Source organism: Tiliqua scincoides, chromosome 4 (assembly GCF_035046505.1).
Source record: "Tiliqua scincoides isolate rTilSci1 chromosome 4, rTilSci1.hap2, whole genome shotgun sequence".
Lineage (NCBI taxonomy): Eukaryota > Metazoa > Chordata > Lepidosauria > Squamata > Scincidae > Tiliqua > Tiliqua scincoides.
This window is the reverse complement of record NC_089824.1, coordinates 167,694,983-167,753,510: the sequence shown is the minus strand read 5'-3', so window position 1 is coordinate 167,753,510 and position 58,528 is coordinate 167,694,983. Positions and strand designations below refer to the sequence as shown.

Sequence of the window (58,528 nt, the reverse complement as noted above, 5' to 3'; positions counted from 1 at the left end):
CCACGGACTGTCACTGGTTCCCCAGCTCCTTGCAGTCACAGGGTGGCCAGATGTCTCGACCACCAAAGAGGACCAGGCACCCCAAAATATATGAAAATATAGGATATGACAACCACCTTAGGGCACCAGGGTCTTCCTTTGATCCCCATCTCCAGGAGCAGCACTGTCATCTTTGGGATTCTGAGAAATATCTTGTTCACCCCATCCTGCGTGCTCGTGCTCGTGCTCTCGCTCGCTCGCTCTCTCTCTCTCTCTCTCTCTCTCCAGGAGCGATGCATTCATTCATTTTAAGAACTGAATCTATCTTTTTTTTTTTTAAGTAAAAGATTAACAGGAATGGTTAGGAGGCGGTTGCGTCCATGATATGATTGGCTATGATATGTTATGCTTTCTTTTCCCTTGAACAGATGTTAACAGATTTTTTATTTGGCTCCGGATACACCCAAAGAAGTTTTATAGCACATCGTTATGCTAATTGTGTTCTTATGCATTCAGTTAATATATGTCTTTTTATATATTTAGTGTATTAATATTATGAATATGCACCTTGTATTTTGTTTTTGTATGAGCTATATGTCTCAATAGTGTTGAATGCCTTTTTGTTATCCTCTCTGTACTTCTGAGTAGACATGCCTAGGATTGGGCTCTCAGTCCTCCATTTCCCTATTGTCTCCTAAGAGCAGCTACCACTTTTAGAGCCAAATCCTAGGCATGTCTACTCATAAGTAAGTTCCATTATAGTCAATGGAGCTTACTCCCAGGAAAGTGTGGATAGGATTGCAGCCTGACTCCTGTAATGAGAAAAGAATGTCGTCCAAAACGCAGCAGGAAGGAAGTCCAATCTTCAGACAAAGGGATTGTCTGTTCTATAGTACTTTTTCTTTTCTTTTTTGTAGACAGTGCTTTGGAGAGACTACAGCTCCCAGCACACAAAGCACCCATTGACTCCTACAATCAAGGAGATGGGAGAGGAGGTCAAGGAGAGACCTTCATTTCAACGTTTCCCAGGGTGTTTTTGGACTCTTGGTTGGTAGATAAGGCAACGGAGTGGCAATCCTATGCATGTCTACTCAGGAGGCAACGAAATGGCAAGCCTAGGCACGTCCACTCAGAAGTCAGCCGCACTGTTTTAAGTTGGGCTTACTCCCAGGAACGTGTACACAGGATTTCAGCCTGACTCTCAGTAGTTGGATGGAGAGTATCCAGTGTGACATCTGAGGGCCTAATCCTATCCAACTTTCCAGCACCAATGCAGCCCCAAAGTAAGGCAACAAATGTTCCCATACCTTGAGGAGTCCTCTGTGACTGTCTCTCCCCAACACAAGATGCAGTGCACAAGGCACTGAAAATTGGATAAGAGAAGGCATTTTTAGGTCTTCCCTAGGTCGAAAATGAGAGTGCCCATAACTATAAATGACAAAATCTAGCTGTGATTGGACACCCAGAAACAAAAGAAGCAGCACAGACAGACAGGAGTTCATGTTCTTTCTAACTCAGGAGCTGTGATTATTTTTTTTCAGGCAGGAGGAAGGGGAGGTTAAGCATTTACCAAAATTTCCCTGCCAGTGCCAGAGCTGTCCATTAGCCCCTGCAAGTTGAGGAAAATACGGTGGGAAAGAGAAAGAAAGATTTTTATTTTTACTTACTTAATTAGGGCCCAATCCTATCCAGTTTTTCAGTGCTGGTGCAGTTGTGCCAGTGGGGTATGCTCTGCATCCTGGAGAGGGGTAGTCTCAAGGGATGGGAACATGTGTTCCCTTACCAAGGGGCTGCATTGTGGTTACACCCAAGCTGGAAAGTTGGATAGGATTGGGCCCTTACTTACTAAATTTCTGCCTCACTCTATCTCCCCAAAGGCACTCAAAGCAGCTAACAACATAAAATCAAAATAAAAACCATAAGCATTAAGAATTGACTTAAAAACAAGGCAGGATTAAAACACCACATGGAAAGACAAAGAGAAAACTCATAAAACTAGGAGCAATCACAAAAAGGGGTCAGACCCATACAAAAACTGAACCTTCATAAAAACCCACAATATTGAATATTAAAAGACCTGGATTCAGAAAGCTGATCTAAATAACCGTGTCTTTAAGCCTGGCTGGAAAGCCCTAAGGAGGGAGCAGTCCCTAAGCTAAAACAGAGGGAGTTCCATAAAAGCTGGTGCCACTACTGAGAAGGCCCTATTCCTTCCTGCCACCGCCCCTCCCACCTCCATAGGTGACACACACCGTATATACTCACCTATAGGTCAAAAAAATTATGCCTAAAAATAGAGCCTGACATCCTGGGTCGACATACCTGGGTCAATGCGGTGGATGAAGCTGGATCCTCTGGGAGCTTCTGGGAAGCTTATGGAGGCTCAGCAGCTGTCTGGTGAAGGGGGGGCATGGAAATGGGCTGAGAAGCAGGCAGCAGGTGGAGAAAAAGCAGAATTTTTATCACTAATTACGGTATTTTAGCCTCTTCTCCAGACAGGAAGGCGCTTCTGGGAATTGTCATCTCTATGGGATGCTGCTATGGAAGTTCAGCACAGACTCCCACAAAGCCTCCCCACAATTCCCAGAAGCCCCTTTGTCTCCCTTCCAGTTTGGAGAAGGGAAATGCCTCCTTTTCTTCTTTTGCTGCTGCTGCTCAGAACATTCCTGGCAAGTCAATTGCAAATTTCACCCCCAAGTTTAGGGGTCTGGTTTTTAAGATCCCAGGATGTGATCCTCATTTCCATCTGAAACAAGGTCCCAGGCTGCAATGCAGGATTACTTAAGAACAACACCCATGGAAAGCAGTGGCTCTGCTTCTGAATAAAGAGGGTTGCAACTTTGTGCAGCTGTGCTTGCTCATGCTCAGTCCTTGTTGCATGTCTACCTGCTGTGAACTGAACTGCACACTCCCAATTACATGTTTTATGTTGCATGTTATATGCATATATATATACACGTATGTTTACAGGCACTTACTCTGACGGTGTTTACACAAATGTTGTGAAGACCAGAATTTTAAAAGTTAATGTCAAAAATGCGTTTTATGATCTTTTATTGTATTTTTAATAAATTAGAAACTGTACAGTTTTTAGGTAACAATTATTGGAAGGTTATTTTTCAGGATCTGGCTTCAGGTAAAATCAAACAAATCAAACAAAATTATAATCGATGGTAAGGCCACACCTGGAGTATTGTGTCCAGTTCTGGTCGCCGCATCTCAAAAAAGACATAGTGGAAATGGAAAAGGTGCAAAAGAGAGCGACTAAGATGATTACGGGGCTGGGGCACCTTCCTTATGAGGAAAGGCTACAGCGTTTGGGCCTCTTCAGCCTAGAAAAGAGACGCTTGAGGGGGGACATGATTGAGACATACAAAATTATGCAGGGGATGGACAGAGTGGATAGGGAGATGCTCTTTACACTCTCACATAATACCAGAACCAGGGGACATCCACTAAAATTGAGTGTTGGGCGGGTTAGGACAGACAAAAGAAAATATTTCTTTACTCAGCGCGTGGTCGGTCTGTGGAACTCCTTGCCACAGGATGTGGTGCTGGCGTCTAGCCTAGACGCCTTTAAAAGGGGATTGGACGAGTTTCTGGAGGAAAAATCCATTATGGGGTACAAGCCATGATGTGTATGCGCAACCTCCTGATTTTAGGAATGGGTTAAGTCAGAATGCCAGATGTAGGGGAGAGCACCAGGATGAGGTCTCTTGTTATCTGGTGTGCTCCCTGGGGCATTTGGTGGGCCGCTGTGAGATACAGGAAGCTGGACTAGATGGGCCTATGGCCTGATCCAGTGGGGCTGTTCTTATGTTCTTATGTTCTTATAGTCAGACCCCCTAAATTTAACCCCTGACTTATCCGAGGGTCATAGAAAATTCCATGATTTGGGGTTCAAAATCTGCCCTCGACTTATCTGTCAGATTGACTTGTAGGCGAGTTTCTGTGGTAGGTTCACAACAGCCCTGCAATGTGGTTCATGGTGACTTTCGCAAGTTGCATATGATGGAACTGAGACTGGGCTTGCTTTGCAGTGAAAATCTGCTTCTCCCCCTATGAAAACACCTCTGGAGTTGTAGAAAAAGACAACCTACTTAAATTGCCCTCTTCAGAAAATGAATGTCTGTGCTGCCATTTTTGTGTGTCAAGGTGGACAGTCAGGGCCCAATGCTATCCAATTTTGCAGTGCCAGTGCATCCATGTCAATGGGGCATACACTGCAGCCTGAGGTGGAGGGACAGTCACAGAGCCCTCCTTAAGGTAAGGAAACATTTGTTCCCTTACCTTGGGGCTGCATTACAGCAGCACCAGTGCAGAAAAGTTGGATAGGATTGGACCCTCAGCATCCTATCACTGATATGTCGGGGTTTTGTTTGTTATGTTAAAAACTCATACAAACACAAAACACCACCTTTTTGGGTGTTAAAATACCCAAATAAAAACATTAAGCTCCACATTTTAACGTTCCAGAAATTAAGAGATTGCTTTTCCAGTTGGAAATAATACTGTGGCTGCATCTGCTGACACTACACCGCCTTTGTCACTGACCTAGTACAGTGTTTCTCAACATATGTCCTCCACTGTAGCACTCCACCTTTTGGAAGTACCACTGGAGGTCACTGGTGATGGCATCAGTCACTTCCAGGTTGGGAGGCCAGATGTGATGTGACAAACACTAGTAGGAGGCTCAGGGTGGACTGGAGGGCCTTTTTTGCGCGTGGAAAAGCATCCTTTGGAACACTGAGCCAAGTCTCTGGCAGCTGTTTGCTGTGTGGCGCTCCTGGTCTCGTTGCTGAGTGGCAGGACCCTGTGAGCACCCCCAGGCACCACCTCAAGTACCACTGGTGGTACACATACCACTGGTTGAGAAACACTGACAGCCCAATCCTATCCACACTTTCCTGGGAGTAAGGCCCGTTGACTATAATGGGACTTACTTCTCAGTAGACAAGCATAGGATTGGGCAGTTAGAATATTTTTTAAGGGTTTATAATCATATTAAAATGTGTCCTTGGAGGGGGGGAAACATATAACACCACAATTTGCTATTTTAATCAGGAAATTTTTTTGGCGGGGGGAAGTACCGAAAAAACACACCCCCTCCTGATAGGCGAAAATCCAAACTTTGTTCACTGAAGTTTGCAGGAAGAGTTGAAAAAAAAGTCTACCGATGAACTCGGAAGTGCGCTCCTTGTGTCAGTCTACCCTCTTTCCAGCTCTGTGTCGGCGAAGCGTTCGGAGGCGGAAGTAGGCCGGTTTCCGGCGCCTCCCCCCGCCCCGCCCGTCCTCTCGACTCCTCTCTAGCAGCTGAGGAGAGCGCGCGGTGCTGCGCCGCCTCCTCTCGTCGCCATGGGCTGCACGCTGAGCGCCGAGGACAAGGCGGCCGCCGAGCGGAGCCGCATGATCGACCGCAACCTACGCGAGGACGGCGAGAAGGCGGCCAAGGAGGTGAAGCTGCTGCTGCTCGGTAAGCGGAGGGCGCGGCCGGGCCGGGCCGGGCCTGCTCCCCTCCCCTTCCCTCCGCCGGGCTGCAGCCAGCCGGGCACCGGCAGGAGCGCTGTGGCTCTGCGCCTCGCCCAGCCCGCTCCTGTCAGCCGGGGCGCTCCGCGGCCCCCGCAGCATCCCGTGCCTGCCACCGCCTTGCCCGCTCCCTACCCGGCGGGCTCGGCTGAGCTGAGGCGACTCTGCGGACCGGCCCTGGAGGCTTCAGGCAGGAGGGGGAACGCCCAAGCCTCTCCCAGAGGGCGCCAAGGAGGTCGGGTCTCCATCACCCACAGCCCAAGTCTGTGCGTGTCTACTCAGAAGTAAGTCCCATTATGGGCAATGGCACTTACTCCCGTGTAAGTGTGGCTAGGATTGCAGCTTGTGCCAGGCACACCTTCCCCTTTTTGAAGGGACAGAGGCTGCAGTCCTGCCACACTTACCTGGGAGTAAGCCCTGTTGACTGCAGTGGGACTGCAGGAGTAAGCCCTATAGGCGTAAGCCTTATTAACTACTATAGGATTTACTTCTGAGTAGATATGCTTGGATTGGGTTTGGGAATACGTCCCTCCCACTCCCAAGGAGACTACAAGTACAGTACCAGACTTGCAAAAAGTTGCTCTCCTACAGTGAAGGTCTTACAAAGAGGCGCTTCTACATGCCTGTAGGTTTGTAGGTAGGAGCTTGTAGGGAAAAATAACAAGCCTCAGCATTTAAACCTGAAACTCTCTACTCGGTTGGACTTCAGTGATTTTTTAATGTACTTTTTTTTTAGCCAAAAGGTTTTCAACTTGCAGTAGTATGTCGTCTCGTATGAATTTTTGTGTGCGTAGGTGTGAGACTCTGGTGAGCGGTTTTTGATGCCTGTGCCTGCTCTTGCAGTTGTGTATAAGCTGAAAAGGAATATAGTGAAAGTGGAGAGTCCTCTTTTTTCCACACTTTACCACACCCCTCTCACAGAACCCCTATAAGCTTGGACAGCAAAGGGAAAGGTGCCCATCCGTCCCCACACAGAACAAGCACGCTAAAAAACTGCATAGTTAACTTTCGTCCTGGAATATGTGTGTTGTACAGCTGATGACTAGAGAGAAGGGAGGGATGGCAGGTGAGTGGAAGAGCCTCTGCCTAGCCTGCAGAATGTCTCAGGTTCATCTGAGATCTGGAAGGGAAAAATTTGTATCTGAATTTTTTTGAAGAGCCATTACTAGGCAGGATTGAACTTTGGTGGGTTAATAGTCTGATTCAGTATGATAGTTTTCTATGTTCCAGCATGCAAATAAAGTAAGAAAATAGTTATTTGCCATTCATGTGTCGGAGTGGGGGTGAGAGTTTTTCACTGGCAAGGGGACATTTGGCATTGTACCTGGTTTTTCCAGGTACAGTAGATAGTGTTATGGGAGTTGAGGGAAAAGCAAAAGGTCACCAACAGAATGTGAAGTCAAGGACAAATTCCAACAGCAAATTGTTGAACACTAATAATTGAAAGTCCAAGGAAGAGAGGCTGTTTGGATAGGTGATTTCTTCCTCCCTCCCCCCCCCCTTGGTGTTAGTCCTGACTGCAAAAGTTTTTAGAGGAATCCCTACAGCTAATGGCAGATGCGCTTCAATGTCAGTAAGTGTAAAGTCATGCACATTGGGGCAAAAAATCAAAACTTTAGATATAGGCTGATGGGTTCTGAGCTGTCTGTGACAGATCAGGAGAGAGATCTTGGGGTGGTGGTGGACAGGTCGATGAAAGTGTCGACCCAATGTGCGGCGGCAGTAAAGAAGGCCAATTCTATGCTTGGGATCATTAGGAAGGGTATTGAGAACAAAACGGCTAGTATTATAATGCCGTTGTACAAATCGATGGTAAGGCCACACCTGGAGTATTGTGTCCAGTTCTGGTCGCCGCATCTCAAAAAAGACATAGTGGAAATGGAAAAGGTGCAAAAGAGAGCGACAAAGATGATTACGGGGCTGGGGCACCTTCCTTATGAGGAAAGGCTACAGCGTTTGGGCCTCTTCAGCCTAGAAAAGAGACGCTTGAGGGGGGACATGATTGAGACATACAAAATTATGCAGGGAATGGACAGAGTGGATAGAAAGATGCTCTTTACACTCTCACATAATACCAGAACCAGGGGACATCCACTAAAATTGAGTGTTGGGCGGGTTAGGACAGACAAAAGAAAATATTTCTTTATTCAGCGTGTGGTCGTTCTGTGGAACTCCTTGCCACAGGATGTGGTGCTGGCGTCTAGCGTAGACGCCTTTAAAAGGGGATTGGACGAGTTTCTGGAGGAAAAATCCATTATGGGGTACAAGCCATGATGTGTATGCGCAACCTCCTGATTTTAGAAATGGGTTAAGTCAGAATGCCAGATGTAGGGGAGGGCACCAGGATGAGGTCTCTTGTTATCTGGTGTGCTCCCTGGGGCATTTGGTGGGCCGCTGTGAGATACAGGAAGCTGGACTAGATGGGCCTATGGCCTGATCCAGTGGGGCTGTTCTTATGTTCTAAATTTTTCTTGCAGTGTTCATCTTAAATAAAGATGAAGTTTTAGAATGAATTAACTTAAATAACTCAAATGAGAAATTGTTGACTTTTTAGAACTAAAATATAAATCATAAGACTTTATATCAATGAATAAAAAATCAATGAATTGTTGCTAGAATCAGTTTGTTGATCCCCTTTTTCAAAAGGTTTTGGCAAAGCCCCAAATTATGGCAAGTGATCCAATTCGGCATGGCCTGAGTTGCCCATGGAAACAGTTGTACATCCAAGAACTCCAAAATACTGTAATCTTTGAAAACTGTGATTGAGTGTTTTACGTGTTATAGCATTCTGTTCAGTTTCATGTTCCTTTTTTGTATTATACTGCTGTTTTAATGAGTATTTGTATGCTTGTGGTTCAGTTTTGTAATTGATGCTACAAGTTGTTTGCTTCAATGATAAATCATTCAGTGGTAAAGATCACACAGTGGGGGCAAAGAATCCTAGATTAGACGTGGCTAGAAAGTCCTTGTGGTCATGGCCCACTAAAAAAGTCAGCAGTGTGCTGTAGAAGAGAATATTTTTGGAATTTAGGAAAAAATATTTTATGACCTGCATCTACAGAATACAGTGTACTGTGTTTATCACATCAACCTCCCCAGAGCTGGAAACATACAGAAAATGCAACAAAAGTGATTACAGATAAAAGAATGCTTTTATTTTGGAAGAAGGCTTAGTGGATGTGTTGAAACTATGCTAATATTACTAAAATTTGAACTTAGTGAAATTCATTGTCAGTAGGTTCAGGATGACAGAAGGAAGCACTCTTTCACACACCATAAAATCAACATGTTGAACTTATTGCACAAGATGACATTACTTAGATGATTGACACGAATTAGACACATCCATGCAGATTAACTCTGTGGTGCTAAACAATGGAACTTCCTTTTTCAAAGACAGTAAAAATTGTGATGAACAAACAGGGATGCCCTTACCAGTATGTGCGTAGTTGCAAATTTTTGGAACATTTGCCTGGCCATGGTTGGGAGTTAGACTCCTGGACTAGATGGACCCATTGTCTGATCCTGGGAAAGATTTCTTACAGATTCCTATGCAGGGAAAGTAGATGTATTTTTTGGTAATAATGAAGTAAAAACGCATAATGCTGCTTTCTGCCCTACTCATTTTTGTATTTAAAAAAAACTCAAAATCTGCACCAAAAATAGCAATTCTCTAGTACCTCAGCATATTCTGTAACTCCTCTATATGCATGTTGCTGCATCTGCTGACACTGTACCACCTATATCACCTACCTAGTACACTTTTTATGCAATTATAATTATAATTTATAAAAATGCATCCTTGGAATAAAAACACTGCTTTCTCCACTTCTAACTTTAAAAAACACTGAAATCCATGAAAAAAATAAAACTGTTGCCCCTTTCTCTAACTACATGTGATGGAAAAGTATTGAATTCACTAATAATGTGAACTTGTACTCTGCATCAGAAAAATTGTGTTTTTGTAGCCATTTCTTTTTTAAGTAAACTCTAAAACATTTAATATTGAACTTTGGAATGTTCATTTTGATACCTCAGTGTCTGAAGAAGCAATTTTGTCCTTTTAATCTCCTTTTTCCTCTTTCCACATCCCATGTTTTTTCTTTCTTTTGGAAGTGTGGCATTGAGCCTGACATCTTCACAAAGTCTAGTGATACCAATATTTGTATCATGTTTGCTTTTTAGGCTGTTTGGTCTTATTCAAGAATATTCAGCCGTACCCCAGTATCCGTGGGGGGTTCCATTCTGGAGCTCCTCCCCATGTTTAGCTGAAACCAGGGATACTGAGGATGCTCCTTGCCCTCTGGAGATGAGGGAGCTGTACTGCCTTTGCCTCTGTAGGGTCTTCTGAACCCTGCTGAGTTTACGTGCATCTGCCCATTGCCTCTTTGGGCCTAAGAATGGCTGTTTAGGCAGAAAAAGTCACTTCTTTTTTTGTAAAACCAAAAGTGTTGTCTTTATGCCCTTAAAAGGCATTGGGAGGGTAGAGGAAGCCCACCAAGGATGCGTTCCAGAGCATAGTTCCCCTTGCCTCCAGATGGTACGGGGTCCTCCTTCATCTGCGGATATGGGGTCCCCCCTGTTCAGAGTTCACAAGCTTGTACATAGAACCTAAAATGCTTTCTATCCTGGAGATGTTGTACATAACTTCATTAGGTGTTTTAATGTGCACATAAACAGTATTTTAAAAACTGCTGAAGGGCAAGGTGTGACCATTTCAGTGCACTCAGCTGAAAGTAGAGAATTACTAGTATCTGTAATAAATGACTTCAAACATTTCCTTTAAGAAACAATCTTATGTGGCTAGTGTGAATAATTTGATAGGAAACTCTTATTTAGTATTTTAAAAGCATGATTTCATTTTAGTCAAGGGTGTACAGTCTTTAGGTTTAGGGCATTTGTTTTTATTAACCTACTTAATATATGTTGATCTTGTAATGGGGGAGCCTTATTTGTATGTCAGCATCAATGAAATCCATGGAACTTCACTCCCAAGTAAATGGATGTTCTGGGAGAAAGACTGAGCTAAGAAACCACTGCATTAAGTGGAATTTGACTGACTTTAAGCAAAATATGAGTCGGGTGACAGCATTGGATGTGTGATATCAGCATTCATAATCTTAGACATGTTACATGTTGCTTTGGGGGAAAAAATCACGTAGGACAACCTGATAGCATTTTGTACTTCTTGCAGTTTTCAACTACTCTTTAAGGGCAGCCCCACCTCAAGAGCGTTGGAATCTAATTAATAGTGTAGTTACTAGTACTGCTTGTAGTGGAAGAAGGGTGGGGCAGATGATTCATGTTACTTGGTTGCACATGGCTGGTGAAAAATTAGCTTGCTATTAGGTAGCAGATATAGGCCTGTTACAGTCGTTAGTTCATAACTACACTTAACTGCATCCTTAGCAAGCTCAAGCATAAGCAACAGATGATGGAGAAATGGCACTGGCAAACAGAAATAGTGGCTGCATGAGTTTGGTGCCAAAAATTGACCTATTTTTGAAAGCACTATCTCCTAATACTACAGCTCATTATGTACTTTGTTTCAGGGTTCATTGTCACTCAATTTTTGTCCATTCTATTTAAGTTTAGGGCAAGAGGTATGGCTACCACCACATGAAGTACAAATATTCATTCATATCTGGTAGTCCAGTCCTGAGCTGCCTGGCCTGTGGGGTTGCAGTGGAGCCAAAAATAGCTGCCGCTGCATCCTGCATGCTCAGCAGGCAGCGCTGGAGGCTCCTTGGGAGAAGGGGACTTTCATCCCATTCCCCCAAGTAAGGCGAGTAGCCCCACAATGGGGCTACTCGATTCTACAGCAACTCAAGAGTCCACATAGAATTAAGTGTCTCTGTGTAGGGCCGGCAGACTGACATGGAGGTTCAGGATCCAGTGGAGGAAAGCTAAATGTTGTTGCATCCAGACTCTGGAGCTTCCTTCTCTGAGAATTTTGTGCTGTTTCATGCCGGTATGTATGTCTCTTGTCCTGTAAAAATGCATCTGTTGTGCCCTGGGCTACATTTAGGGTAGTCTCTGGCTTTGACTGTTTTTAGATGCTTTAAAATTTTTTTCCCTGTCAGGGTAGTATCTCATCTAGCACTTTCACCGTTGGGAACTTTTTCTACAGATGGAGCAGAACATCCACTGCTTACAAGCCATGATCACTATATGCAACCTCTGGGTTTCTGAGGTATCCTGTCTCTGAATGCCAGTTGCAAGAGAAGCAGCAAGATACAGTTGTTGTCCCTGTGCACCCTAAGGCATTTGGTGACCACTGTGAGATACAGGAAGCTGGACTAGATGGACCTTTGGCCTGATCTAGCAGGGCTCTTTTTATCATCTTATGAATATTCCTTCTGTTCATGAAGGGAGCTCCTGTGAGCGGAAGCACTAGTAGGACACTGCTTTTTTTTGGGGGGGGGGGGGGTATTTTTATCAAGTTTTAAATGTTTGTTTCCTTGAGACAATTATAATGGAAGGGGGTATACAAATTTGAAGATTTAGAAATAAAATCAAATGCTTTCTGGCCTAAAAGAAGGAAACAGTCAACTTTTGCAAAGGTTTCTGCTTAATTGTCTGAAGAAGATCATTTCTTGTTACAGGCAACCAGAGTATTTTTGTGCAGGAATATTTAATCAATCAGTTTACCAGGTTTTTTGTTTAGTTCAGATACCAAAACTGAGTGGTTCTATGTATTTTTTCCACAAGACATCACCAGAGGAGTCTTCAGTCTCTGAACTACACAGTAAAGGTTACCAATGGAATGTTTATCCAGATACTAAACAAGATAGAGCATTAAGAATTTTTAAAAAAATCCATACTGCATACTTACATTTGCTGTTGTTTGGGAAAATGGTCTTTTAGGGTAGTAAATGGAATAGTAATATGCAGTAAAAGTATTATAATTTTAGTCACTATTTTTAAGAACTCGGTGAACATAAAGCTGCTTTTGTTGACATAATTTATTAAGAAATAGAACGATAGCAAAGTTGGTGACTTCATGCATTTCTTATGCTGGTAACAATAAAGGAATTGTTTTTCCTCCGTCATTAAAATGGTGTGACCAGGTACACACTGTCAAGTAGGTTTTTTTGCAAGTCTCCTTTGCAAAAGATTTATTAGCCATTGTGTCTGTCTCAAGAAAGAATGTTTATTAGACTGCTGTTGGCAGTGGTTGCTGCTTCATACCTTCTGTATTGTGGGGTGGTGGTCTTCAAGCAGGGCTCCTAAACTTGTGGAAAAATACAGTAAATTCTTCTGATGTTGCTTAGGGAGACTAGCTTTGTCTGTAATGGAGGTGGTTCTGGAAGCAGTTATGTAAAGCTGTTGAATGTATGATCATCATTTCCCTTTCACTCTGTTCACACAAAGGTCATTGATTTTTCCACAAACAGTACATTAGTATGTCTCTCAAAAGCTGTTATGCAAGTACAGGATTTGTGTTAAGCCTAACAAGTGTGAAGAAGTGGGGCAGTTTGCATTACCCTTGGTAACTGTTGTGGTATAGACACATTTCAGCCCCTGTTGATTTCTGCCCCAAGCAACATTTCAGACTGTGAGGAGAGAGAATCTATAAGACTGGAGGAGCATGGACATCTCCTTCCCTTCCTTCCTCCAGAACCACCACCACCCCACTTTGCACATTGCCCCAAACAGCACTTCTGTTTCGTTATTGCAGTGCCTTCAGGAAAAACATTTTTGTGAATGGCCACTCGGTGTAGCTGACACATAGTTAGAATGATTATAATCTTATTACAGCAAGTAATGCAGCTATTGCATTAATTTACCTGCTTAGTTTAACTTCCGATCTGCATTACTTGCCTGGGTCGGTATAACTTGGAAAGAGCCAGTGGTCTGCAAACCAGTTAAGCTGCCATACCAAGTGTATTTAGTCCCAGCTTGGACTAACTTTAATGGGACTAACTTTAATGGGAGAAACAATGTAGTCTTAGGCTGATCTATTCAAAAGTCGCACTGTGTTTAATAGAGCTTACTCAGGTGTAAGTGTATTTAAAATTACAGTCTGAGTGGGCTTAAACCTAAGAATTCTGTTTGTAAATCTAAAGAAAACATTGTAGATTATATGGGCTAACTTTATTCAGTATTTGCCCTGTGAATGTGCTGGGAACACATGCCATTTTTTAGCTTCCTGAGGGTCATTTGCATTTTCTTCCAGGCCTAGTGAAATCATGACTGACTGTAGGATATAGGTATATTATGCCTGTTTCAAGATGTATGTTTCAGTATGCTCCTATTAGCATTGCGTGCTACTCTATCTCTGCTGTATTGCATGGTATTGTGGTCTTCAAGCAGGTCTTGGAATAGTTGCTTTGGAAGTAGACAAAATTAGGGTGCTCAAGGTAGTTTACAACATTAAAAAATATGATTAAAAACAATAATAAAAAGTATTTAAAAACATGAGACAACAAAACAAGAACTGGCAGCATAAATAATACTAACCAGAAACTCAAGGGCTAAAGCGACCATAAAAAGACTACCAAAGCAACTAAGGAGGGAAAGCCAAACAAAAAAGGAAAGTTTTCAACACCCACTGGAAAGCTAATAGGGAGGGCATGGATCTTAGTTAATATGTGAGGAAATTCCATTGTTGTGGTAGCATCACAGAGTAGGCCCTATTCCTTGTTTATTGTTAGATAGAATTTTTATCCCACGAAGTGCACTCAAGGCAGCTCACAAGACCATCCTAAAAACACTGATATATATAATAAGATGTTTAAAAACAATAAAATTAGGATCCCGATTAAAATACGTTCATAAAAACGTATTGCCACCAATCTGTCCTCAGCCAGAGATGACAACTGCAGCAGGGTCCCTTCGGACATTAAGCTGGTTCATGTGGAAGAAGGTGGTTCCACAAATTCACAAATCCACATTCCCAAGCTGTAACGGGCTTTAAGGGTCAAATCAAGCACCTTGAATTGTGTTCAGAAATGAACTAGCAACCAGTAAAACTGCAGGAGATGTAGCTGAATGAAGCAGCTGCAACTCACCCAGCCCTTGCAATTTCTCTGGCTGCTGCCTCTGCTTTAATTGCAGTTTTCAGGCAATCTTCAAGGGTAGACCATCTTTAAGATTAACGTAGTTTTTTTTAAAGAATAGAGAGCTAGTGAAGTCAGCATACCCTCAGCGTAAAGTGGCAACATGAACCTGATGCAATTACTCTTTTCTATTTGTTAAAGCTTCTTCCTGCTTAGAGCGGATTGACTTAGTAATTTTATTCCTCCTGTTTTTGAGGTGGAACTTAAGGAACAATGCCAGAGCTACACCATATGGGGTCACCTTGTGTAACAAAATTCCCAAGTGCTGCTGCTTCTCTCCAAAGTGGCAGCTGCTGTGGGAGAAGCTGTTTAATCATTTCCCTGCAACAGAGCCTGTTTCTCCCCCCCCCCCCAATTCTGCTTCTGGCAGGGAGGGGGGTGGGAGAGAGAAGCATTAGGTGGTGCTTCTTCTCTTGCTGCTGCTTGCTACATTTTCTACCACCACCCTTTGGGGTCTTCCATGTGGTGAGTGAGCAATGTATATTTTCCACTTTAAGAACAAAGAATAGAGTTAGGAAAAGTTCCAGGCTCCAGGAAATTTGAAAACTATGTGGTTCTGTGCAGGAATACACTTAAACATGTGATACTTGCTTATCAGTGCCCTGAAGTTTTTTCCTTTACAGTTTGGAATGAGTTTGCAGCCCAGTATTAGCGCAGTTTTTACGACAGGGATAATCCATCGCACAGCATGCTGTTGTGTCTAAGCAGTGTTAAAAATTCAGCTGTGACAAATGCCTTGTTCAGCTCCTCTTGAGATAAAGTGAAGAACCTCAAGTATTTTTTTTAGAAGTGAGTTTCCATGTAACTTGAGGACCCTAGACAACCTAGTAGAATAACTTGGGTTTGCTTGCTTTGACAACAAAAGGCTGCCTTTTGTAAGGCAGGGAACTTACTGTAGGGGATGCCACAGAAGCTATCACAGTTGTGGTCTTTTTATTTGCTTCATGCTGTCCAGTGCTGCTGTATTTAATTGTGATATTGATGGCCTGGGTTTTCAAAACTTTGAGACATTGTGCATAGTATCATTCCTTACTATCCCCTTCTGCCAACACAATTCCTGTGTAAATAAAATCCTGTTCAACTGAACTTGAAGCAGCTCAGTATCTGATCTGCCACATGAAAGCCAGTTAATATTTTAAACCGTATAGTGTTTCCATATGCATAGGAGTGGCTCAGTAGCGGTTGAGAACTGGTTCTTGGCTCTTGGACACAAAAGCTGCTGCTGATGAAATACTTGTAAACTCTTCTTTCCTGTCCCAGTACGTGACTTGAGTGTGGTTTGCGCAACACACTTTAGAGGCAACCTTCTTGTACCATGGGAAAAGTAATTGCTAGAGTGGTTATTTCCAAGGGATTCTCAAGTAGGTAAACAAGTAGTAACATTTAAATTCTAGAATGTAAACTCTGTGCATTTGAGAATATAAGCTCCTTAAACAAAACCAGAATCATCAGTGTCTGTAGTTTTATTCCAAAATAGATATGCAGCCGTTGGCAACTAATTCACCCCCCCATCCCTTAGGTAGATCAGAATTGGCAGTGGAAGGGTGTTACAGGGCGACAATGAGGGAGCAAGTATGTTGAAGCTACCAGGATGCTCTCTGGTGTAAAGTTATTAAAGGAAAGATAACCACACCCTCCCTTCATTCTGCTGACAACTTAGAAATATATTCCTGTAAGGCTGGAAGCTCTGACTGGAGGCAAGTTGCCTTGCTTGAATCCCAAAGACACAACTATAAGTTGGTAATAAGCAGTATTCTGAAATATTGTACATGTACATATAATTGGTTCCCTTGTGAAACTTGCTTTTGTTGGAGTGGTGTTTGAATCAAAGGCTGTGCTGTGCTACTTAGTTTAAAAAAATAAACCAAGAACTTATTTACAAGAACCACCTCCTTCCACCTGTGCCTTCCTGTATGCTCTGGTCATCGCCTCAGACTTTGCTGTAGGTGTCCTTGCTTTCAGAGGTATGGCAGGCATCTGTTAGAAGCAGGGTCTTCTTGGAGTGATGCCAACCTTGGAAAACCCAGTTGGCCCCTGTCCCGGTTTTTCCATTCACCTTTGTGTGGGGGGGGGGGGATGACATTCAGCAGTGAATGCATCATTGTTTAGCTGTGCCTTTTCAGCTGCAGTAATTTTTTTTGTTTATATTGCCTCTTAATTAGTTGCTGCTTTTGTTTGTATTTTGATTTGTCTTAACATGAACTGCCTTGAGTTGCCTTGATAGGCAAAAAGCATGGGATAGAAATGTTTTTAAATAATGAAATAAAAGATTTCATGATATTGTATTCTGTTCTGAGCAGAAGTCACCCAGGAAGTCTGTATTACCGAGTACTTTAACTACCAGATGATTTGTATAAATGCAAAGGCTCTGCTTACGTATCATCAATAAGGAGGGGTAGTGCAATCCTGAGCACAGTCCCACACTGATGCTGCCATACACAGAAAAGCATGGCAGCTCCTTACTGTGTTTTGTGAACAGTAAAAACTCCTTACTGTGTTTCATCAGTTTCAGCAAACCCAAAGTATGAGACTTCTGATTTTATTTAAAGGTATGTCGCATATTGTAAATAAAACTGAAGTCCTGCACTTCTGACTTTTAAAGAAATTGCACAGAGAGCAAGGTGAGGGGGTAAATGATTTGCTTTTTGCTTGGGCAGGTCATTGCGGCTTTCACTGGTGACAGACTGGAGGGATGTGGCAGACTTGGGGTGAAGTGCACCCCAAATCCACTGTCCCCTTGGTCCCCTCACATTCCACTTTACCATGCCTCATGGTTGAATCAGCAGCGGTCATAAGCACAGAGCCTAAGAATTCTCATTTCATGCCTAATTATAGTAATTTTTATAGGGATTTTTGCTCCTCAGAATCTGGAGAATTCTGGTTTCATAGCAAGAATAGAATAGAAACCATAAAATCCTGGTTTCATAACTTTCATAGCAAGCCTCTAAATGCGAAATCACCAATGCACAGGATATGTGCAGTGTTTTCTATACATAAATCATTTCCCTGTAGTTCATAGGTTCTAATCCCCACCCCTACAAGTCTTGAATGGGAAAGAACTGAAAAAAAACTTTTTCAAGTAAAACCAAGCATACAAGTTGAGTAATGTGTTCACGCTGTATAATTTTGCTTTGCTGCTGGTAGATTTGGGGTGTGTGTTTTTCTCCCTAGTATTCTGTGTACAGTAGATCTGAATTTGTGCCAGAATAAAAACTGATATCCAATCAAGTGGACTCTTATTGGTTTTCTAAATAAAATGGACAGGTTTTTTATTTTAATTCTGTAACGGAAAGCTTGAAATATCGGACAGTAATCATAATACATGAGACAGAGCTGTATGCAATCTTTTTAGCTGTCCAGTTGAGCAATATTGTTACTTGCATTTTAGGCTGATGTTCCTGTTTCATTGAATGATAGAGGAGCATCATCCAGTCAGGTGTCTATGACCGCACTCCTGTAGGAACTTATATTGCAGTCACAGTTTGAGGGATGGGTGTGGGAAGTTGAATTAATGTCTTGCTTCTTTTAACTTTGTGCATACTACATAGGACTCAGTCATGTACGTTAATATCTTTCTAGTTTTGCTTTATGCAATGTAAACTACTTATATGTATATCCCTTTCGCGCCAGAAATTCCATGTACCCCAAGTATGCACTGTTGTGCACTACCTTACCTTGGGAAAAATATGGTTCTCAAGTGTGTTATATGGTGGTATTCATGTTAATATTTTTGTATCAATTGCTTAATGATATTCTTTGGAACAGTAATGCTCTGCCACAGGAAATATGAAAAAAGATCAAATCCTATCCAACTTTTCAGCAGAGATGCATCTGTTCAGCACAGAATGTGTGCTGAAGTGGGGATTAGTCCCAAAGACCTCCCTTACCTTGGTGCTGCATTGAAGCTGCATTGGTGTTGGAACATTGAATATGATTGGGCCCAAAATCTAATAAGTGGATGCCAGGTAGTCCAGTCACTGTATATACATGTATCCCAGCTGCATATGAAAAGCATGCAAATGAGTAGTAGGTTTATAATCAGGCTTAAACTGTCAACAGATCACTTGCAGTCCTAATAAGAAATGCAGGAGTTTAAAATTGTGTATGGTGTACTGGTGCTTCTGGAACAGTTGGTTGATATAGAAAAATCTTCACTTTTGAGTTTAATAATTGAAATTCAGCTCTCTTAACTTCATGTAGTAATTGGTAACTAATTACTAATTATTAGTAACTAGTAAACTAATTTGCTTATGTGTTTTAGGTGCTGGAGAATCTGGTAAAAGTACCATAGTGAAACAGATGAAGTAAGTAAAATAGCACATATTTTTGGCTGATGTACAAAACAGGCACATTTGTTTGCACCATGGACAGAGCGCCTATGGAGAATCCCTGAAGGGCCCAATAGAGTCTTATTGAGTCCTTACAACCCTACATCAGCAAGGAAGCATGTTTGGAAATCAGGGGAGTATAAAATAGCATTCTTTTATTCTGGTTCTGCATAAGCTCCTGTGGCAGGGAAGGAAGGAGGGAAACTTCTTTTGAACTCTGTCAGGATCTTTTGTGACATTGTACCCACACTGCAAGTCGACTGTACCCATTGGCTTGAGTCCAAAGAAGTTCTTGTCCAAGCAGACAAGGGAGGGATCCTCCATTGTAAAGGACAGAACATTTTATTACCTTTATATCCTGTTTTTCCTCGAAAGAGCTTGGGTAGCATATAAAGTTCCCTCCCGCACATTATTCTCACAGCAAGTTTGTGAAGTAGGTTAGGCTGAGAGGTAATCAGTGAGCTTCATGGCTGATTGGGAGTTTGATCCTGGATCTCTCCATTCCAGTGCTTTACTCTAACAGGCTTCAATTTGTTTCTTTTTCCAGAATCATTCATGAGGATGGCTATTCAGAGGAAGAATGCAAGCAGTATAAAGTGGTTGTCTACAGCAATACTATTCAATCTATCATTGCAATAATAAGAGCAATGGGAAGACTAAAGATAGACTTTGGGGAAGTTGCCCGAGCAGTAAGTGTATGGTGTTGATTTGATAGTGTGGCAGATCATGATAATGTCACTTTGTAGTATTTGTCCATGAAACTGGTGGTGGATATACACAAAAAATGCAAGATGCTGATAGTGGTATGCATCTAATCATATGAGGAATGAATAACATTCCATTCCAAATGTTTTGTTGCCATGACTGTAATGTTGCCAGTATTATGAGCTATATTGGAACATGTTTTTGTGAAATCTTGTATTGCTTAAGCAGCAGTTCCGTATATTTGTAGATTATGTTGCCTCTACCACTGTGCTTCCTCAGTTAAGTTCTGATGCCATTTTGTATAATGGTTGGGAGAATACCCTGCTGGATTCTTGGTAATCCTTTCGATATAGCAAGTCATCTTTTGCTTTTGTGAGGACAGTAGATTGTGACAGTTTTTCAGAACCTTAAAATTTTAATCATCCATGACTTTTAAACTTCCCAGTGCCATTTCCTTAATCTGGACCATAACTGTCTTTTAAATATCTGATTTCCCAAAAGTCTTTTGCTTCATGCTGTTGACACTACTAATCTTGCAGCCTTTGTCGTTTGTTTTAATTAAAGTTTTAATTGTTTTTTTAAAGCATCCATTTTATTTCTCTAGCATTAGCAATTCTGATTCCAGCAAGTGTCACAGTTCAGTTGTAACTTGAGAGAATTCTGTTTCCCAGTACTGTGTCACTGTGACCGCCCTAGGGAAATAGCTGTCATATGAGAGCTTATACACCAGGGCATACCTTCTTTGTTGATGGTTCTGCTAAGTGTATGTAACAGGCTAAACACTGATTGAGCTGTACATCAAAGAATTGCTTCTGCAATTAACCCACAGCTGTTTAGTTGGAGACTCTTTTGGGGTAGAAAAACGTTCACTGGTAGGTGGTGGGTAATCAGCCATACAATTGTAAAACTGCTGCTGACAAACACTGCCTCTGATGCTGGTAGTTAAGCAGCATAATACAATGCACAGCAACATAATAGCCATATTTAACTTATCCTTTTCTGCAGGATGATGCCCGTCAATTGTTTGTACTGGCTGGAAGTGCAGAGGAGGGAGTCATGACGCCTGAGCTATCAGGAGTGATTAAGCGTTTATGGAGAGATCCTGGAGTTCAAGCTTGCTTCAGCAGATCAAGAGAATATCAGCTTAATGATTCTGCATCATAGTAAGAAGCCTTTTTGCAGATTTCCAGCACACTCAGATGAGCTCATGTTATTAACCTCATCCATAAGCATTACGTCTTACTTTACAGAACTGTTATTTACTTTGCAGAGCTGTGGCAGGAACGTTGGGTACTTCTAAGGAATTGCTATGACAGTATGTTTCTCAAAAGGCTGTGGGGAGCTCTTGATGTGATAATTTAAAAAATGCAATTCAGGAAAATGCCTTAAGCTTGGGAAACTGGACAGTGAGCTGTTAAAGGAGGAGACTTGGCTTTGAAGATGCCATGGATCATTCTTTAGTTGATCAAAGCAAGCTCTGTGGGTCAAAGGAGAGGGCTGAGCTGTCATTCTCCACAACACTTGCCTCTGTCTACTATAAGGGCTACTGGGCAACCTGTTTCTAATGGCATTTTTGTTTCCTTGATATCTCCTTCCTGGAACTTAAAATGTACTGCAAAACAAAATGGTATGTATCCTCTTTGTTTTCTTTTGCAAAAGTTCTGTCTTCCAAATTGTCCATCTTTGCTTTGACCAGCTTACTTAGCTTTGTTCTCAACTTAGGGACACTCATTGGAGAGCAGTTTTTAACCTTAGTGTCGGAAGCGTAAAACTAAACTTGTTGATAAAAGAAAAGGCCAATTGCTGACTTTTTCTGGTCTTTGTTAAAGCACAGTGTGGTGAAAATCCCCAATTTCCATATATTTGGCTTTTCCTGTCACTTCTGAGGCTCCTGTGATAGATCTTTATGCTGAAGAACCTGAGTCATGTGGATGCAGTAGTCCTGTTGTAGGCCCTTCTACTCCAACTGACTGGTGAAACAAAACTTGACTTTCTGCTCTTGGGATTCAGGTTGGCTTCACAGTCCTACAAGCTGGCTCAAAGTCAAGAGCTTAGGTGACCCACCCATTCCCAGTATTGAATCCCACAAGTAAAAGCCTGTTATAACCCCACAAGTTATAAAAAGTGGGGTGACACACTTCTTTGTGCACCATAACTCTGCTCTGTCATCAGGAGAATCTGATGGGGTCGGGGGTCAGCAGACAATGTGTGGAAATAAGGACCAAAATCCTGGACTAGTGTGTACTTAGGGTAGGAAAAGTACCCAGTAGGCTGCAATAATGTTTTGTCTAATTTTTAGCTTGCTTTTTAACCTCCATGCCAACCATTGCCCTCGCCCATCCATCAGACCCCTCCTTTGTAGTTTCTTGCTTTAAGTATATTGTTTTTGCATTCCACCCCCCCTCCCCATTTAGGTGGTCTTCCTCTTAAATCTCCATTTACTGTTACACCAAGACCAGGCAGGGTAAAATGGTGTTTTGGGGGGAGTTGGTTTCCCCACTGTCCCATACTGCCAGCCTCCTTTAGTGTCTAAGCTTTCAGGAAACACCAGGAATTTTTGGGCTCTTCATCATACTGGAAGAGAGGTTTTCCCAAGAGAGTCTTCTCTTGTCCTAGCTGGGAGGGGGTAGACATTGTTTGGCACTGTTTCTGTCCATCGAACTACCATATGCTGCCATCATCCTGTTTGCAGGGAGTAGCATTAGTTAATAAATTTTATCCCAAATTTTAACCTTTTTAGGAGCATTTGACAGTAGTTATGATCTTTGCAGCATTTTTGTGCTCTCTCCTCAAGATCTTTCATTGTGTTTTCATATTAAATAAAGAAGCTAGCTTCAGCTATAACAGCAGTATGAAACTAGCTAGGACCATGGAAAAAGTCTTTCTGGAATGCCTTTTCTTGGGCATTATTGTATGAGTGCCTTCCACAGAGCAACCACTTTGGTGTAATCTGTTGCAGGGAGTATAATAGATCAAATACACATTTTTTTTTTTTTTTTTTGGAGAAAAACAGTCATTTAGCCTTTCATGTTCTGTTTTGGATTTTTGTTTAAATGGTTGCCACAGAGGAAATCTGTATTTTGTACTTAAGCATGGTGAGGTTAACCCTTTCTCCCTGCCTTAGTATTGATCTGCTGTTCGCCCAAGGATGGAAGCTGCCACTTGTTAACGCTGCCAGCATAGTTCTGGTTTTGGTGCCCCCCCATGGTTGCTATGTACAATATAAAACAAAATACAGAAGGCCAAAGAATGTGTTCAAGTTGCATCTAGTTTGGTTCTGAAGTCCTATTTTTCTTCCCTTCGAGCACCACTTTTTTCCCCTAATGCTTTAATCAAGATTTACTTTGTGATCTTCAGGTTCATACTGGACCTATAGATCTTTAGCATGAATTAGATAAAGCTTCCTATTGCCATTGGAGTGTGTCAATGCATATATTATAGCATCGGGGCAAAGAAATGTATTTGTCTTGATAGTGGATTCTTGTGGAATCAGCTTTTTGCATATCTAAATAAGAAAACTAAACTACTTTTATGCCTTCAAAGCTTGGTGCTGAAACCCAACAGTGTTGCATGCAAGCTAGTCACCTACACACAGGGGAAGTATAGAATCTGTTTAAATAGCTCCCTGATTCTTGTTATCAAAACTAAGCATCTACCTGTGCTCAGAACTTGAAGTCGCTCCTGCCTTTGTCTGCCAGCATTTGACTTCAGAATGAGTTGCTGGAGTTGTCATTTAATTGAATTGCATCTTGGCTTTTAGTTTCAGCTTGCTTTTCCATTGATTAATCTCAATGCAGGACAGCATGCTCTACCTTCTAAAGTCAATTTGGGCACAAGGGCAAGATATAATTAAATAGAATAATAATAAGTGTGAGCAACACTAAAATTCTTAACTTTTTCAAATGGCGATTTTTTTTTTTGGCAGGAAGGTTGACTATCTTTATTTCGCAACACAAGTATTTTTATTATGAGGAGCTGGTATGGTAAACTGTCTCCCCAAACAGAACATCAAAGCCCTAATCAAGATTATGCCTTATCCAAGAGACAACATTGGAGACAGCAATTATATTCTTAGTTTAAAGTTGGTTTTTTTTTATTTTACAGACTTTCTAGGTTAAGTTTCAATTTGGTTTTTAAAATTAGGTCTTATCTGTAATTGCAGAAGTAGGCTGGAATTCCTTCTACTTTAAGATCAAGAAGGAAAAAAGACAAGTTAGGGTGCTTTTTAGAGCTGTATAGTAACTATCCTTGGGCAAGCCAGTGTTTCCCGTTCGAACCTGCTTACCTATTGTAAAGCGAAATGCTGTTCTTTTTGGAGACAGTATGGGGTACAGATTGAACTATCATACTGTACAGAGACTGTGGAGGCCAAGGAATATACAGAAGGTTAGTCCACCATTATGAACTGTGCTGCTATCTTTTTCTTAGTGGTGTATCCTGAGCTGCTTATTATAGCATGAGAGAAGAGATTCTTTCTTCTAGAGGGCAAAGGAATCCTGAAGTTGAAATGTTCAGGTGTTTGGACTACACTTTAGATCACTCTGCTTTTCACCACTGTGGTTGGAAGTCTGGTGGGTTTTTGTGGGTTACCAATATCTTGTGTTGCTTTTGGTGTGTGTTTAAAATTATTAAGACACTTAGAACTTTCTTTACCCAGTGATGAATAGGAATTCTTTCTATTTATACAGTATTTCTCCTGTTCAGGGTGCTTCCCATGTACACATTATTCATTAAAACAGTCCTGAATGGTAGGCTGGTATTATCCACATTATTGGGTAGGATATGTCTAAAGCTTAGGGACAGTTTGCTGAAGGCTGCCCAGTGAGTATGTTGCTCAGATGAAATTTTAACGAAGGATTTTGATTCACTGCTCATATTTTTAACCACTACACTACCCCAGTTCCTTCCCAGTGGTCTCTAGGAAAATCTTTCAACTTATCAGTGGCTTGGGCAATAGTACATACCTCAGGCTCTATAATTTGTTCATCAATATAATGCAGTCCACTCTTTCTGCATTGCAGCTTTTATACCTATATCTTATAATTTGTTTTATTTATATCACTACATTGACAAACATAGGGCTCAATCCAAAGTGCGCCTTATGCCAGCCCAAGTCTCTTGGGCCGGCATAAGAGGGTCGCAAATGTGCCATAAAGCACATTAGTACCTCCTTGCAGGGAAGCCAGGTCGGTGCTCCGAGAAGCACCGGCCTGCAGAGGCTGGGTCAAGCCTCTGCCGCAGCTTCCCCACAGCTGCTTGTGTCGGCACGCTCGCACTGGCACAAGCAGAAAAAGTTGCCATGGGGGAGCGGGAAGGAGGAGGGAAGGGGGCGTTCCTGGGTGGGGGGAGGGCGGGCGATGGGCGGTCCTGGGGCAGGCACGCAGTGAGCTGGAGGAAGGCCTGGGACCCATCAGTTATGGCAGATCCCATCCTCAGTGCCCGCGGAGAATAGAGCGACTTCAAGCCGCTCGGCTCTCCTCGGACTTGCGCTACCTCCAGAGGTGGCGCAGGTCTGAGGAGACCCATTGGGGCCAGCAGCCCTTACCCAGGGGTAAGGGGAAGAGTTTCCTCTTGCCTCTGGCTGAGCTGCTGCTGCCCACAAACCTGCCTTGGATGCAGCACAAGCCTCCTGGCTTGCCTGCTCCAGCGCAGGTTTGGATTGCTCCCTTAGTGATTTACAGAGCAACTTAAGCAAAAAGGCAGGTCTCTGCCCTGAGGAGTTTACAATCTATAATATAGGCACTTTTGTAGCTGTATGTATTGGCTGCTGTAAAACTACTGGATTATAACGTATATGTTAATTGTTATAGAAAACGTTGAACCCCTTCATCTTACAAGTTATGTTTTCAAGGTAGCTCTCAGTGTAGTCTTCCTTATAAAGAATTTCACATATGTTCATTGGCTCCAGTTTACACTGAGGCTGCAAAGTAAGTAACGTTGATATGAAACCCATGTAACTGAAAGCATCCCAAAACTATTACATTAGGCAACATTCTATATTAGACATAGCAGAAGAGGGTTTTTTGTCTAGCTGAAAATAGGCCAGTCTGGCAATCGGGCCTGGAGACATACTGGGTTGTATCTTTACATCTGTGCTTTCTGAATTGGAAGTGTTTTCACTCATGGAAGTTGACTAGAAGGGGACTTTTCATGAGTGCAGTTCTTTCCATGAATGGAAGTTCTTCCTGTTCATGGAGCAAAAAGACATGGAATGAAAGCCATGGATGAGGCTAGTAGTAGTTCACTACTGTGGTCATAAGAATGGTGTATCTTTTGGGCTTTCTTGGGCTACAAATGCATTCATTTTCCTTCTCTTCCCTTTAGCTATCTTAATGACTTGGACAGAATATCCCAACAGAGCTATATTCCAACTCAGCAAGATGTTTTACGGACCAGAGTAAAAACAACAGGCATTGTAGAAACTCATTTCACCTTTAAGGACTTGTACTTCAAGTGAGTATGTTGTGGACCACAGGCATATGTTACATTTTTCTTCAGTTTCTTTTGGAGTATAGTGTTAAAGTTACTATTTCTACTTCTACAAATGTGTAGGTTTAGCTTTTCCCTGGCTTCATGTAATGCAATATCTGTCAGCTAAATTCTGTTCTTGCTGGAGTTGCCCTGTATCAGCTCACTTTTTTATTTTCATTGTTTTGTTCTTTTCAGCTGCTTTTAAATTGGGATCGCAACACAGGTACTGAACCCTTGCTTTACAGAAGCATATATGCTAAAAGGATACTGGCTACTGTTTTATTTATTGGAAACTTGACACAATGGACCTACCGTTAAGTCCATTTGCCGTGCATTTGTTTTCCAGTGTTGCAGTTGGAGCTGAAATTAACATGGCTCTTTGAACTGTGCATGGCTTTCTCAGCAGAACTGTAGAGATAATACTAACCAGTTAGTGGTATAAAAGATTGACAGGCAGCATGCAAAGGTGTTAAAATGCTTGCCATGAACAGTGCTGAATGTAGAACAAAAGCTGTGCTTTTCCCAATGGAATACACAGATTTAAGTGGGCAATCCTGCCATTTCTTCTCTTGATGATCCCAACAAGGTTGCCATGTTCTTATTGTGCAGCCTTTGAAACCTGTTGGCTCTACACAGTTTCTGGCAAGTCCCACATCTTTTTAGAAAAAGATGCCATGAGAATGAGCGGGATGGGCAAGAGCTCACATCCTTCTGGTACAAGATGCCATTCTTCATGGGGGTAGAAACCTTGCCTCAAAGCTTGAAGATATTTGTATTCAGTTCTGAGGTATGAACGAGCACTATACGGAGCCCTTCTCAGTGAGCATGTGTTTATCTCAAAGTAACTGGCGTGACCTCTACAGTATCCCTTTAAGGTCAAAGTCTTTTCTGTAACCCCTTATCCTTATGCTAGCCATAAGGATGCAGTTAAGTGCAGTAGTTCCCCATCTGCCTCCATCCTATTAGACAGATTCTTGTATCAGATCAAGTGCTTCACTGTAGATTACTTATAGCGCCTTACCTAAATTTCAGCTGGATTTAAAGTAATTACCTTTTTGTTGTGTTGTAATAAAGAATTTTATATATGGTAAAATGAGTTATTTTTTTTGCTTAGGTTTTCTGTTGCCAAAGTTGATGGTCTTTTAATTGAACATGTTTTTCAGTTGACTGAGTTGACTTTTCAAAAATACTTCTAAAGTACAGGTGCCACCCCCAGTATCAACTGAAACTGTGGATACTGAATCCGTAATCTGTGGTTCAAAAGCCCTTCCCATCGCGCCCATTACTTATCTGCTTGTGTTTGCAGCCTTTCTGCTACTGTTCCTGGGTCTCTCTGGCTCTTTGCTGACTGAAAAATGAAAGCGGAAAGCACTCACAGGAAGCAAGGCAGAAGGCTGAAAAGAACGCAACGCTTATCATAGATTTCAAAGAGCTTAGTGTAACATTCTTTTCAGTCTTCTGCCTTGCTTCCTGTGAGTGCTTCCTGCTTTCATTTTCAGTTAGCAATGAACCAACCAGACCCAGGAACAGCAACAGGAAGCCTGCAAACACAAGCAGATAAGTAATGGGCGTGATGGGGAAATTTTTGAACCTTTTTGTAGGGTTCCCTTTTATCCTTGGTTACATCTGCCGGGGGAGGGCTGGAAACGTATTCCCTATGGATATGGGGGGATGCCTGTATAGTAAAGTCTAGAAATAAAACAAAGAAGATGGGAGTAGGTGGATGTAGTAGGTGGATGTAGGTTGGTTGTAGCTTCAAATCCCAGTCACATCAGTCACTGCATTGACTTGACCATGAAGAAATTACCATGGGCAACCCTCCCAATCTCAGATGGGAACAAGTACCCTCTCACGCTTGAAGGATGACTAAGGCAAGGTGTGTATATGCTAAAAGTACTATAAGAATTCAGAATAATCAATGTACCAAATCCAACTCTATTTTGCAGTCTGGACCATTGAATTGACCCCTGGACTTGGGCAGCCTAGATGTAGGTTTTCCAAGTTCTGTGAATTCATTAGGTGAGCTACCTATCTTGCTAGCTTCCAGTTTTGCTAGCCTACTCAGCTATAAAAATGAAATATGCCTAGTATTTGCTACTATAGGGTTCTTATGGGAGCAAATAAGCTAAGGCTTGCCAATTACTTTTCCTTCTTTAAAAGTGCTACTTAAATGACTAATTTAAGTGAATAATACATTATTTTGGAGCTGCTTGACTTCTTACACTTCCAACATACCAATTATTTGCTACAAATTTCCTTAGTGTGCGGTACCCAAGATCTGATGCAATGATTATTAACTAGTCTTGAAGAAAGTTGTAAATTGCTGTGTAGCTTGATAGCCTGTTCTGATTGTTAGAGGGGAAAGGCACCCACACACCTTATAATCCTTTAAAAAAGCACTATAGTTACTCTTTCCCCTCCCACCCTGAGTCAGAGGGCCTAAGCAAGTTGTGAAGTGGTGCTTTTTGTTCTGTGAGCTCAGGCAGCATACACACCTGGTCCAGGGTTAAGGGCATATCCAAAAGGTGGTTGTCAGTTTAAGATCAAATAAGGTCAGTTTAGACTCCCTTATTCATTGCTGCAAAGGGCCTGTTGTGTGTTCCAAATAGCTCATTCACAAATGGATACGAGCAGGACAGGAGGCAGATTCACATTTCTACTCTTCTCTGCATGTAACCCACTTCTCTTCCACCAAATATACAAATTGGTAGATTCATTTCCAAAAGTCACTTCCAAAAGTATGTGTAGTTGCAGCATCCTTGGAACTTCTCAACAGACCAATAAACTCAGGAATATAAGAACTGCTTCTGAACACAGAGTGGCTGTCTGTCTGTGTTCTGTGTGCCTCTGTTCCCAGCAGCTTCCGTACATACAACTGCTTCATTACAACATGTTTAGGTGTGTAAGGAGTTCTGGATCAGGGCCAAAGCACATTTTGTGGTTTGTGTTAGCTTAAAATAGGAAGTCAGATCATCTTAGACCAGTAATGGCTTGTCTGCATGAGAGATTTCTGCCAGTTTTGAAAAAGAATCTTGAAGGTTACATGGGCAGTTTAGCATGTCCTGCTGCTGTTTAAGGAAGTTCTTGATGTTAGGTAGCCCAATGTTTGGATTTTCCTTGATCTTTGGAGAGGTACTGTACTTGAATTACCATAGTTTTTCTGTAAGAACAGTTTGACAAATGTTCTTGAACCAGCAGTTAGTAGCAAATAAGAGGTGGTTGTTCCAGTGTAAAGCCAGTTCTAATCTGACCACTGTTAGCAGAAACCTAACCAGACCTTTATGTAAAACATTTTCTGAGCATCCCCAGACAAAAATAAAAAGGCATTAGCTCACAGACAATTGCCGAAATAATTGTAGAAACGTTCATCCAAAGCAGAAGACTTTTACTGTACACATAGAAATAAGAGCTCTGAGCAAGACATCCCCTCCAACATTAATTAAAATTGTCTTCACATATTTTGCTCAATTTAAGGGAACTCTCTACATAACAGCTTTATAGAGTGCTCTCTAATTTGAACAGAGATGGAATGAAATGGTTTCTTGTTCCAGATGTTTCTCCAGCCCTGAGTAGAGATTTCCCTGCCAGGATCCTTTTCCCAAGCTTGTTTAACCCATTTTTGCCCAACCCACAGGTGTACACATTTGGTCCCTATTGCATTTATTATTATTAACAGTATTTATGTACTCCAGTACTAACTGGAGGATGAAGATCGTTGTGTATCATAAGAGCTCTGCATTCATGCAGACTGTTACTGCTAAGGAAACATGCTCACTAGTTTCAGAGTGAGGCATTGGCTCTTAGTTTTCGTTTATTAGAAGCCACCTTGTAGAGATTATTTGTGGTTGCAAAGAGTCGCATGTTATAGTTTTGTAATAAAATTTAACTTCTGGAAGTATCCTTTGTAACTTGAGCTATGCAGATTCTACTGATGGCAAGACACACAGCTTATTGATTTTTGACCACAGTGGGCAGGCACTCTTCACCTTTGTTTTGGTATAGCATAACTTTTCAAGTCTCTCTTTCTGCCAGGATGTTTGATGTTGGTGGTCAGCGTTCTGAACGTAAGAAATGGATCCACTGCTTTGAAGGGGTGACAGCAATTATATTCTGTGTAGCTCTCAGTGATTATGATCTCGTGCTTGCTGAGGATGAAGAAATGGTATGTTACCATAGAGTCAGATGTTACTTGTGTTCTGCATAATAGAAAGTTGAAAGTAGAAAAGCTTTGTATAGCTTATTTAAGAGCAGTTGATCAAAATGACTTATATTTTGCTGTCTGGCTGCCTTAAATTGCTAGCGGTTACGAAGTTATAAAGCTACACAGGTACAGGGTTTTGTAAGATGCTTTCTAAGATGCCTGCAGCGAGGGAAAGCAATGGTACTTCTGAAATTGGCAAGGTAAGGGGAATAAAATCTCCACCCCACAATGAACCTGCAGTTGAAGGCAGTAGGTAATCTACTGAAGAAAAGAACGCACCTGGATGAAATGGTATGGGAAAACTACATAGCTGGGGGGGAATAGAGGGGGGAAATGTGATTTTTTTTATTTTGCAGAAGTATAGCTTTCTTCTGATTTTTGTCCAAAAGATTAATATGTTCCTATGAGCATTGACTTGAGCAAGCTATATTCTTTGTGGTAGAAGCTTTGTCCAGTTGTATGAAGCTGAGGTATTTTTCTTCCTCCCCAGAATCGTATGCATGAGAGCATGAAACTCTTTGACAGCATTTGTAACAACAAATGGTTCACAGATACGTCAATCATTCTTTTCCTGAACAAGAAAGATCTGTTTGAGGAAAAGATAAGGAGGAGCTCGCTAACAATTTGCTACCCAGAATACGCAGGTAAGATAAAAACAGTGGGAACAATAGGATGAAAACACAGCATATGAAAACATGTGCAATCTAAGCAAGTGAAATATCGGGATCAGGGCTGACCCAAAACTCTCATAGGCAATTCACCAAATATTACCGCTCTCTGTACAGTGCCTTGCTATGTCAAATGCCGTCTCTTTATCCAGAGGTGTGTCTTCTATGTACCTTCGTCCCTCCTCTTCCTTGAACTTTAAAAGGAAAAGCAGAATGGCACTGAAGGAGAAAGGTAGTGGGCTAAAGCGTTGTAGATACTCTTAACATGCCACTCTTCTCTCCTCCATGCTTCAACTTTAGTTCCATTCCTCTCTTCCTCATAAAATCCAAGGAGTGGGAGAAGGAAGAATGGTATTAACAGACATTATAGCCTGAGGCAGCCATCTCAGTCAGCCTCATGAATGGGCCCTCGCCTTGGATACTTTCTAGAATTGTCTGAGTGGTGGTGACAGTGAATCATCATCTATGCCTTCTGGGTATGGATTTAGCCCTCACCCTTGGCCCCATCTGTCTGGTCTTTTAAATGTATATGTGTTTGCTGCTAGTGCTCTGAAAATGAGTGATATTGGCTTAGCTCAGTGGGTCTCAAACTACGGTGTCCCGATGCCCCAGCCCTGGATTCTGCCTCCTTAAGGGGCTGGGAGAATGCAGTGATGCAGTCCCCAGGATCACACTGTTGTGGGCGCAGAGGGAGCTTTCCCAAGCAAGCCTTACCTGCTGCCAGGGTCCGCGGAGCCACGCAGGGGTTCTGCAAAGCTCCCTGTAGTGTGGAAACATTGAAAAACACGATCGTGACCCACTTCTGGTTTCACGTTTGCGACCGAGAAGTGGATCGTGATCACGTTTTTCATTCATTCCACACTGTAGGGAGCCCTGCAGAGCCCCCTGTGGGGTTCCCCAGACCCTGACAGCAGGTAAGGCTTACTAGGTAAAGCCCCTCTTTGCCCGCAGTGGCTCGATCCTGGGGTCACATTGCTGCCTTCCCCCGCTCCTGCAAGCACTTAGAATGGCTCAATTTCTCCCTGAGAGTTTGAGAACCACTAGCTTAACCTAACATTGGCTCTTTTACCTACAAATCCTACTGAGTTTTTGAGTGCTCTCATATGCTTTTATGGTCCTTGGCCATACATTTGAATGAACGCAAATGTCTAACATTTCTACACTTCTGTGAATGGAGCTCTTTTACATATTGTGTGTGATCTGAAATTCAATTTGCAGATATTCTAATGTAGATCTGAATACCACTCTCTCAGCAGTAAAATAAACTCTTTATGGCCTCTGTTCTGAAACTAGTGGAGAGTGTGCTCTTACACAATCCTCCAACTGTCCAACATATTATGGGCTTCATTGTGAGCTGCAATTGCCTCAAACTCAGAAGTTGGATATATACTGTATATTCTTCCCCACTGCCCCATTTGCTTGCATTCATTCAAGTTACAACAGAACTCCTTCCTGAAAATGCTGTTCATGATAGCCTTATGGCTGCTATCTACTAATACTATGTTGAGTTATCCCCCAAACAGAGGTCTACAAATCATGACTTGGCTTTCCAGATGTAAGCTAGCTAGATGTAACCCCTCCATGTCCAGCCCCTCCATGGTTTTGCCTGCAGCAGGAAAATAATTTCTGAATAGAATCTTTATAATCAGAACTCTCCACAAAGCATGATTATGTGGACAGCTGTTTTCACTGAATACCACTGAAAGTATCAGTACTGATAGTTCACATTAATTTAGAAGAACTTGCTGAGCAGTCAAAATTTGAGAGCCACAACTTAGTTGCAAAGTGGTGTCATTTTGACAGTCTATTTGTTTGATATTTTCTTAAAATAAGTATATCCCATCTTATCTCTAATGATTCAAGGTGGGCCCTCAACAAAGTTTAAAAATGGAATAAAAATATAACACAAAACAATAAATGGCAAAAAAGTTTTTACAAAAAACAAAGTCATTTTAAAAAGTGAAAGCAAAATAATTACAAAGCGTGATCAGGGAAGGACTGACAAAATAAATATGTCTGCCCTCTTCCTATAACTGCAGCAAGTGAGGGAGCTTGATAGACCTTCCATTGCAGGGAATTTGGCAGGGAGAGAGCTACCACTAAGAAGGCCCTTCTGACTTCCTGATAGATGAACTACAGATAAACTGATGTGTGTTCCTGATAGCTGAATAGGACTCTGTAAGGGACTTTCAGCAGCAAATACATTCAGTGCCATCTCTGCCAGCTTGACAGTATACAAGACTTGCCATAATGAGGTGTTGATGCTGCTACTCTGCACTCCAGAGAAACAGGGTGGCTCTCTAGATGAACGTGGATGTGTCTGATACTTGATTAAGGACACCTGCACTAAAGAAAGAAGCCAATTCTGTTCATATCTTGCAGATCATTTGCTGCTGATAAACATTCTTGCTCACGGATTTTAATCCTGCTTCTGAGCAAACATACATAGGATTGTGCTATTAGCTTTCCTCCAACACCTCTCTAACAAAAACATTTTGACTAGACAGCCTGACCTTATTACATCATTCAGTCACATGCAGGATTTGACAAACTATTAAAGACACAGCTGCACAGAGACCCTGCAGATTCCTCTCTCCCTACAGCAACTTTTCTGTTCGGTTACACAGCCATTACCCACATGTGAAATACATGTGTTCAGTGGTGCTGGCACATGGCTCCATGCTGTCGGATTGACTTGTGAAGCAGTGATAAGTGGGCAAACACATTTTCAGATCTGCTGCTTGCTTGTTCTGCATTCAGTCCTATGCAGAATTTGGTGTGCCCAAGTCCATTAAATAAAGGGATTTAGACATACATAATGCTGCCTAGGAATTGAACTAGAAACCTCATAAGCTGTGGTCATAAGAGCTTAGATTTGTACATACCCATCAGGATGTATTCTTGGAAGAGCAGTGCCCTTCTCATGGCATAATGCGAATGCCTTCTGAAATGTTGAGTATCCAAAACGGCTTGCCAAATTCCCTGTTAGCACCATGGAATCTCATGGGCTTTGTATAACAGTTCTTGATTTTGACACTATTTTAAAGATCCCTTTTCTTTCACTCTCCCTTTACTTGGCTTATGATTATGGTCTTCCCATATCATTTCCTGTTTCTATCATATGATCACTTGTTTGTGGTGATTCTATCCCCATTCTTATTCCACAGTGTTCAGAACCAACATGAGCTTCTCAAGTGACAGCCCTCCCAAGTGCAGGCTATACACACTATACAGGCTCAAATTAGCTTAGCTTCAGATAATGGAAAAGTCAGGTTTCTTGCCTTCTGTGTGTGTGTGTGTGTGTGTGTGTGTGTGTGTGTGTGTGTTTCAATTACAGCAAAAATACAATTAATTATAAAACATCTTGTTTTTTAAATCTAAAAAGTATGATATAAAGTCAGCCTTAAATAGCCTGTTCCAAAGGCCAAGGTGCATTTCTTTAGCCTACAATGTATCTAATCATTGATATGAAATACTGCTTTTTGTAATTTGGTGAAGTATGATTGTTTGAAATAGGTATTTTCCTTTCAAGAAAATGTGTCAGGCATAAGAACATAAGAACATAAGAACAGCCCCACTGGATCAGGCCATAGGCCCATCTAGTCCAGCTTCCCGTATCTCACAGCGGCCCACCAAATGCCCCAGGGAGCACACCAGATAAGGGAGCATCTTTGGGGGGGGGGGGATGTATTTGGGCAACTGAAAGATTAATGTTTGTAACTCTGTGTGTGTTGGTTCCTAGGTTCTAACACGTATGAGGAGGCAGCAGCTTACATTCAATGCCAGTTTGAAGATCTGAACCGAAGAAAAGACACCAAGGAAATTTACACCCATTTTACCTGTGCCACTGACACCAAGAATGTGCAGTTTGTTTTTGATGCTGTTACAGATGTTATAATTAAAAACAACCTGAAGGAGTGTGGACTCTACTAAAAGGAGTGGGAGACAAGCAAAGGTAAAACAGTGAATTTAGCCTCCTCTGAGTTACAGCACTGCATAAACATTTGTCTGACTATAGAGTAAATTTCAGTTACTGAAACTGTTTTCTTCCAGATTTCAAGATGTGGCATTTTAAGAGCTGGACTGTTTATTTGCTGCCTCGCGGGACAGTTGCAAGCATGAACAGGACCAGGGAATGAAAACAGCATGCAAAATCCTTGCATTCTTTAGCACAATCTTCTGTACTAGGGACCTTTTTATTGATAATGGGATGCTGAAGTTAGACTCCAAAAATGGAACTACTCTTAAGTGTGATTTTTTTATCATCCAGGCATCACTTGGATTGCATAGTCTCACATGTGTACAGCTATTGTGAAGTTGAGATCCCAGAACTTCAATATGTAGCTTTTTCTTTCATAAGCCACCACTATTCTGTTTTTTAAAAGCCTATATCTTGAATAATTTTGTTTCCTTATTTGCAAACAAAATCTTGTTTTAAAAAGAAACAAAAAAAAATCACTTAACTATGCACATAATGATGTGACCAGATCACGCAGAAAGTATTCCTCTTAGCAGGAACCTTTTGTTTTTAACACTTGGTATAGTCAGAACTTGTTGTTACTGCAACTATTTAAAAGAGCCTTAGAATTCGTATGGCTAAAGAAAGCTATGGCTTCTTCTGATGTATAATTGTTACTGTTCTGCTACATACATTGTAAGGCTTCTTCCCATTCTCCCCCCCCCCCCCAAATTTCCTGCAGCAGGGTAATAGGTTTTGTCTGGTTTATGGGTTGAAGAGGGTTCATCTGATTTATGCTGATTACCAAAACACTGAGAGTGCTACTGATGTAGCTGGTGGAAGTCTCCCTCTTATATGAAATGCCTGAGGTGATTTCCAGTTAGAAAGATGAGCTGTAAAATTCCAAACTGGAGAGGAAGAGAGTACATGCTGCTACAGAGCTACTTAATCAACCACTTAATTGTTTGTGCGTATGTTTGGTCTTAACCCAGTGAGGAGTTTTTGTCAGCGGTGCAATTTGTTCTGTATTTACCAGGGCCTTTTATCTTCAGAGTTTTCTAAAATGTATCAGCAGCATGCCTTTTCTTTGTAAATGTGGTGCCAAGTTCCTGTTTGCCATTGTTTTTACTGTAGTGATGTTATTAACCAGTCAGTACATTTCTTTGCTGAAACCATTGAGACTCTTCCCAATTCATTATGTACAGTTTCAACCTGATGTAGTGATTGGAAATATTAAAATGGTGAGTTGAAAATCTCAAATGTTCCTAACTTTATTGGAGCCATTTCTAGAACTGTTCCCCACAATCTGTGTCGGTCTGTCTTAACTGCATTTTCAATTTCTGCAAATAAAGATTTTAGTTAGATGGATTAGCTATTTAGTATTGTTAAACCTTTATGTAAATAAATGTAGAGCCTTTGTCTTGGTTTCTGAAGAATTCTGCTTCCTGGTTTCCATTATATTGGCACAGATAGCTTATGCAAATATAAGTCAAGAACAGTGACAAGGTTTTTGTCCATTCATTCTATATGTCACATCAGCAAGGTATTGTAATGGCTATAAAATCCTGCTTGGAGACTTCAAATTATTATTACTGTATGATAAAATTCTCCTTGTCACATGGTTGTGATGACTTATAAGGTCTCTCTCTGTACACCACAAGACACTCCTTGGTTGAATGAATGTTTATCATACATCAGCCCTGTGAGATACAAAATGCAGTTTACACAAATGGACTTTCCCAAGTTCAGTTTACACAAATGGACTTTCGGCAAGGACTTGACTCTCATCCCCATCTAACATTCAGTTTTTCATCACTGCAAACTTCAATGTGTAAATAATTCCAATTGAAAAACATTGCTTGAGGTGATGGTGTGGATGCTGTCAGAAGCTTGCTCTATTTCATACAAGCAATCCATCTCTTGGTATTGCAGACCCTGAGTACAGTGTATGTGTGATCTGTTACTGATCTGAAATTTGAATTTGGTTTCCCAAATATAAGATTTACTGAACCATCTTGGTGGTCATAATGTTGGGGTTGTGTAGCATAAGTGTTTATCAGAAGATTTTTGAACATAAAACCCAATACTTGTGAAAAGGAATTTCTTTTGAAAATTGTTTTGCACATTTCTTTATTTTTGGATTTTCTACAGTTAGTGAAGCTGCATAAGCGAATCTCTGCAGTAAATATTGGTACAAAGATAATCTTGTCTACAGTAACAGACATATTTACAAATGGTCAAGGACAAATACAGCTCTAATTAGCAGAGTGAGAAATCTGACAACCATTTCACTATATCTTTTCTATTTTCTACATGTATGTAGGTTTCTAACCCTATGATGTCCAAGGTTTTCCTTTTCACATTGCCATGACCTCTTTACATCAGGGGACCAATGAGGCAGTCTCCACAGCAACTGGTAAAGCATTTAGCTGAGTTCAGTACTGCTGGGCTCTGTGGGATGAGTTGGTATGGAGTGGACAGTCAGCCTGGGTTCACCAGGCCCTCCAATATGACGGGGGAAGGACAGTTTGACACAAGAAAGGTAGTGAAATTGTCTACTTAAGGCTGTGGAGACAAATTGCACCAGTTTCCAAGAACTACAAATTGATGATTGTGTTTAGTGGAAAGTTTGAAAAACATCTAATTTTCCAGGCTTGTTTACAAACTAAGGTGATCAAATGGAAATGTTAGACAGTCAACCATTATGCTTTTTCACATTCAGGAGAATATCAGTTCAGACCATTTATAAATAAGGAAGTGATCAGTAATATTAAAGAATCCACAAAAACACAGATCTTGTTTCCCACATTGTGTGGCTTTTTTAAGATCTCTTGTTTAAACAACATGAAGATCCAACATGAAAGTTCAGCGTCACTCATTGTTTGCAGACAAGATTGTATCGGCGCTTGTAAGTAGTAGTTTTGGAGCATATGAACTGCAGAGTATTTCAAAAAAGGAAGAAACCTATCAAAAACAATGGTTGGGAGATGAGAGGTATTTTATTTTTGTTTCTTCATGCCTTTCTGGGGGGCATGCAGCTTGTGTCATAGGGGGGTTGTAGAAAAGTGTGGACTCTTCAGTAACTTTTGTTTAGTCCATTGGCTCTGCTCAGCAGAACAGTGAAGCTAACTCCTTTCTCCTAATTTGATAAAGAGAAAATTAGAAATGAAATCAAATTACATCATAATGTGCCATTTTGATTATAAAACAAAGCACAAGGAAAATGTGTAAGCTAACTTAATTTAATGAAAGCTCTGATAAAAGAACTACATTAATGTCTGCAAATTCTACTTCTTTGTGAACCTCCCAAGCCTTGAGTCCTAGACTTGAGACAGACTCCTGATCACTACTACAGTTTTGAACCAGCCAGGAAGGGGCAGATTATATTTCTTAGTGGTTTTCCCCATTCTCTGTGTCTAAAGAGGAGCTGCTCCCCTTCCTGAATTTTGCATTGCCTTTTGATAATCACTTTTTACACCTGCCTGGAAGTAAATTATTAGAATCTAGGTCTGATGCTAATTGTGTTGATATGAAGCAAAACACATTTTGAAACAAATTGGTATGCAAACCCATGAGACAAACTATAATGTTGGGTAGTTTCAAGGTCTTAAAGCTGGAACACATTCTGTACACTTTATTCATATTAGACTTTATTCATATTAGATATTAGTCCAGATTAAGACTACCATTAGCTATTGAAAGTGTTGTTGCATTCCCCTAGCCAGTACCTTTATTTTTTATATAGTAGACATCCAGCTGTTTCTGCACTATGCATTGTTATCTGGTGCATAGATCAGGTGCAATTTTCATGAGATCTTGCACAATTCAAGATTGTGAACCCTAAGTGAACCAGGAAGGCCACTGCGAAAGAAGAGTGCCATAACCACAGTACATTTGGGAACTGCTGGTGAAGTTCGTAGAACAATAGAGTATATAACAAGCTTACGAGCCTTAGAATGGGAATTACCTGCTTTAAAAAGCTGAAGTCTTAGAAGAGACCACAGTCCTTGAGGTTCTCTTTGATGATGACATCTGTGACTGCATCAAATACAAATTTGACGTTCTGTGTGTCTGTGGCACAAGTCATATGACTGTAGATTTCTTTTACATCTTTTCTCATGTTCAGGTCAAGGAACTGAAGTTTGATGTAGTTGCCTGCATCTTCAAATGTATTGGGCCCTTTTGCAAAAGAGAAACCAGTGAAGAGGAAGGATGAAAATGTCACTAGACAAGACAACTTTATTTGAAGACTTAGAAGTTTCAGTCCATATATTGGGGAATAGAAATTTAAGAAAACTTGATCCTTTTGCCTTACAAAACATTTATATAAATTTAGTGTGACAACCCCAAATATCACAGGACACTTTCTATCAACACTTCTGCAAGTCGGTCTTCCAGGGACATTAGGCAAACTAACAGAAAACCATGTTTTAGTTTATCCTAATTAGCTATCTTGAGTCCCTCCATTTAGGAGGGTAGACCATAGGGGCAGTGGTTCTCAAACTTTTAGCACTGGGACCCACTTTTTAGTATGAGAATCTGTTAGGATCCACTGGAAGTGATGTCATGATTGGAAGTGGCATCATCATCAAGCAGGAAAATTTTTAACAATCCTAGGCTGCAATCCTACCCACATTTACCCAGGAATAAATCCCATTTACTATCATTGTTAAAAGCATATACGTAGTAGTCTGTTCAAAGTACAGATCTGTAACTTTTCCCCAATATAGTCACAGACCATAGTAGCCTCAAGTACATTAAAAATAAAATGTTGAAATGAATGGGGACTCACCTGAAATGGGTTCACAATCCCCAGTTTATGAAACACTAGAATAAGGCTTAATTTTTTTAATTGTCCCCTTCATGTAATTGGTGGACTGCAGGGAAGTAGCATTCAGAAGCAATGTTGGAAACAAGTGGCTGTTTCGTAAACTAGTTACCTTGAAGAGTTTGTGTGCTACTTGGGTGTGGTGATCTGGACCCAACAAAAGGTTTTGTGATCAAAAGACTGTTTCTCCTAAATGAAGCGTTCTTGAACATCAAGTTTTGTTTCAAATTATTGAATGTATAGCTCATTTTGAGAGAAAATGGAAGCTGCTTGATGTATATCCACAGCAGATTAAGCAGGGAGGTTGCAGAAGTAGGTGCTATAAAATTGATCCTTCTCATGCATGATAGCAGTCACCCATGTAGCGTGTTTCTACACCATGATCCATACATAAAGGAATGTATGTAACACAGCTCTTGACCCTACTTAGCCCTTCTCAGTGTTTCTCAATGTTTGTCCTCCACCATACCACTTCACATGGTCTGCCTATTTGAAGTACCACTTGAAGGAACTGACGATGACATCATCGCCACTTCTGGTTTGAGAGGCCCAATGTGATGCAATAAACACCAGAAAGAGGCTCAGGGTGGACAGGAAGACTTTCTCAAGTGCAGAAAAGCATGCTTTGGAACCTCTTATCACTGTTTGTCCTGTCATGTTGCTGGTTTTGCTGCCGGGCAGCAGGTGACCAGGAGTCCCGCGAGTACCACCAGACACCACCTCAAGTACCACTGGTGATGCACCTACCACTGGTTGAGAAACACTGTTCTATATGAAGGAAGAGAGTCTTTGAGAAACTCACCATCATAATCTGGGAAACAAATGCTGAGGTGTACTTTCTTGATCTTTTCCTCAAAGAGGTCCTTCTTGTTCAAGAATAGAATGATGGAGGTGGCAGCAAAGAACTTGTGGTTGCATATACTGTTGAACAGATGCAAAGATTCGTGCATGCGGTTCTGGGGAGAGGAAACAACAAGCTTGGAATAAAATCTTGATCTTAATTTTTAAAACTGTCTGACCTGTTTTTAGACCATGCTGCTAAACACCTTTAACAAAAGATTTGATCATTACCCCAAATATTCTTTCATTATTTCTACAGCAGGCTTTCTCCACCTAATATTCAAAGTACAGAAAAGGCAGAGTTGTCATGGTGACTTTTGCACATGTACAAGTGCCAAGGTCAAATGCAAAACTTCCAAGTTCACCTAAACTTAATAATAAATAATAATAATAAAACTTTATTTTTATCCCGCTCTTCTCCCAAAAAGGGACCCAGGGCGGCTAACAACATATAAAACAGATTAAAACATAATTTCACAAACAGATAAAAACATATTAAAAAACACATTAAACATTAAACTTAGTTAGCATTCCAGCTGTGGAGCAAAATCACTCTAACTTGGCTGTAACCTTATGCCCACTTCCCTGGGAGTCAGCCTCCTTGAAATCAGTGGTACTAAATTCTAAGTAAGCACACATAGGATTGTGCTGTAAAATTGATATCTTGCATGTAGGTATGCTGAAGGCACCAACAGATTGTAGGGAAAGGGCTGGACCCCTATTTATTGTGTTTCTATCCCAACTTTCTCTTAATACAAAAAGCAATCTAAGTGTGTGTGTTAGTTATGCATTTAAGACAATCCTGTATGTAGCTTGACCCTCGGCTGCCAGATTTTCAGTCCACAATCATCCCATACCATCAACCTACTACTTCTGCTGGTATTTTACAGAGAATGTGAATAGACCTTAGAAAGTGGTGCTTCTAAGTGTTTTGTTTCTTATTAGTGTCAAAGTGTGGAAGCTGTTTGCAAAAGCACCTTGCCACTTCCAGGAATCATCTCCTAAACTGCAACAAAAATCTCCAAGCTGCATTAGAATGGAAGCTCTCAAAAACTTTCCTTATTGCAAATGAGAGTTGTAGTTGGCATGTTAGTTTCTACATGCAGAGAGGCTAGATTTTGCTTGCTTTGGGCTGTTTAAAAAAGCAGCAGATGTGCCAGAAAACCATCTTCAGCTTCCATCTCTCGTGTTATTAAACTTAAGAGAGGCTGCAGTCGACTGTAGGGTCAAAATGGCTTAAACATGCAGATTTTGAAGTATTTGGCAGCACTAACTGCTGCTGTGATATTTTTCTTCTCTGATAATATTTCCAAGAGCTCAATCCTTTGCACAGTTACTCAGAAGAAAGTGGGATTTTCTCCTATGTAATTATCTTTATCACGTTGCATCTTGAAGGGTGGTTGTAGAAGGTAGAATTTAAAAATGCTCCAGAGAACCTGCATACTTTCTCCTACAACCAGGTCTTCTGTAGCTATTTCCTTTCAAAATGAATAACAATCTTTTGGACAGCAGGTCATCAGACAAGCATTGCTCTACTCTTGGAACAAGTGAGCTCATCAAAACGTTATGCCATATAGCAACACCCTTGGTTTCTGTTTCCATTTGCCAGCTATTGGCGGAAGATAACATTTTCCTTTGTTTTAGGGAGGTTCAGAGGAACAACATGTGAGGCGCCCAGATCTCACAATAATGAGGAGGTATGGACTACCCACACTTCCTCTTTTGGAATCAGGATAATGTTTCTAGTTCCACTGTGCTAAGGCAACTGGACAGATGCACCTCCTACCCAGAGCTGCAGGCAGCATTTATAGCAGGGCTAGAATTCTGCTTGACTAATGTCATCTCTGACACAGGCTGATGAAATTCTCCCTGATCCTTCAATGCATACAGAGCACTAGTTCAAAGATTACTAGTTTAAAGATGTTGCTATGCTTTGCAAATTAATCCTTGCTCCCAACTCTACCTGTTTACACAGACTTTTATTCTCAGGCAGATCTTAAGCCCATGCCAGGCAAATGTTGTTTCACTTCCTGAATTTGTATCAGAGCTGCATAATATGGCAAGTAAACCATCTTCAAGACGCTTTACTTTCCTCTGTTCTGCTGCCTTGAAGCACAGAGCTTTCAGTAGACTGTTTTGGTCACTGAGAAACTACTGAGCAGTTCGTTTATTCATTTTGTGGGGCAGGGGTTAGATTCAGCAGACTGGGTACTGGATGCTAAGAGTGGAGGCAAACACAGTTGGCAGTGGAGCAGTCACTGATCCTAAAGGGTTTGAGCTAGAAAACGTACCACTTCATCATCTTCTACTAACACCATGTCATAAGCGCTGAGAGCTCCACAGAAGATGATGCAGGTCACTCCTTCAAAGCAGTGGATCCACTTTTTGCGCTCTGACCTCTGTCCACCTACATCAAACATCCTGCAAAAGGAAAAAGCAGATCTGTGTCTCTTGCATAACACCATTCAATCTGATGCACTTACCAGGGTGCAATCCTCCTGCCTGTTTTTGAAACAAACAATCCTGTTTTTGAAATGAATGAAAATTTGGAGCTTAAAACAGGCACTGTATGTATTTTGCAGTCCATCAGGCTGGTTAAAGATGCATTGTGTGACAGTCCCCTGCTAATTGGGTAAGAGGCACTTTTTCAAGTGGGTGCTCCTTTTTTTAGCAGGGGGAGAGTAACTGGCCCACCTCACCCCAGCACTGTCTGTTCTAGTGGCTGTCTGCTGGTATTCACTTTGCATCTTTTTAGATTGCGAGCCCTTTTGGGACAGGGAGCCATTTAGTTATTTGATTTTTCTCTGTAAACCGCTTTGTGAACTTTTAGTTGAAAAGCGGTATATAAATACTGTTAATAATAATAATTAATAATTTAGACAAAGACATGAAGATTGTACTAGGAAATGTGAAACAGACACAGATTGGCATAATATTTATTTTAAAAAATTATCTCTCCAACTTAAAGCAGCTTACAACAAATCAGTAAGCCACAAACCAAATGACAAACAGAAAAACTGAATAAATAAATGGACTATATCCACCAGTATGATCAAGAAAAAGGTAAATAATTCCTATTGCAGCAACTGAAACGAACTGAAATGAATTTTTTCTGAAATGAAACTAGGTTTTTCCCTGATACTGTGCATGAAGGCACTTGGTGTTGGGGCCAGGAAAATCTCCCCAGAAGAGCATTCTATAAATCAGGAGCTGCTACGGAGAAGGCTCTGTTCCTAGTAAACACTCTTTTATCAGTAGAAATATATGTAGCAGGTACTCAAAAACTGGGTGTAGAGGGAGTTTCATATGAGGAGAGATTGTTCTTATGGTACAACAGGAGATAGAATGTATCCAAATAGTTAGACTAAATGAAATGAGATAGACATGGAAGGTACCTAAGAGGGGGTTTGCTTACCTGAAGTTGAGATCTTTGACAGAGAACTTTGTCTCAATGATACCTGTGGTCTTCACTCGTGATCGCAATACATCTTGTTCATTGGGTAAGTAGCCGGCAGCTGTGATCCTATCCAGTTGGTTCAAGTAACTGAAGAAGGTAAATTGAATAAATCATTTATCATTTCTACAGCACGTCTTAGGATGCTTTGTAACAATTGTTTGTCTTCACAATACCTATGAGATAAATTGCTCACACTTGTGCAATAAATTGAGGAAGGGGCTATGTGTGAGTGACTCTGCCCAAGCCTATCTTGAGCCTTCATATTCAGCCATACAGAAAAACACACCAGAAGAGTAAGGAGGATTCTGGCACTCGCAACAGTTAACTCTTACTTAGCTGACATGTGAATGGTTGCCAGTGATTCTGTTTGTTTGAGATATTGATTGTGCAATTGTTGCAAGCGATAAGTTTGTAGTGTGGTATGCCAAGGGGTGTGTCATTTTGTCTGAAACTATTTACACTCACAGCTGTCTGCATCCGGGAGAAGGCATACAAAGTCCTTTACTGGCTACAATAGACCTTTTTTCTTAACTGTTAAGATTTGTTAGTTGTCTTCCAAATGTCTAAACTTGTAAGGTTTTATGGTACAGTGCAACTAAGTAGCTCATGTCAAGAAAATTTGTTTGCATCCCAAAGTCAATTTACAGTAAATACAGTGACCTCATAACATCCAGATCTTTGGTCCCAGTGAGGACATTATTGATAATGGATGCTTTGTTCTAGCTTAAATGACCTAAATGAGTGATGTACACTGCATGTCCTGTGTCGTTCAAAAATATTCACTGACTTGGGTCAATTCAAAGCTATTAATCTGTAAAGGATTCTACCATGCCATTGCCACGGTGGCTACACTGGCTGCCCATTCCATTCTGAGCCTAGTTCAAGGTGTTGGTGATTACCTTCAAAGCCCTATGCAGCATAGGACCAGGATACTTCATGAGCCACCTTCCCCATATAATCTTGCATGTCACCTACAATTATCAGTCAGGGCCCTGCTTAGGATACCACCACCACTGGAAGCGAAGGAGATTGTGGCAAGATGCAGGGCCTTTTCTGTTGTGGCCCCACGTCTCTGGAACCAACTGCCAGAAAGCCTGAGGGTGGCTCCCGCTTTGCATGGTTTCTAGTGGGGCGTAAAAACATATCTATTTTGTTTGGTGTTTGAGAAAAGAAGGAATGCCTAGGGATCACCTTTTAACTAGGATCCAACATGGTCTTTTCAGGCTGTTTTTATGTTGCTGCTTTTTTTACATTCTTAATTGCACCTGTATCATTTTAATTGTTTTTGATGTTTTGATTTAAATGTGTATTATTGAATTTTATTATATTTTATGTTGTAAAGTGCTTTGAGTACTGGAAAAGTGGTATAAAAACATTTTCAATAAATGTCCCTTCCTGAAGGCTCCCCCCCAATCCTGTCCCATTATCTCCGACCATCTCTATTGACCAGTACTTCCAGAAATGAAACTAATTCTGCTCCCCTGTGATGCAATGCCACACTGCTGAAAAGTGAGAATGTTCCAACCAGGTGGGTAGAGTTGATCACATGGGTAGAGGTGAGATTTTTTATGTGTGTGTGATAATGAAATAAAAACTCAAAAGACCACTTTCTGCACTTCTCATTTTTGTAAAACAAAACCAAAAACAAACAACCAGTTAAACTCCAAAATCAGTGAATAAACAAAACACCACTATATACTGGTCACTCTTGGCTGGTTGAGCTGGACGGAAGTGTGTGCATGGGTAAGGACTGTGGCTGCATCTGCTGACACTATATCACCTACCTAGTACACTTTTAAAGCTACTATAATTTATAATTATTTATAAAAATGGTCTCTTGGAACAAAAACACATAACACTGGTTTCTGCACTCTTCCTCCTTGGGAAAAAATGAAATATGTGAAAAAATAAAAATGTTTAAGAACACCTCTACACATGGGTCATTATTACTGCTGTAGCACCATCTATTTGCAAGGTACTGTATGCAGAATTAAAAGATGGTTCCTTCTCTCAAAAGGACTTATGATTTTAAAAGAGACACCAGGGGAACAACTAGAGGCAGAAGAATATCCAATTGTGGCCTAAATCCTAACCCACTTTCCAGCTCTGGCATAGCTGTGCCAATGGGACATGTGGTGCCTCCTGCAGTTGGATGGCACTCATAGAGGCCTCCTTAAAGTAAGGGAATCTTTGTTCCCTTGCCTCGGAGCTGTACTGCCCTTATTTCAGTGCTGGAAAGTGGGTTAGAATTGTGCCCCTAGTCATACACATGTACTAAGGCATATTTGCAGTAAAATCATCATCCTATGGGGAAAGAGGGGTAATTGGGGTCAGAAAGATTCATGCAATTGGTTCCACCCATCTAGCTGGAATATTTCTACCTGCTCCTCAGCAGTGTAGGATAGCACTATAGGAAGTAACTCCCATACTGCTGAGGTTTTGTCAGACCGTGGGGATTATGGCAGAACATAAAGAAGGATGTGGTTATTTAATTATATACTGTCCAAGAGGCTGGAACTGGTGAAGTCTGAGAAATCCAGCTCATGCTGAATACCAAAGTAGTATAGCATCTTTCCAAAGTCTTCTCATAATCTCCTGAAGCGCCAAAATTGCCCTTTCCCATTCCCCTTGGTGACAATTCTACCTATTGATGCAGCTGCAGGAACAGACTTACTATGAAGCAGAGTCATTGAGCTGGTACTCAGCTGCTCGCTCAAAGCAGGCCTGCACACCCGAGTCTTTCCAGAGTTTTTTTATACAGTCCACCAGTTCTGGAGGCATGGTTCCTTCTTCAATGGAGTCAGCCAAGTTGAACAGCAGCCGCCCATCATCCTATAAAGAGAGAGAGCCTGTAAGGGGACCATGCTTTCGTGGTGACTACGTGGCAAGTGAATAGGAGATTCAAGGCTTCAAACCTCCTCTGCTTTGTGTTCTCAAGGTAAGTGTTGTCGTCGTCGTCCCCCTCTGTTAGGAAGTTCATTTCATATATCCCACCCCCAATTGCTGAATTTAAAAGACAGGTTTCTGACTGACCAAACAACACTAGAGGATAACAATGCAGAGAGAGAGAGAGAGAGAGAGAATAAAAAGGAAAAAAAGATCAGTTTACCAAAGCAACTGAGAAAAGAGTAGAAAGGTTTAGTTCCAAGTTAAGGCAAGTCAGCTCTGGGTTGGAACAGGGAATACTGACATAGTTGGGCAGCAGCTTTTCCACTGAAGTTGTAGGATCTGCTTTCATGAAATGCTACAAGGGTGCAAATAAGCACCTAACTAGTGTGTGCGTGTGTGTGTGTCATGCCCCTATCCTGGCATGATCTGTGCTATGGTCTTCTGCAACATTTCCAGTAATAACTGGTCTTTGGATGGTCTTTTGGCATGCTCTCCCCAACACCACATTTATCTTTTATATTGAGCATTCAGTTCCCCACTAGGAATTGTGTAAGATGAGAATGAATTAAGTGCAACTGTAGGCAGGGCGTCAGAGCTGCTGTTCTGTGAGCTCCTGTGACTCAAGATAGATAGGAGACTGATGTATGCTATTGGGTTTCAAAAGGGTTTCTTTCACCACCAGATGGCATCATACAATAGCTGCTCCAGCCTGAAAAAGCCTGAAACCATCTTAATATAGCCCAGGGGTTGCCGAACAGCAGCTCACAAGTCACATGCAGCTCTGTGACATGTGTGGCTCTTAGACATATGTTGGCTGAGCTCCTTTTTGCATCACAGTTAATATAGCAGGTAAATAAGACATTTCCAAGCTTTATAATTATTTACCGGGTATAAACTGAGAGTCCACTGGATTAAAATGTTCATGGTGAGTAAATATACTTAAGAATTTAAATGCTTCCTAAATATTGCAGCTCTCAAACATCTGAAGTTTATTGTACATGGCTCTTAATTTAAGAAACTTTTGGCCACCCCTGATGTAGCCTATTGCTTCTGTTGTGAATCATCACTGCCCTTGTCTTGTCGTATATAAAATTAACCTTAGCACAGAATTGTCACAGCCTGTACCTCTTGTGTTTCATGGTCCTTTCACCTCACTGTTAGCATTTCTCCCCCTTTTCCTCTGTTCCCATGTATGCATCATGCACCACAGTGAGGATGAGGCTTCTGATGAAGTGAACTGTAATCCTCGGGAGATCATGCTACAATGCAAATCTCCAAGGTGCTGCAAGATGGTTGTGCAACGGTAGTGTATGGATTTCTCAGAAGGTGGAAACCCGTCTTGTTTTGTATGCAAAGAAAAGGCTCTGTGTATTTTGCTGAGATTCCTTCTTCACTAAACCTCATTGTTCTAGTTAGGCTGTCCCTTTCTTGCGTCCAGTTAACTAGAACATCCACAGCCTGCTCAATATGCAAGTGTTTTCCACTGCACTGCATAAGAAAAAAAAGAAACTGCTTTCAGAAATAAGGGTGCTCTGCCCCACCCCCTTTTTCAGCCACCTTGATTGGCTTATATGGAACACAGTTGATGTGCAGTGCGGTAGTACTAACCCCTCGGCTGGATTCTCCATAATCTATCCCCAAAGTGGACATGGCTCTAATGATGGCCAGGATGGACTGCAGAATGTTTCCATATATGACAGCTTTGAACTCCATACACTCTTCTTCCGTATAACCGTCTTGATGGATAATCCTGTAGGCAGAAGGGAAGCACACAGTCCCTTAGGAGAAATGCCATGGGGGAAAAAAACACAAAGAAAAGACTGTAGTCTAAAGGGGAGGAAGGAGTTCAAATTATGATGGCCAGTGCAATTAAAAGGCATGGTTCAATGAGCAGCACAAGCCTGGGCATGTCTACTCAGAAGTAAGACCCACTGCATTCAACAAGCCTTACTTCCAGGTAAGTATGTATGGGATTGCAGGCTATGATGTTGCTCAAAAGCCCATAGCTTTCAAATATAACACAGATGTTTTCTTAATGCGTACCAGCTTTCTGTAGGCACATAGCTACTAATTCATACGTAGAAGAAAATAAAAGGAATAGAACCCATGGCACCACTGAAGTTGGGCCCAAACCTGCTTCTGATACCGAAAATCCTGAGATCACCATGTCTGAGAAAGGGGAAGACCCTGAACTCCTGAAATCCCACGTACCTGAACTCACTTTGTGCAGTAGAAAATAAATAATGCTGTCCTACTGTCAGATTTTTTGTATGTCACCTGCTCTGAGCTTCTGGAGGTTGTCAAGGATACAAGTCTAGAAAACTTGGACGGATGTTTGTACACAGTGATAACCTATAATACCAGTCTACAGAAATGCATCTCTTGCCAGGATACTTTTCTTGTCCCCCCCAACAAGAACTTCTTGTTTTTTTACATCCTGGGTACTTAACACTGTAGCAGCAATGAGTTTTCTTCTCCCTGAGAGGCTGCTGTTAAATGATAGCAACTAAAAGAAATCAAACTGCAGGTCAAAAATGATCAATCACAGCCAAACTAGTCATGAACCTAACTGTGCAACATGGCCCCATGGAAGGTAAGTTTCATCTTTAAATGGCGCACAAGAAGGACCTCTAAGCCTGGCAAAAGTGTAGTGGCGGGGGGTAGATGGGCCTTAGGAGTGTGAAGTTGTGCTCTTGTTCCTGCCTCACATGCGTGATTTTTAAAGTTTTTTTTTAAGCCACCCCACTAAATGAATGCTCTTTATAGATAAATCATTGGCCACATTGTGCATTTATGTGCATGTCTATTTTTGGTTCTTAGCAGTTAAAGCCTAGATCTCATTTGGGGAATGTGTGTGGTAGCAGATCAAGTGCCCTTCTCCTTGCTTATACTTGGGCACTTTTATAGTAATAGTTTCACGTTAAATCTAATTTAGCTTCTACAGGAATATACAGCAGTAGTTGGAAGCGTCCCAAAGAAAACAGTAATCGAACTGCATCTGCCTTCATTTGCATACATGTTTCACTGCTTAGAAAATGTATTTTTTTATCCTAATTGAGGATCTGTTTGAAGCATGCAAGAGCTTCTTGTTGACCTAGCTTGGTTTAACAAAGTGCTATTTTTATTTGTGTTTTAAGCCTCCCATAATCTGTTTAAGTTATTTGCTTGTGCCTAGTCCCAGTTGCCAGCAACACTGAAGTGCCTATAAATGCATAATGGTGTGGGAATGGCCCTACAAGGAAAATACAAAAGACCACATTGGTTGCCTAGGTCCCTGATCTTCAAGATGATACTCACTTCATCTGTTTGACAATTGTACTCTTGCCTGACTCTCCAGCACCTGGAAGGAGTAAAATGAAATAGATTAATTCCAGCAATAAAACAATAAATAGTATGAGCAAGCACAAATGCCTGTTTTGTGGAATGCTATATAGTCTTTGAGATTACTTTTCCTTGCCAAGTTCCCAGCTGCAGTTAGTTAAGATATTACATTGTCTGTCTGGCTTGCTTCATGATTGGTCTACTCATATGACAGTGGTGAATGGGCTGTTTTCCTGTTTTAGGATGGAGGAGCAGTGATCTCTGTCAAGCCTCCTCTTCGGTCTAATAGTGCTTATGTGACATGGCTGTTAGCTCAGGCAGTTGGTTGCTTGAATCAACCTGCTGCTGGAGTGGGGTGGTTTATTAAATATGACATACCTACTGAAAATGTTTGGACATGCTAGATTAACATGCTTGCTTTGTGTTATATCCAGCAAACCCAAGCTGGTGGGAGGGTGTGAACTTGTGCACATCATGATTCACATTTTTAAAAATCTGATAACCCAGCTATGTTTGAAAGAGTTGGATGGGATGCAAGGATTGAGGGCAAGACAGGGAGAAGAAAACGAATTTAGCAGAGAATAGGAGAGTCCAAAAGGTTTGAGGCATTCTTTTTGAATGCCTGCAAGAGGACTTACATGTCACTCTTGCCCTATATATTGGCAATGCCTTCTCCATATTCTGTGTACAGTAGTGGGGCATTCTTGGACTTCACTCCTGCCTTAAAGTTCAGTCTCGGGTATCTGTTAGAGTGAAGCCTTCCCTAATGGTGAGAGCAAGACCATCTGCACATACTTGGAAGTGCTTTTTCACTATTAATACTTCACGTATCCCAAAACTGAGCCCTGACATGAAAGAGAGGCTCCAGGGCAAAGTATGGGTGGTGGCCTGTTCAAATTAAGATCTGCCTGTCTAGACCAGGGGTGTCCAAACTTTTCAGCAGGAGGGCCACATCATCTATCTGACACCATGTTGGGGGCCTGGAAAAAAAGAGTTAATTTACATTTCAAATTTGAATAAACTTACATAAATGAATACATTAGTGATGGAACTTATATGAATGAATGAAGGTCTTGCAATAGCCCATGTCCTATAAAAGGCCTCGCACAAAGCAAGACTGGCCTTTACTTTGCTGCCACTGCTGCATTACAGACAAGAAACAGCAAGCAATGGAGGGAGCCCTCGTCCCACAGCTCACATGAGAGGTCGAGCAATTGGCCGTCACGCTGAGAGCAGTTGCAGCGGGCCAGCACAGGCTCCAGCAAGTCTCTGGAGGGCCAGAGCTCATTGGAAACTGGGGGCTCTCAGAGGGCCAGATTGGGAGTCCTAGAGGGTTGCAAGTGGCCCCAGGGCCGGGGTTTGGGCATCCCTGGTCTAGACCAATCCTGGATTGTTGGCAATTTAAACTTGTGTGTCAATCAGATCTAGGGTTGCTAAGCCTCCAGGATTGTTAATATCTAGTTGGTTACTGTAAGCCATCCTGGAAATTATAACAGGGCTTCCAGGGATTTTGAACATCACACAATATTGGGGAAAAACAATCTCCAAAAATAGCTTCAGTCAGATTTGTCAACCCTAAGCAGACCAGCTGCTTTTCTTCCATTGGCCAGAACAAAGAACTGGAAGGATGTATTATCTTTTACTGAGTACTAGAAAATTTCCGCCTCCTTAATTTTTGTTGCAACTATGAGAGCTAGACACTTTAAACAAATCTTTAAAAAGGATCTAAAAAAGAATACAGTGTAGATCCCAGGCTGCATTGTGTGCTATCAGAGCATCAGCTGGAACTCTTGGGGTCCTACTCAAATTTATGGGGGTTAGGGCAGTCCTGCCACTGCTGGTTCCCTTCTGCCCTCAAACTGAAGAGAAAGTCATGCTCTCTCAAAGAAGGTAAACACAGAGATGGAAAGAAGGCAGCTCTGTATAAAACAGGTCAACAGCCACTATATTGATGCTTCCCTGGTAATGTTTCAGTGTTTCAGTTATTTGCTGGAATACCTAATAGTTGGCAACCTTCAGTCTCGAAAGACTATGGTATAAGCCTACAGCACCTGGTATTCCCAGGCGGTCTCCCATCCAAATAGTAACCAGGCCTGACTCTGCTTAGCTTCCGAGATCAGACGAGATTGGATATTGAAGTATGGGAGTATCCCAAGGGAATGCATGTTACAGGAACAGAGCAGTTTGGAGATTTTTTTTTTAAGCAACCACAACTGCCTTTGTAAACATTAATTCTTTTGAAATGAATTACTCCTTACATACCTTTTATTCACTGCAAAAGAGTAATTGATTACTGTATACCAAGCCCAGCATGGTGCAGGAAAGGAGAATGGGAAATTGCCATGGGAATAGCTACAGTGTGAAGTTTAAAAAGAGGCAAAATAATTACTGTGCTAAGGATGTTACCATGGAGATAGAACTGGCTGCAGGACACATCATTACATGGAATCACTACATGCTGTGAGCATACAATGGCACAAGTGCCTTCATATAAACACATCCTTCTATACCTTGAGAATAAGACGGCTATAATGTCGTTGTACAAATTGATGGTAAGGCCACACCTGGAGTATTGCATCCAGTTCTGGTTGCCACATCTCAAAAAGGATATAGTGGAAATGGAAAAGGTGCAGAAGAGAGCAGCCAAAATGATTACTGGGCTGGGGCACCTTCCTTACGAGGAAAGGCAACAGCGTTTGGGGCTTTTCAATCTACAAAAAGGGGGGCCTGAACGGCACATGATTGAGACATACAAAATTATGCAGGGGATGGATAGAGTGGATAGAGAGACGCCTCTCACATAATACCAGAACCTGGGAACATCCATTAAAGTTCAGTGTTAGGAGAGTTAGGACAGACAAAAGAAATATTTCTTTAGCCAGCGTGCAATTAGTCTGTGAAACTCCTTGCCATAGGAAGTAGTGATGGCATCTTGCCTAGATGCCTTTAAGAGGGGATTGGACAAATTTCTGGAGGAAAAGCTTCTGGTTTTAGAGGTAGGCTGTCTCTGATTGCCAGATGCAGGGGAGGGCACCAGGACACAAGTTGTGTCTGTTGTCTTGTGTGCTCCCTGAAGCATTTGGTGGGCCACTGTGAGATACGTGAAGCTGGACTGGATGGGCCTATGGCCTGATCCAGTGGCGTTCTTCTTACCTTTAGTTTTTTATATACTTAATTGTTTTGTTTTTCTGATTTCCTCCTTTCTTGATCCTTCCTCCTAGTATTGTGTATCAGCTGTTTAGGGGCAAAAGTTGAGGCTGATAAAGATATATGATTTTGGTGTTATCAGAATACATGCTTGTTTCCTTTCGTTTTATACCAGGCAAAGGGGTTTAGCAGGATCCCTTGTGACCTCCACTTGGCTTTTGTGTTTATCTTTTCTTGATGCATCTCTTTGTGCTGAGTTCATTCTTGACCCCAAAAGATCAACAACTAGCATGCCCATTGCAACTGTGAGTGTTGCGTGGGACATGGTTGCGTGACTAGTGATGTCACAGGCACTACCCAATAAGTGATAACCATGGTGGATATCACTTATTGGATAGTGCCTGTGACATCACTAGTAACATGTAACATAATTCCACCCAAGGACACAGTTTAGGGTTTCTGTAGGTGTGTGGGTAGATTCACAGCAATGTTCAAAGGTCCATTCTTCACTATGTTTGAGGTCTAATTCTCTCCAAGGCAGTGAATTTTTTAAGAACATTTGTTGTGATTGCTAAAAAAAAAAAATTCATATTAATTGGTGCTCCTGCAGAATAATCACATATGGTCTGAAGTATTGGGAGGGAGTCACTGTGGTCCCTGTCCTCCTGAAACTGAAGCCTATTTGCACTATTAGGTGAACTTTTTATTTAAAAATGTTTATTTACTGCTTTAGAGATCAAGCACTTTCATGATGTCACAATTAAGGTGTGAGCTATTTTTTTAACATGGCAAACACCAGCTTAGCAGTCCAGTCCTCACTCCAGCAACACCATCCTATTTTACAGAATGTTTGATTTAGAAAAGCTAACATGCTTCGCTTCTCCAGCCTTAAATTACATCTATCACCTGGCTCTTCCCTTACCCCCAAAGCAACAAACAGGAGCATGTCCTTCAGGAAGGCTGCCAGCTATTCTTTACATGGGGACTGATGCTGGATGGGTCCTAGCTTGAGTGCAGTACTTTAAAAAAAAAAGTGCAGGGGGTTGTGTCATCTGGAAAGAGCTTGTGACCCATTCACATCACAAAGGATCGGAGTAGATATAATGCTTTTCAGCTACATTGCTTTTTGGAATCATTTCCACAGCTACACACATGAGTAACAGGAATGTATTATTTATACATAAATGTATTCCTGTGAGCAGATCTAACTAGGAATCTCAACCACAGTTTGCAAATTTCTTTCAGCAACTAGTGTGGATCATGCATTTGAATGAAGCATTTTCCCATCCATCCAACCACCCATCCATCTCACATGCAAAATATTACAATAGAATGAGACCAAAATGACCAAACATCAGATAATTTTAGCCAGTTCTTCACTGTATGAAAATATTTGAATCATATTTGAATTTATGAACAGGAGTGAGTGCTATTTCTTTCCCCTAGTAAAGCAATTCTCAAACTTTTCTGTCTCTGAAGCCCTTTAAACTGCTAAAAAGGAGTCTAGGGCAGCCCCACTGGCTCATGTGTGGTGTCTTGGGGATTCCCAGAGTGCCGGTGCACGTGCAGAGTGGTGCAGCACTGAGCCCTACACTGAATACTGGTGGAAGAACCACAACAGGAGGGGAATGAGGAAGGAGAATCACAAACAGGAGAGGTGGGAAGAACAGATGAGCAAACCTGGCAGACAGCAGCCACTTGGACCATGTATCTGAGAAACCTAGGAGCATAATTTGGGAAGTGCTGCCCTAGTGAATCCAATCACACCTACTTCTGCAGTTGTTTCAGTTTTATTGAGGGTCAACTGCCCTAAGCAGGGACCATTTGGAACCAGTGCTGACAATTAAAATAGTACCACTGTCAAATTCTTCCTTTCTAACAAGCCATTCTCAACACTGCAACACTGATTCATATTTCAACTATACTGGTGCCCAGTTACATTTTATCCCAGTTCACTAGATATGTGCAGTCTAGACACACTAGCCAAGAGGCATGTGTTCTCAAGGCTCCCTCTCTTTCCCTCTCCCTCTCTTTCTTAACTCTGTTTTCTTCTTCTCTTGCCCTTCAGTCTTTTTCTGCAGCCATGATACGTTTCTTCATCTCATCACTTTAAGCTCCTTATTCCAAAACAGGAAGCTGCTTAGAATTAGGACTTAATCACCTTGATCCCAACCTCCCTGCCGTCACCTGGATGAACCTATGTTGCCCACCAGCAAGCAAGTCCCTGCTGCTTGCCTGTACAGACACCACTGCTGTTTGATTTGCATTATTCTCTGTTTTTAGGGAAGTTTTTATCTCAAGAAACTATTTTGTAGGAGCAATATCATAAGAGTATGCAATTATGTAAGAAAGTGTTTCATTTCCCTGCATAAGACCTCATGCAACCTGTTGCAATTTTAACAGTTGCTAAAGAACAGAGAGAACATGCTTCTGGGCAAGCAAATCCAGAATGCAAATATCTGTTTATTATTCTCAAGCTCAGTGTGCTGGCTGATCTAAAGGGCAGCACAGTGGCAATATCCTTTCCTGATATATGCAGAATGCCAGGGGTCCTTTTATCCTGGTCTTTGAATACCCAGGCCCAAGCTGGTCACATATACACCAAGCTTTTTTATGCTTTATTGAAGCACTATAGACTGTGAACAGAATGCTTCCTTTCCTTATCTAAGAACAAGTTGTGCATTATTCTTGTTTCTCTATTGCACTCATGTCCACAAGTTCCTGGAATGTGTGCTACCAGAAAGCTGACCGCTCCCGCAGTTGGCCAAAAGACGGTCTGCTTCTCTCCTTGACCATGTGTTTTCCTGTTTGCCACCTCTTGTAAAACCTTCCCTAGGAACCTTCTTCCCACTAATTCACTTTCTAGATTAATTTAAGAAAACTGAGCCACAGTTATGAGCCTCAGTTGGGCACCCGGCAGATGGAGTTTATATGTGCTGTGAATAGGAGCTCAGGGTGAATGCATGCGCATAATGGTGCTGCACATTTTAGCTAAAACTTGAAAAGCTGACAATCATAGAAGTAGTCTCTCTCTTCAAGAAAGCAGGAAAAAGGCATGACAAGAGAAGGTGACTGGGGGATATGAGGTTGGATATGTCTTAGTGGTCTTAAATGAAAACACACAAACAACTTTGGGCCCCAGTAGGTAGCTGTGAATCAACAGAGTGAACCTGTTTTGACATTGGCTTCTCCTCTAGCAGCCAGATGACTAAAGAGGCAGAGAGAAGAATTACATGGAGGGTTAATCCCAAACCCTGGACTGAACCCCAGTCTGTAAACATGAAGAGTAATCTAACACAATTATTTCAGCAAAAAGATCATACTCTGTCCAAAGCAGCATCTGTATGAAAGCAGAAGAAACTATCCATTTCTACCTACTACCACCAAGTGTTATAAAAGTCTGCTTTTACTACGCAAAAGCTTTCATTGTCCCTGAAAGAGGACAAGACAGGATCACCTTGAATACCCAGTCCTTTTTGAGGACCCCAGACCCAAGAATCTGGAAGGATACTTCACTCATGCAAAGCTTAACTCTCTGTTACCACCTCATCATTACAGCCTAAATCTCTTGAGTCTCCTGAGTTCCTATGGGCAGGCGGTTGAAGTAAGGTTGATCTATTTTAGAGAATGAGCTAAGGGCATATTTTGATAGATCACATTTAGGAATCCTAAACTCTTTTATTTATTTATAATGGTTTAATCCCATCCTTCAAGTAGAAACCTCTCAGGGTCGTCTACAGAGTTAACAACAATTATGAATAGTATTAAACAATAAAAGAATTATTTTTTTAAAACCAACCTTAAAAAACCACCCAACAGAATAAATACAATGAAAGCAGTAGAACATGACACACTAAAAACTCTGGGCAAAACAAAACCTGGTTCTGGAATGAATTTGGGCTCAGCAACCTAGAGAAGGTTTTCCCCACATGGGAATAAAAATTCTTTATCGTGGGTGTTTAAGCTCTTTTAAGCTCAGTGTGAATTCCTCTTTTTTCACAAGGTTTTTAGAAGGCAAGCAGACCAATACACCTTTGCTTGTAAAATAAAACTTGGAGTACCAAAGCGAGAATTTGCAGGTTTTAAAAATAACAGAATAAGGTGAGCCAAAGTGTTCCCTCATTTCTCCTCCAGCCATCATGCCTTTTTTGGAAACACATACAGCTCCTTGGGCTGTCATGGTGCTCAGGCCTGCTTTAGTGGATGATGACCTTTGTGACCACTTATTATATCCAATGGGATAAGAGATTTGTGTTCCTCCTAATCAACTGACCTAGGAAATCATGGAGAAACCATCTGGTGCTACTTAGAGATAGTTCTCTAGGCTTTTTTTTTGTTTGTTTAAGTGGATGTTTCTTTGTGGGCTGAAGTAAACTTGGATCAACCTGCTTCTCTTCTGTCCTTTAATATCTGTGGCCATCACATTAGTCAGTTACTTAGCAACATCAACCATGGTTTCTTGTCTACTGACCCTGGGGCAAATCCTGCCTTCAGAAACCACATACCAAAGAATAATTACACTCACTCCACATACCTCTTGGCTAAATCAGACCTGAAAAAAATTCACAGGTTTGTTGCTGCTGTTGTTTTTTTAGTACCAGTTCCTTCACCATCCTGTCTCTTCTTTTTTGATACAGAATGGCTGGCATCCCATTTCAGAAGTCCTCAAAGGCTGTCATTGCATGAAGGGTACCTCCAACACAACCATTCTCTACCATTCCTTTTGCTCCTCAATGGTTGGATCCACCTGCAGCCCCCCTCCCTCTACATGGACCAAAGGTGCCCCCACATTAGGGCTATTCAGCATCCTCTTATGGCACACCTACCTAGCAGCAGCAGTTTGACTGTCTTTGCTTCTTTGTCTGCATCTTCTTGAAGTTTCTTTTCCAGTTCCTTGGACCTCTTGGCAAGTTCCTTATCCTCAGCGCTTGCACCGCTGCCCATTGTGTCAGTATCTTCCTCCTCTTCCTCCTCGGGTTCCCCTGGTACCCCTAACTCTTCTGTTTGTTCCAGCTCTTCCAACTGATGGACTCACCCTTGGTTGGGTGGGAAAAATGAGAACCAAAACAAAATAACTAGGCTGAATCCTCCAGGGTGATTGCCAAGGTGCCCCAGTGAGCTGCTTTGCTCCGGAGCTCTATGCTGAAA

The 58,528-nt window shown here is 41.5% G+C and overlaps 2 protein-coding genes across 2 annotated transcripts; one reads left to right on the top strand and one right to left on the bottom strand.

The window, feature by feature from the left end:
- The first annotated feature begins 5,256 nt into the window (after positions 1 to 5,256).
- Positions 5,257 to 36,521, top strand: GNAI3 (G protein subunit alpha i3). Its single transcript, XM_066626383.1, has 9 exons — positions 5,257 to 5,452; positions 18,829 to 18,871; positions 19,443 to 19,584; positions 20,606 to 20,763; positions 25,925 to 26,053; positions 30,104 to 30,233; positions 30,763 to 30,916; positions 34,683 to 34,895; positions 34,994 to 36,521. Exons 1-8 carry the CDS (start codon positions 5,335 to 5,337, stop codon positions 34,871 to 34,873), a joined length of 1,065 nt encoding a protein of 354 aa, XP_066482480.1. The 5' UTR covers positions 5,257 to 5,334; the 3' UTR covers positions 34,874 to 34,895; positions 34,994 to 36,521.
- A 2,365-nt stretch (positions 36,522 to 38,886) lies between these two features.
- On the bottom strand, positions 38,887 to 58,324 carry GNAT2 (G protein subunit alpha transducin 2). Its single transcript, XM_066625982.1, has 8 exons — positions 58,207 to 58,324; positions 50,210 to 50,252; positions 48,521 to 48,662; positions 46,698 to 46,855; positions 43,982 to 44,110; positions 42,858 to 42,987; positions 40,529 to 40,682; positions 38,887 to 39,077 (listed from the first exon to the last, which is right to left on the bottom strand). The coding sequence occupies exons 1-8, from the start codon at positions 58,322 to 58,324 to the stop codon at positions 38,887 to 38,889; spliced, it is 1,065 nt and encodes a 354-aa protein (XP_066482079.1).
- Between the last annotated feature and the right edge of the window lie 204 nt (positions 58,325 to 58,528).

Bases quoted from the DNA above. Each gene is read 5' to 3' on its own strand.
- GNAT2 (XM_066625982.1), bottom strand. From the start codon at position 58,324: ATGGGCAGCGGTGCAAGCGCTGAGGATAAGGAACTTGCCAAGAGGTCC. The intron at 48,663-50,209 runs GTGAGTATCATC...TTCTGCCTACAG, and splicing joins ACAATTGTCAAACAGATGAA to GATTATCCATCAAGACGGTT. The intron at 42,988-43,981 runs GTAAGCAAACCC...TTCCTTTTGCAG, and splicing joins GTCAAAGATCTCAACTTCAG to GATGTTTGATGTAGGTGGAC.
- GNAI3 (XM_066626383.1), top strand. From the start codon at position 5,335: ATGGGCTGCACGCTGAGCGCCGAGGACAAGGCGGCCGCCGAGCGGAGC. The intron at 19,585-20,605 runs GTAAGTGTATGG...CCTTTTCTGCAG, and splicing joins TTGGGGAAGTTGCCCGAGCA to GATGATGCCCGTCAATTGTT. The intron at 30,234-30,762 runs GTATGTTACCAT...CTTCCTCCCCAG, and splicing joins TTGCTGAGGATGAAGAAATG to AATCGTATGCATGAGAGCAT.